The 62224-nt window shown below is 34.9% G+C and overlaps 2 protein-coding genes across 3 annotated transcripts; one reads left to right on the top strand and one right to left on the bottom strand.

The window, feature by feature from the left end:
• The first annotated feature begins 3557 nt into the window (after positions 1-3557).
• On the top strand, positions 3558-47900 carry RunxB (RUNX family transcription factor Runt related B). Of its 2 annotated transcripts, XM_020942234.2 has the most exons (5): positions 3558-7688; positions 8409-8625; positions 26852-27052; positions 45270-45434; positions 45498-47900. In XM_020942234.2, the coding sequence occupies exons 1-5, from the start codon at positions 7272-7274 to the stop codon at positions 46523-46525; spliced, it is 2028 nt and encodes a 675-aa protein (XP_020797893.2). In that variant the 5' UTR covers positions 3558-7271; the 3' UTR covers positions 46526-47900. The 2 variants fall into 2 exon arrangements, with proteins under 2 accessions (XP_020797893.2, XP_086689025.1); XM_086832899.1 differs by having other exon boundaries at positions 45270-47900.
• Positions 43718-44814, bottom strand: LOC110176024 (uncharacterized). Its single transcript, XM_086832898.1, has 3 exons — positions 44632-44814; positions 44434-44536; positions 43718-44371 (listed from the first exon to the last, which is right to left on the bottom strand). Exons 1-3 carry the CDS (start codon positions 44676-44678, stop codon positions 43718-43720), a joined length of 804 nt encoding a protein of 267 aa, XP_086689024.1. The 5' UTR covers positions 44679-44814.
• Positions 47901-62224: the final 14324 nt, after the last annotated feature.

The following is a 62224-nucleotide window of genomic DNA, read 5'->3' as shown; positions in this document are numbered from 1 at the left end:
AAAGTAATCCATGTTTATGTACAGAAAAATAATTTATTAATTGATCAGCATCAATGTTTTATAAGCTATAATTGAAAATAGTTTTTAATATATGTATAAAGTTTTAAACTTGCGAAATTTATTAATTAATGTGTGTAAAGATACAAATACTTGAAATAAGTTTTTTTTTTTGTTATTTGGAAACTTTTTCTATTATATTATTTGCATTTTTGAACATTTTGGCAAATAAATACTGAAATAGTATTTGAACAGCGTTTAGTCTTGAGATAGTTTTGATCTGCTCTCTTCTAGATATTTTGTTATTATTTCTAAATACATTTAAACAATTATAGTATTCAGTGGGTAATATATATTAAAGTTATTGAATTCATTGATGTTATCAATGTATATTTTGTGTAGAAAAGTCGATTTTAGATCGTTTAAAATGTTTTGTTTATGTTTTTTCAGGTCTAATTGGCAACTATTATTAATTTAGTACCAAAATAAAATGATATACATAAAATTAAAATTAAAAAATAAGTTTTATGTTTTCTTTTATCTATGTTTATTTGCATTTTCCATCATTTTTCCCAACTGGCAAGATAGATCAGCCGCCAGATCCTTGGTGCTATCTAGCGTTGGAAGATTCTGTTCATCCGCCGGATGGATGGATGAATAGTTGGAAGGATGAATGAATGGATGGAAGGATGGATGAGCAGGTTGAGCAACTGGAACTGAAACTGTAATTGGATGGGAAATCCGCTCATTGGCTGCATCGACTCAAGCGGTAGCGTAGTTTTGGTTGGCTGCCCGGCGAGCGGGTGTAGCAGTGGTTGTGGTGTGCGGTATGTGGTATATGGTGTTGTGTGTGTGTGGTGTGTGTGTGCGCCGTCACCCTGTCCAATACAGATGCCTGATTAGAGGAGTTTTGATATAGTAATCGACCGCAGCGTATAATAATTCCTGCGGTTTCATAATGCCCAACCACGCACACACACGCACACACACACCCCTTAGTGCGCAACCGCTGACACCCAGCAGCAACCCCTAACCCCTAACCCCTAGCCACTGCCCCTTAATTTGCTTAACCCCCTTTTAAGAAACCGCAGAATGAAGGAGGGTTGCTAAAGGCCTACGGAGGGGAAAAAAGTATGATAATAATGCCGGAAAAAATGCGAAAAACCAATGGAGGAAGGAGAGGGAGAGGAAATATTAGCAACGCCCTATAGGGGATTTTATTTAAAAACCCGCCACCCCCGCCTCCACCATGTGGTTGCAATTTTTCACTCAACCTTGGATAATATTGCTACCGTCTTCTTGGCCGCAAATGGCAGCCGCAAGATATCATCGCTCTCGCTCGCTCGCCCCGCCTATAGCCGTCTCTTTCGCAGGCTTACCAATTCCTGGTTTGCCACAAAGCCGCGTTTTGCTTTGCTTTTGCTTTGCCTCCTTTTTTTTTTGCTTTCTTTCTTTTCGCCCCCTGTTGCCTTTTTGAGATTTTTATTTTGAGTCATTTCCAAGACGAAAGAAATTCTTTTTGGGGGTTGAAGAAGCGTACAAAGAAAGCGGCAAGGAAGGAAAGAAAAAAAATGCTTGGAAAAAACTCAAGAAGCTTCTCGCCACCTCTCTCTCTCTTTCTCTCTCTTTCACACTGCTTCCACAGTTCCAGTCGCCGCGAAATGGAAGAGAGTGAGTCTCGCTTTCGCTTTCTCCTTGGCACCCGGAAGGTGCGCACAAAAAAAAGAATAAGGGAATAAAAATGAGCGCATTTTTCTAAAGCAGAGCCAAAAGCTGCTCCCCTTGGTGGATGCGATGCCAACGAGGAGGTGGTCCTGCGGAGGCACCAACTTGAAGACGTCGTTGCGGCCTTTCTGCTTGTGGTGTAGTTGACGTTTTCTGGTCTCGGTTTTCGGTTTTAGGTTTTCGGTTTTGGGTTTACTTTTGCCGCTGCCGCTGCCGCTGCTGCTGCTGCTGCTGCTCAGTCGCTGCTCTCGCGGACTGCGCGGCCGACGTTGACGACGACGCTGCCCGGTGGAAAACCGCTGCTACTGGTTCTCGCGGTAAATGTTAAGCCAAAAAAAAAGAGGAGAAGCAACAGCAGCAGCAACAACAAAAGCAACAACAGTCAGGCAACCAGACTGCGAACAAAAAAAATAAAAATTCCAAGAAGGAACAACTGTGAAGACTGCCTAAAGGAAACTTCCAGTTTTGGAACATTTTGGAGGAGCTGTGATTATAGACTAAAATGCCGGTATATATCTATAATAAATGTAACTGAAGAGGGTCCTTGTAATTGCCACATTCTTATTCATTCTTATTCCAACTTCTTCTAATCTACTACCTTTTAAGTCTTAGAAAAGTTCAAATAATATAAAATATCTTAGAAACCCACAACAAATTTTAATAAAAACTATAAAAAATATGTAAATTATACTAATTTATAGGAGGTTTTTAAAATAACTTGCCTATTTCATCTCTATTGAAAAAAGTATTATGTGTTTTAAGACAGGGCGTTTTCTGGTAAAGAATTCCCACGAGCGGTCCCTGATAAGTAGACTACACTTTATGATCTAGGCTTACTCCTTGTATTTTATTTTCTCTAGAAAGTTTATAAATTTATTTGAAGTACTTATTTTAACTACCGTTTTTATTTTAACTAGAGTTCTTAAATTATTTTTATTTATTTGCAAATATGAACCTTTTCTAGCTTTTCTTTTCTTTTTCAATAAAAGTTTTGTACCTTTTTACCACTTATTTTTTGTAACTTTAACTACATTTTAAAAATATAATTATTTCCTGATGCAGTCGCAGATAAGTATTATGAGCATATAAGTTCGATGATAATTTGACTTTAAGTAAGTAAATAACTTTTAAGAACGAATTTTTCTGGTATTGCCTTCACAATAATTTCAATACTTCTTGACCCTTCTTTTAGTATCTTTTATTAAGATTTATAAACTCTCTAGGAATATTCCTGTATAAAGTTGCTAAAAATAAATATATTCTGACCCTTGCCTTTTGCTTTCCTTTTCTTCAAGATATCTTTTTAGACATCCAAGTGCCTCTTAAGGCTATATTCCCTTTCTTCAAGCAAACGCCAGAATGTAGACTATATTTTTTTTCTAAATACATGTCTTCTGAAGGGAGTGCAGTTCACCTTGTGGAGGCTTGACTGTATATACCCCAAGCAGTTGAGTAAGCAGTCGACATAGACGTTCCTCTGGGAAGGCGGGGTAACGTCGCAGGCAGGCGCCAAAAAGGGGGTTGGGGGTGGGTCCTTGGTCCGTGCTCCCGGGTCCTTGTTTCTTTCGTTTCGTTTGTGATTATGATGAGGCGTCGCCTTCGCTCCTTCGTGTGACTTCGTTACTTTTCTGGATGCTGTTCTGTGCTTCGTTCTATTCAGTGGGGGCGGGGGGTTGGGTGGTGGGGTTTTTGGAAGTGAGGGGGGGGGGGTCACAGGGTGGCCTTCTGCCGGCGTCACTGTCGCGGCCAGCGTCGCAGCCGGCTTCGGTGGTCGACGTTGCCAACCGCTCGTAGTGGTCGCGTTCATGGTTACCGCAAAAAAATAGTTTAATATCTCCGTGTCGTTTGATTCGATCGCCAGTCTCTGCCCCCGAATCCAGAATCTATACATCTATATCTGTGTAATTATAACGTGTGTGTGTGTGTGTTCTGTGCGAGTGTGTATATTGTGCAAGTGTGTCAGTGTCCAAGCAAAATCACCATAATTAGTAAGGCTCCAAAATCAAAAGAGAGCCTTTACACAAATCCATCATTTTTTTCAAGTGATTGTGGTGCCAAAATATAATCCAAGAAATAAGGAAATTCTAAATCTAATAAATACTGAAATTATTCTGGAAGAAAGCAAGTGGAAAATAAAATGATAATTCATTCGGAAAAGTAAGTGGGATCTTCAAATTATTGAAAAGTTTAAAAGAGATCAGCAAATAAGTTGAAGAATAAAGTCAAAGGAAACCTATTTGAAATGAGGATCAACGAGTGAAGTTTAAGCCTTAGTAAACCTTCAAGGATTACGTTAAAAAATAAAGAAAAAATTAAAAGAAAATCAACAAGTTTACAAGTGTAACGACGATCTCTAAAAAATAAAAAAAAAACTGAGAAACATTTAACATACAAAACGGTTTGAAAAATTAGTAAAATAAGCATTTTAATATTGAAAGATTTATTAATTAATATTTAATAAATTAAATTACATCATCGAAGAGTACTACAAGTTATAAATAAGGTGCACTGGTAGCTTTAATATAAAATCATTCATATTTTTAATAGGTTTTTATAGATTTTTCATAATTAATATTCTATTTATTACTTCTTATTATTAATTTGCCATTTATTTTCAAGGAAAAAATGTAAATGCTAATGCATTTTATTGCTACTTATTATTAAATTAAATGAAAATAAACATGGAAAAATACCTAAGCTAATGCTAGTTTTGTATTGTTTATATTCTAATATCAAATAACTATACTATAACTTATTCCCTATCATCTTTAGTGATCATCTTAATAGACACATCTTTATTAATCTTTATTAATTTTGTATAAATGATTTCCCTCACTAGTTGATCTAATTGCCTGACTATTCCCACAACCAACTTGTTTGTTAACCAATTATATAGACCAACTTCTGGTGACCCCATCACCGATCCTGCCTGACTCTTATCTGTGGCCACATATGTCGCCACACAGTCGCTCGGAAAACTCATTTGGGCATGGAAAAAATTGTATATAAATAAATACACGTACACCATTGTATTCATTTCAACGCGGAAGTTGTAAAAAAAAAACGAAATGAAAAATGAAAAATACGTATACGCAGCGTTGGCCATGTGCATGGTGATAAATACACATATATATTTACACAACACGTGCCACTCAACAAAAACAAGGAGCAAATCAGAAAACTTTCTAATTAGCCAAAACTTTTAAATACTCTTTTTTACAATGAATTAATTGCTGTTTTTATGTAATAATTAGAGAAAGGCTTGTGGAACACATATAAAGGCATAAATTATTATTATTTATGTATATTTATTGAGATATGTTTAGGTATAAAAAATAGCATATAAATCTATTTGAAAGAAAGAACACTCTTCAAAATACAATCATTTAAATTACGTGAATTTTATGTTTGTATTTATTTATTATCCGTTCTAAAATAAGTTATTTACAAAATAGGGTTCGATTATTTGCTTTTCTTCATTTTAATTGTATACAAAATATTTCTTTATATAAATATAATTTAAATTTATTTATATTTTCCTGAATATTCAACAAAAGATCGCTTAGAAACTCCTCGTCACACCAATAAAAACCCTCTCAAAACTCAAGAATTTAAATCCTTTTTTAGTTAAATTTCTGCTCTGCTCTCATTAAAGGCTTTATGAAAAATAGTAAGGAAAAATGTCAAAATGAAAAACAAAACGCGACTGTGTCCGGCAAATGATTCTTATTTAAACAAAAGTGAGTTCATTGTTGATTTTGTTGGTGGCCAAACGCAAGCCAACGGCAACATATGGTGCTTTCGATAATTTTTCCAGTTCTGTTTTTTTTTTGTTTTTAACTCCACCATTTGATGAAACATGAACACACAGCACAGATGCAGTCATGCCATCTTAGCTGAGTTCATTTTTTGTTTTTTGTTTTTGTACCCGAATTCCCCTCATTATTGGTTATGATTTTTTAATATTTAATTGAGCTGCACTCGCCGACGTTGGCTTAAATGCAAATTGTGCGCAAAGGTGTGCGGTTCAGCTCGATTCGATACGATGCGATTCGATTGGATTCGATTGGATATATCTACCATATATAGTGCCAGCTTCTGGCTTTGATTTTGATTCAGAATCTCTGAAACTGAAACTGAATCTGCCTCGTCCCTTGTTCAGGCCCCTGGGGCAAAAGTGCAATCATAATTGAGCTGTTGTTGGTGACGGCAATAAACACAAAAAAATAATAATAAGTGCAGCAAATGTGTTAAAACAAAGACGGAAAGCAACAAAAGCGATGGAAATCCGTAAAAAAAATTAAGTTGCAAAATGTGCAGTGCGGGTAATTCCAAGAAATAATTTCTGAAAAAAGGAAAAGAAACTTAAAGGACTCGTTTTTCTTTGGTAGAAGTGTGAAAAGGGAATGTTGAATGCTGATTCCTTAGAAAATTTCTTGAATATTATTAAATTACTTAATATATTTAAAAATAAATGATTTAAAATCCTTTGATAAGTATCTAATGGAATGCTAAAGGTAACAAATGCAGTGTAAATTTGATTTGATTTGAACAATGTTTAAATGTTTATTTTTGATGACTGAATTAAGAAAAAGAAGTACATACTTGACTTAAATTAAAAATGTATCATTCTATTTCAAAATTTTAAATAAATACTCTTAATTAGATAAAAAACTGTTTAAAAATATATTTTAATGTATTAAGAAGTTTAGTTACCAGAAAACCACGAACAAAGAAATTAGGGAACCTATGAACTTGTTTAGGAAATTGAAATACAATGAAGAAACATTAATATCTCTTAGCTAAGACCCTTTTTCATTAAAGTATTTAAATGTTATAAATATTAACAGTGTTTTATATTCAATGTATTTTTTATTTAATATATATATATATATATTAATATTAATCAATATTCACCATTTTAGTAATTCAATTTGCATGGTTAAGGGACTGACATATTTTTAAAATATAACAATTTATATATTTGGTTACCAGTACATCTTTTTTGAAATTTAAAAAGGTTCTCACTAACATAACATTTAAAATATAGTCGACATCAAGCAGCTTAAAATTGAATCAAAATTTAAGACCCAGGGAAAAAAATATATATTTATCTTTTTTGAAATTGTTTCAAGTTCTTAACTATTCCCTGGAGATTTCCCAGTGAATTCTTTTGACGGAACATCAACACAACAATAAGTCTCTCACTCTATCTCTCCCATTACAATCCGATGAATTTCATTTGCAGTCCACATTCATTTTCCAGATTTACCAAATGAGCTGACAATGATCGGATTGAATGCGTCGACTCTTTGAGGCAGACATTGGGAATCAAACCGAAAACCGAAAGCCGAAGGCCGTTAACCAAAAACCGAGCCAAAACCCGGCGGCAACATACGGAATACGGAATACGGAAAACAGAATACGGACTACGGACTACGGACTACGGGACTACGGACTACGGAATACGAAATACTGAATACCGTGCCGGTAGCCAAAGAGAGGCCCTGAATACCTGAATCTGGCGCCAAGATAGCACAGCTGCAATAATGCACATTTCTGCTGAGGTCAGTTCGACCACCTCAAATCAAATACAGCAGCAACATCAGACGCAGCAGCAGCAGCAACAGCAGCAACAGCAGCAACAGCAGCAGCAGCAGCAGCAGCAACATCAGCAAACAACAACGACCGCAACGAAGCGACGCAATGCTGAGTCCTTATCATCCTCCTCTTCCAACAACAATAACAACACCAGCACCACCAATAACAACACTAGCAACAATAACAATAACAACAACAGCACTACGATCAACAACAATAACAATACGAATAATAATAACAATGTTAAAACTAAGCCCGTGGACACAAGTCCCTATTTGACACCAGAGAATCTCATCGAACGCACCGTCGATGTCCTGCTTGCCGAACATCCTGGCGAGCTGGTCAAGACGGGATCACCACATGTGGTGGGTATTAATCCAAGTATATTTATCTAAATAGATATCTAAATAAAAAACTACTACTACTACTTCATAGCATTAAATCAAGTATATTTATATATATAGATATTCAAATAAAAAATGTCACAATAACAGATAAAATTATCATATTTTTATAGTATGTTATCAAGAAAATATATATATATAGATATGAAGATTAAATACGTGAAAAGAACACTTAAAATCAATTTAAATTTAGGATTTTAAATATCTCCTTGCAAACTTTTTAAACATCTTGGCAATAGATTTAAAAAATTAATTCAAAGTATTTTTTGAAGGATCATACCATCATATATATCTAGATATCCAAATGAAAAACGCCATATGGAAAGCTGAAATTTATAAAAAAATGTACCCAAAAGTATTCTAAGATGCATTTCAGGTTGTTAAATATTACCTTGCATTTTTCCAACACATTAATAACTAATTTAAAATTAAATTCAATGCTTTTAATCAAGTGTTTTCATATATCTAATTATTCAAATTGAAAAACACAATTAAAACATACAAAATTAATTGGAAATGTTCCCAAAAGTATGCTATGAGATTTAAGGTTAAAAATTATTTTCTTGCCTTACTTTTGGATATCTTGGTAATTGATTTTAAACTATATTAAAGCTTTTCCTGTTTTAAATATCCTAAAAATATGGAATTTAAATTTGTTTATTAATAATAAAACACTTTTAGGTCTGCACCACCTTGCCCACCCATTGGCGTTCCAACAAGACCCTTCCGATCGCCTTCAAGGTCCTGGCCTTGGGCGAGGTCATGGATGGCACCATAGTTACCATTCGGGCCGGAAATGATGAGAACTTCTGCGGTGAATTAAGAAACTGTACGGCCGTAATGAAGAACCAAGTGGCCAAATTCAATGATCTGCGATTTGTGGGTAGAAGTGGAAGGGGTAAGTGGAGAATATAATATTACCTATTACCAATGAAAGTTATTTATTATTTTTCTTTTAAACAATAAACCTATAGTTTTCCTAAATTGGTATATATAGATATTGAAATTTCCCATTTTATTTTGTATTCCTTAATTTTTCTTTTAATTTTGCCTCATTTTTCTTTCTGTTTTTTCTCCGACTTTTGGTCATTAGCATTTGGCTATATGGTTGGCGTTGATTGCTTTCTTCCGGTAAGACCATTATCCATGCATATTGTTACACCCCAAATGCTCAAACAAAAAAAAAAAAAGAAAAGGAAGAAGGACTTTACACACACACACACAACCGAATTTGCACACACACAATTTTACCGAATAAAAAAAGACACATCAAAAGCCGCTGACAAACTTTGGCCGGAGTCGCCGTCTCCATCTTCGTTTGTGTCCTTTTTTTTTGGTCCTGGCATCAACAAATAAGATAAGTAGTCTGTAGTTAATTTTTATATGTCTATTGGGGACATCCAGGGGCGAGGTCCTGCTGCACACAGGTCCTGGCAAGGCAGTAGACAGCAGCAGCGGCAGCAGCCAGTCCTGACAGTTGTCAATTTTGTCGGCGACGGTTTCCAATTTTTTTTTTCGTCCTTCCTTCATTTTTGTTGTATTTTTTCTTTGGCCGCTGTTATTGCTGTTCATTTCGTCAATTTATCACGAACGCAATTTAAAAATCAAATCGAGGGTGACAGACAACATACTGTGATAGAATTTTCCTTCTATTTTCTTTTCTATTTTGATTTTTTCTCTCTCTTTTCTTTATATATATTCTTTTTTTTGGCTTGGCAAATTAAATCAGCGTAACTGTTTATTCAAATCCCCGGCAACTTTTATTTTTGCCACGGTGCTCGGTGTTTCTTCCAAGTTATTTTTCTTTTCGGTCCAGACTTTTCGCGGGGATTTTCTTCTTTTGGGGCATGTCTAAGTGCGCGCTTTGCCGCGGCATTTGACAATTTGCTCATTAAGTTTGTCTGACCCTCGAACCCAACACAAAAAAAAATAAATATATATAAATTGAGAGACGGGGAAATGGAGGCGAAAATGAGACAGGGGCGTTGGTGGGTTAAGGTCCTCTGGGGCACCCTCATCAGCAGCATCTTTCAGTCATCCCCCAACCATTCGACCATTCGCCCTTCCATCCATCCGTTCGTCCTTCCATCCATCCGTTCGTCCTTCCACTTGTTTGACATTTTTAAACGTTTCAAGTGGCAAATAATTCCTTGGGATTTACTTTGGCAAATCTTTTTTAAACATTTGATTACACTGAGGCAAACAAAATGGAAATATGCAAATAAATAGCAGGAAAAAGAGGTTGAAAATAAATTAAAACATAAATTATTTACAGAGCAAAACTTGAAATAAATTTCCTCATCAAAAATACATCAAGTTAATACTTGAGATCAAAAGGAACATAGAAAATGAAGTATTAAATTCTTAAAAGCTATCTTTAAAAAAAAATTAACTTAAAATCAGATAGTATTTTCTAACAGTGTCTTATTTGAAGTCCTTGCTGGCCTGGTATTGCTTTTTTTTTACTAATTATCGAGAGAAAAATGTTGAAAAAAAGGAAGAAAAAGGGCGTGACAATTGCCAAGAGGCAGCATCAAATGTTCTACAAATGGATTTAAATTATTTAACCCAAGCCGGAACCCTTTCCCCAGATTATTTTGGCTGCTGTTTTTTTCTGTTTTTTTTTTTTGTTTTTATCGCAATTTGTTTGGAGAACCCTTCTCGGTTTAATGCGCTACAAAAGGATTACGTGGGTCGAGTCCCTCTACGAATTCTGGCGTATTATTTGCTTAATTTCAATTAGCAAACAAATGCAAATCCCTTGTACTAGGAAAAAGTAAATGCAAAGCCTGCAATCGTAATTGTTGTTGTTATTTTATTTTTTGCTACAACTAATGCCACTTGCAGTTGTCAAGGCTGCAGACGAAGCTCCAGCTTTTCCAGCTTTCCCAGCTCCCTGGCTCCCCCTTTTGGTATGCAACAATTTATGAGGGCTGCCATGCCGCCGCCCCCCCCCATTGCTCTCAATGGGTTAAAAATGGCCGGTCAGTGGGTGTTAATAAAGGGGAATGATGGCAGGTGGCTTTAAGGAGGATAGCTCTATTGATAGTCCTGCCAAGAGCGTTCCATTATAGCAATTGTAAGGATAATTCTTGAAAGTAAAATATATGGAAATTAAGGGAGTTTACTAAACATAGGAATAGTTGCCTGAAATTCACTTTGGATTCGCTTATAATTCCAGGCATCGCTTATAATCTTTAACAATTATTCAGAATTCTTCTTCTAGACTTATTATTCCAAAGCATTTTAGAATTTGTAAAGACATTTTCTTAAATTAAAAAATCACATATATTACCTTTAAATAGTGTCCACCATCGCAGGTTTTTCGCTTAAAATAAAACAAAATCAAATTGTTTTCGAGCCTTGTGCGTGATGCTACCGTAATTTTAATGATATGGACTATGCCGCGAATGCCTGATGTGGATGGAGAATGATGAGGATTATCCATAGGGGAAGGGGGCAACGCAATTAGATAAAATGGCGGCATCAGCAGCTGCAATTGCAATTGCAACAGCGACACTGATAAAAAAAAAAATAAAGAAGAACTTTTTAAAAGATTTTAAACACAAAACTTGAAACGATTCTTAGAAGAACATTTGCAGATGATAAAATATAAACGGGCATATTATTCTGACATGAAAGGAAACATTTCAATTTTAAAAAGAAAGTAAAGCAAAGAAGTAAGGTTTAAAAATGTATATAATAAATATTATTTAGGCCATAAGCAGATGCCTAATGTTGATTTTTATTTAAAATCTATATAAAATATACAATTATTTATAATTTTAAACAACGTATTTGTATAATATTTCAATATTCAGATTTTTAATGTAAGAAGTCACGGTTTAACATAGAAATAAAATAGTAAACCGTAAGTTTTTTCATTAAAAAAATCATTTTAGCATAAGTGGCTTTACATTTCTATAAAAAAAACTAATAAATTTATAATTTTCATAATATTCAAAGAAATTTATATATATTTATTTTTTCTATATAATTTCTTTATAATTTTTATATAATTCCTATACAGTTTCTATATAGCTTTTATATAGTTTCTATATATTTTCTGTATAATTTCTATATAAATTCTATATAATTTCTCTATATATTTCTATATAATTTCTATATAATTTCCATATAATTCCCATATAGTTTCGATATAATTTCTATATAATTTCTATATAATTTCTTTAAATTTTCTATATAATTTCTTTATAATTTCTATATAATTTCTATATAATTTTTTTATATATTTCTATGTAAGTTCTGTATAATTTCTATATAATTTTTGTATATTTGCTATGTAATTTCTATATAATGTCTACATAATTTCCATATATTTCCTATATAATTTCTTTTTAATTTCTATATAACTCCTGTAAAATTTCTATATAATTTCTGTATAATTGTATATTGTCTGTATAACTTCTATATAATTTCTATATAATTTCTATATTATTTCCATATATTTTTTATATAATTTCTATATAATTTCTTTATAATTTCTATATAATTCCTATATAGTTTCTATATAGTTTCGATATAATTTCTATATAATTTTTTTATATATTTCTATGAAAGTTCTGTATAATTTCTATATAATTTTTGTATAATTGCTATGTAATTTCTATATAATGTCTACATAATTTCCATATATTTCCTATATAATTTCTTTTTAATTTCTATATAACTCCTGTAAAATTTCTATATAATTTCTGTATAATTGTATATTGTCTGTATAACTTCTATATAATTTCGATATAATTTCTATATCAATTATTTATAAGTCCTATTTCATTTCTATATAGTATCCATATAATTTCTTTATAATTTCTATGTAATATTTCGATATTTATTTATTTCCTGGGTTTTTTTTTGAGTGCCATCAGTGGAAATGGAACTGCAGTTGCATTCAAGCGGAAACTGCATAATCCACATTCTCACTCATACAGGCACACACTCGCCCACTCTCAGACCCCCACACACCCGCACACTCACACACACTCACTCACACACTCACATATGGGAAATGCATTTGGTTGTTGTCTACTAATGAATTACAATCACTTGGATGTCGAAAAGGGGTTGGGAAATGGGGCCTAAAATGGAGCACACGGCCTGCAAGAGATTGCTTGGAGATGATGATGATGATGAGGCCGGTTCGGAGGGGGGATGCGGCTAGGATTGGGGGTTAAGGGTTTAAGGGGTTAAGGTGGGGCCCGGCACATGTAATTATTGTTGCCATTGCCATATGCATGTAAATGAGAGCGCCGGCCAATGCATCGCATTGATGTGCAAGCACTTTGAAGTGCATTACCAAAGTGCAACGGAATAACATCTAAGCTGCAGCTGCATTTGCGATAATATGTTAATTAACTGCAAGTGATTATGGCCCGCTTATTGTCTATAGCTCAGTTTAAAGGCCTGCAAAACGGAAAACAGTTTTGCAAAAGCAAATTGGAATGGGCAGGAGCAAGGATTTCACGGAAATCGTTCTATTCTATGGGTTATGGAAACTATATGGGGATTAACTCTGATATATCTATTATATAAAGCTATATTATCTCTAATATATAAAAGTCGTATGTTTTATTAAACAAAACTATATCATTTGGAAAGTCTAATAAACTTAGCTTAATCGGAATGTATTTATCGAAATATATGGAATTTTAAGGTTTATATATTGATCACTTCCAAAAAATATCGGATTTATTCGTCGATAATCCGAATATTTTCTCTAAACAAATCTATATTATTTAGGAAGTATAAAAGACTTTAATTTATCAGAATTTATATTTACAAAAATATCTCGTTTAAAGGATATACATATATGTATCAATAGTTTTAAAAAATATACAAAAAGTTTTGTTTTCTTTTCTTAATATATTTCTTCAGTTACTTTGCTGATGTTTTCGATTATGTTCATCAAACTGAATATCGATTTATCGTACATATGTATATCGTAATGTTATAATATAGCTTTACATATTTATGTATTGACGATACGCTCAGTTATCGATAAGCTTCCAGTACATCGATATATTTTTCAATTGCTAATGATGTCAATGATTTAAATAGTGTTTCCTCTTAGTCAATTAAAATGAAGACAAGTTTTTGTTATAATAAGTTTTCTATTAGTTCTTAAGCAGTTTTAACATTTTAGTAAATAAAATATTTTAAAACATAAAATATCAAAAAATACCAAAATAAAGTCTAGCAGAAAAAACCTTTACCAAAAAAACCCAAACAAATCCTTAGCTCCAAGTGAATATTCCAGTAGCTTTTCTTTTGGTTCCCCTCATTGAGTGGTTCCTGTGTTCCTCCGTTTCCCGTGTTGCCCAGTTCCGTTGCCGTTGCCGTTTCTGTTTCAGTTTCTTTAAAGCTTCCGGCAGCCATTAAACTTCATTAAAAATTTAATATGCACCCTTACCCCACACCCCACACCCACTCAGGAAATGGCAATTCGGGAAAACTGGGCGCACCTTGGCCGGATTACGGGGCGTGGCTCTTTGGGAAAACTCAACTGGCTTTTTAGCTAGGGCAACAAAAACCCCTTTTTCCAACTGACACGCATCAATTTACAGCTGCTCGGTGTGTGTGTGTGCTCAAGACTTTTAATGAGATGAAGGTGAAATTTCATTATGAAGTTTTGCCGCACTAAGATGACGCCCGAAAAGCGCCACCCATTTTTTCAGAAGCGGAAAATGGGGTTTTGGGGGCGGGGGGCGGGCGGGGTGTGGTTGCGAGCGGTAACCTCGTTAAGCTTAATTAATAGCAGCAATGTGATAAACACCCAGCCGACAGGCAAAATGGTCGCACTAAGGCCGACGCCATTTTTCGAGTCAAGAAAAAACACCGTTACAAAAAGGATCTATTATAAATTATTAGTAATATTTATAATATATTATTTAGGATTTTAGGATTTCTAGGTAATAAATAAGAGAAGTTACCCCAAGATGTTGTCTTAAGCTTAAGTAAAATTGAATACGTTTTTAGAGGACTCTTATAGATAACTATAATATCTCCTAACAGTCCTTGAGGTATGTGTTTATGGACTATAAAGAGATGTTATAACTATATATATATATCCTATGGAAATTGATATATTTTAATATTTATAATATATAGTAATTAAAAGCCAAGCCCTATTTAAAGAATATTCAATTAAACTACCTCTATCTACTACCTACTACTTATAATATATGAATTAGGATTTCAGGATTTCCAGGTAATAAATAAGATAAGTTACCCCAAGATGTTGTCTTAAGCTTAAGTAAAATTAAATAGATTTTTGGGGGACTCTTATAGATAATTCTAATATCTCCTAGCAGTCTATGGGTATTTGTTTATGAACTGTTAAGAGATGTTATAATTATATATATCCTATTTATCATTCGTTGTTTGTATTTGTTTATGAACTGTTAAGAGATGTTATAATTATATATATCCTACGAAAATATATATATTTTAATATGTATAATATATTCTAATTAAAAGCCAAGTTCTAGTTAGAAAATATTCAATTAAACTATCTTAGACCTCTATCTCTCTCTCTCTGTGCACCTGGTAAACTTTGCCCCAGGTGTCAACTACAGTCTCAAATGGCAACAAATATAACAAACAACAACAAGAACAACAACAAGGACAAGGGCCAGGACAAGTTCGTTTTTTAATGAGCCCAACGTCAACGTTGCCAACTCGCTGCTGCCACTGACATTTGACAGATTTCCTAGGAGCTGAGCCGAGCGCTTAGATACTTTTCCGGATCCGGATGCGGAATGGGGGCGGAGAGTAGGTGTGGCATTTTAAGGGGGCAGCATTTTCTACTTATTTAGGCATTAGTCGCAGACACTCAAACCCCACCCCATCCTCATTCCCATCCCAATTTGGTCATAAAACCACCCCCAGTGGGGGAGAGACAAGAAATCACCCATCCGCCCGGTGTGCTTATATAGACCTTTGGCAGAAGATTCTTTCATCGTTAAGGGGAATTATAGTTGAATGAATTTTAACCTTGGCTACCCCTATTAACCTGACACTCTGACAAAAAAACAGATGGTGGGGAGATATATATATATGTATATATTTAAGCACTGTTTATCAGCCTGGAAAATGGGAATTAATTAGTGTCCTTTGGAGTTATGTTTGTGTATTTGTTTAGTTATTTTCAGAACTCTATTTAAACTTTGTTTTATTTCTATATTCCATACTTTACTATATTCTGTTTTAAATAATAAAATAAGCTGATTTTACTTAATTTTAAAGTGTTTTAACAACATAATAAAAGCGTTTCTTTTTGATAAAGAACACAAAAAAGAACAAATAATAATAAAAAAAATATATTTATAATAAAAAAATATAATAAATAGATTAAAAATTAAAATAGATTAATTCAATAAACAATACCTAATAAATATTAATAATAATTTAAATTTAACTACTTTAATTCTAATAATAAATTTTTTATTGCTCAATCATAAAGGTTAAGCAATTTTAAGCTAATATTTACCTTAGTCTCTTCTGTACACAGATTTCTTTATTAGTCAAAAGTATAATCTATCTAGATCTCATATGTATATATATATTTAAAAAATAATAGCAAATAAATTGTAAACCTAATATATACCAATTGCAATAATTCTAAACATTAGCATACAATATAAGTTAAGCAATTTTATGTTAATATTTACCTTTTCCCCTTTTTTCTTTTCATTCAAAAACATAACTTTATAGATTCGATCAATTTTATAACAAATATTAATATTTTATTATATTAAACTAATGTATTTTTTGTTACTACAATTCTAAAATGTATTTTATTGCTAAAGAATAAAAGTTTAACCATTTTCATTCCATTTATATTTACCTTTCCCCTTCTATATCCTTCGTTATTTATTTTGTAAATGCTTAAATACTTAAAATCTATAATATTACTAATAAGATTGAAAAAAATATTTTATCTTTGTAGGTTAATACATTCATATTCTTTGCCTATTTGTTTAATAATTCAGAAGCTTAACTTATCTGGATTTTATAATTTATTTTAATAATACTTATGTAATTTATTTAAGTTCAAATAATTTTATTCACAAATAATAAGAGTTAAACCATTTAAGTTAATATTTACCTTATCCTCTTCTATAACCTTCTTTATTATTCAAAAGCTTAACTTATCTATCTCTCTTATTTATTTTTTTTCTTGGTTAAATTTTCTTTGCCTTTGGTTTGTTTGTTTGTTTGCCTGTTTGCTCATAATGTTTGTTTGCCCAGCATGTGAGTGTGCCTGTGTGTATGTGTGTGTGTGTGTGTGTGTGTTGGCCTTAAATTCCTTGTCGCTAAAGCATTTTGGCCAGTTTCCGCTGGATGCGATGAGCTTTCAATGGCAATGGACCGAGATCCAGTCAAAGGCGGTGGCGAGCGAGCGTTGCAAATATTTGCCGAGGGACAAGTATGCGCAATTAAAATTTGATTTAATACAAATGTACACACACAGATACACACACACACTCACACAGCCTCAGGATGAACAGACATGTGCGTTTGTTTGCATTCGTATTTGCCTGTTTGCCTGTTTGCTGGTGGCACACAGTATCCAATTTCGAAAATTACTTGCGCATCATCAGTTGGAAATTCCTTGAGTATCGAATGGAATTTAATTGAAGTCACGAAATACGAATTTCGAAATTTTCACAAATTCAAGAATAAGCACACTCAAACACACACATATGTGTGTATATCCTTGATGACAGCTATTACACTGAGAGGAATCAAAGGAGTTCATGTGGTTGTGATTTTTAGGTTTAGTAATCATCATTTTGTAAGGGTAAATTTGTTTTTATGTGATTAATTTTTTAAGATATATAAAATGATTATTTTTATTAAATAAAAAGTGTTTTAAAATATGCCCCAAAGTTTTGGTCAAGAATCTTCCTGAGTACCAAGACATTCAAATAAATTCTTCATTGATTTAATCAAATTGAAGTTCAATAAATTAATTGTATTTTCTTGGTATATTTTAATTAAAAATTTAATTATTTTTATTTTTATAAACTTAATTAAAACATACTGGTTATAACATTTTCACTCTTTATTAAATCAACATTTAAAGATACATATAAAGATAGATCAATTATTACAGTCAAGAATTCTCATCAGTAAAAAAACATTCTATATAATACATTTAAGAAAATTTTAATTAAATAAATAAATAGTATTTTCTTTGTTTAACAAATATATAACATTTATTTCTTCCACTTTTTTTAAACTTAATAAAAATAAGTTGGATGTGATCATTCTTCCTTTTTAAATAAATCTACATTTAAATTATAAAGATGGCTCTATTATTTCCAAATATGTCAAGACTCTGTGTATTTTTGCTCCTCAAATATGCTATATTTTTTTGCAGTGTATTTTTATATAAATAAATCAGATAACACATTAACACTTTCTTGTGTGTGGGGGTCTGGGTTGGGCTTTGCCTTACATTTTTCTTGCGTTTGATGTTGAATTTTTAATTTTCATTAACATTTGCTCTTCAGACCTTCAAGGCAGCCGCCCTTATGACAGGTTTTTTTCTCTCTCTCTTCTTCTCCTTTTTTTCCTGGGGGTTGCTAACTTTTGGTCGGTGGTGAAAATCCCACACACACACTCGCACACACTCTCACACACACGCACACTCACAATTAGTATTTGCTGTGTGCTTAATTGATATTTGTATAATGAAATGTGTCACAGGATTTTCTTGCCCGCATCATTGTGAATGGTCAGGGGGAGTGATGGGGATGGAGATGGGAATGAGGAGACGATCCTGAGAAATAGCAGAAGGAGCTCTTAAAATACTGGCCAAAAATTAAGTCCAGCTGGGTCTTCCTTCCCCCCTCCACACACACCTCAAGACTTGTTGACACTTTCATTGGTTTTTCTTAATTGTCAATTGGGGCGGGAGTTTTGTTTTTTAAAGGACTTTAAAAGGAGTTTGGTGTTTAAATTTGAATTCATTTAATTTTTTAAATAATTTAAGACATAGCTTATAATTTTATTATTTTGCAGTGCTTTTAAATAAATTTTATTAAAATAAATCATTGGAAAGTCTTGATTTAAGTTACCTAAAGGTTTTCCTAACTATATATAAGTTTCAGCAAAAATGGTTTATTAGAAGTTAGGGTTATATATTTAGTTGTTTTAGTATCACCAAAAAATGATTATCAATTGAATTTTAAAAAATCCTTTATATTTCATGTATTAGAGTCACTTTTATTTTATAAAACTTAAATGTAACAAGTAAATGGTTCTATTTTAAATACATTTAAAAAGCTGACTTCTAATTCCTAATGGTTTCTAAAATAATTGCTCAGTTTTTAATACACTTAAATTCATATATCTAATTTATATTATTTTAATTGATTTATTATTATTAAATGTAATTTATATTATTTTCTTTGATATAGTATTCATCAAAGTAGTTTTTATTTTACCAAACTTGAATATACTTAAACATCTATTAAAGTTTTTAATACATTAAATTTCGAATACATATTTCATAATTCACATTTATTATTTACTAGTAAAAGTAAGTTACTTTTACTTCAAATTTTTCTGTTAAATATATTTTAAAGAAAACAGCTTATAATCATCCTTTTTGCGAACCATTTTCTCCTAATTTTCTTGATCAATTTAATATTTATTTCATCGTTTATTAAAACCTCTAGATCCTTGCCTTTTTGTAGACCTTCTTCTTGCTTTAAATTATATATTTTTTTCGCGTAATCTTATCACATGACACCCCTACAAATTGGTTCTGTATCGGGAGGCCAGAACCAACAGATTTATAAGCTTTCTTCTTTCTCCTGACCACAATCAATAAATTCACTGTATATACATATTTTTTTTTACCATTTTCTGTTTTTGGTTCTTTTGGTGGGTTTATTGTTTCGTTGGATGCTTAAAATGCGATAAATTAAATTAAATAGCTTAGCTACTCGGAGAAGGGACAGGGACAGGGGAGTGTCCCTTTATTTGGCTACTTACAGATTATGTGACATTTATTGTTCACGCTTAAATCTTGAAAATTGCAATTTAGCGGCCTGTGTCCTTTGCGTGGGTGGTGGTGGTGGCTCGTCGTGGGTGGGCGGGGCTGGCTTATCAGCTAGCCCCAAGGACAGAATTATGTCCTTGTCGCCATCGTCTTTGTCGCGTTTGTTTTCTCTCTTTTCCTGCGGAAAGCAGGATTTTTTCAAGATTTTTTCCAATTTTTTTTTTTTTGCTGGCTTCTTATAAAGAGAAGTTGTGGAATTTAAAAGTATATAGAACTTTATGTATTGGATTGATCAAATATGCCTAAGGCTTAAGAAATATTAAGAATATATTATAACAAAATTTGAGCTTAAGAAATTACTAAAAAAAGAATTGTTTGAAAGAAGAAATTCTAATGGAAAAACTTGAAATGAAAAAAATATAGCTACATTTTAATATTTAAAGTAAATATCTTTAAATATAGTTTGTATTTTATTTTGATACAATTTATGTTAGTTTTAGAGAGTTCTTAGCTAATTTTCTCTTCATTTGTAAGTTTTAATTTAGTGAACAGCCCGAAATAATGCTCTCATAATTTTCCCCCTTAACAGCCGGGTATTCCATGGTCGGGACTCTCATTTTCTTATTTCTTACTTGATATTTTTGGTGTCTGTGGATTTTTTTTGTGATTTCCTTTTTTTCTACTGATGTTGACGGTGCCGCCGCACAGTTGTCTCGAGTTTCCGTTTTAATAAACGTCGATTCCGGCTTCCTGTTTGGCATCGCTGTGCGTATCACCGCCTCTCCCCTCCCCCCCCACTTTCGGCCAGGGGGGAGTCCACCCCGCCCCTGATTTTCCAACCCCCGCAAATGAGAAGTCGTAATTGCAGGGAGCGTCTGGTACTCAGTCTCATTTTCCATCCACATCCGCGTCTCCCGGCTGTGTCTTCATTTATTGCCAATATAATTTTTCGACTTGGCTGGAAATTTAATTTCCTTCTTCATTGCCATCGTGTGAGAAAGTTTTTCCATCATCATCATCAACATCATTCGGCTCATTTTGTGCCTCGGGGCGCCAAAGTAACCAAAGTCCCTTGAAATATCCATATCCACACCGGGGAGGGGGATCCCGAGAAAATAATCCAGCAACCAACCAACCAACCAAAAAAGGCGGATGTCAACACAAAAAGCCGAGAAGTTTCGCCTAAAAAGGGTTACAATTTATGATTATTAAACTGAAACCGAAACTGAAACGCGTCCCAAGCCCATTATTATTTTTTAAACCAACCCCCAGACAAAGGGAGGGAGAAAGTGCCTTCGGTGGGAGTTAAGGAACAAAGCCAAAAGGACAACAACGAGTAATAAATAAATATAATGAAGATACAAAAAAAAAGCGAGGAGAAAAATAAGAAAAGTGGAAAAGTGAAGAGATAATATATGGTATTAATGTGAATATAACTTTTTGTATTATTATACAAATGAAACATCCTAATGAGAATATCTTTAATATATTTAGGATATCATTTCTCTGAGTAAAAATCGGGACAATAAATATTATACACATCACTGAATAAAAAGAACATCCTAATGAGGAAATCTATTATATATTTAGTATATCATTTCGCTTAGTAAAAAGTGATAAAAGTGATAAATATACATTTTAAAAGTTGACAAAACATCTGGCAATTGTTTCGTCTTAGCCAAATTAAAAGAAAAGGGAAAAACCCCTCAAAAAACACTTAACTATCTATAGTTGGCTTTGTCCATTTTTGCTATAAATTAAGCATATAAATATTTTTGGTTGGCATGGATCTATATATGCATATCCTTCTGTCTCCCCAAAAGGACACAGAGTGAAGCGAAGTTTATGCAAATAAAGAGAATGGGCAAGACTGGGGTTTTCCAAGATATTTATCGGTGACTTTAGAAAGTTTTGCCCATACTTCCTTCAATAAATATCAAACACATAACAGCCATAACATATATGCCGCCTAGATCTTTTGGAATTCAGAAAAATCCTCAATGAAATCCCGGCCGTTAGCGAAAGTGTTGAAATTATGATCTGTTAAGTGTCTAAATACAAAGTCCTGCCAGTAGCCAGGAGCCCCCCGAGGGTTGTTTCGCATCCTGTGCCTGCCTGCCTGTATTTAAAATGTCATTTTGTTGTCAACCTCAGACTTCTTGTCTTATGTCAAATTATAATTATGGCGCCATGCTACTAACGACATTAACACAGCTCCGGCATCAGGCAGGAGCAGCCATTAAATTGCCTAAGCATACGAACCCTTGTTGTGTCCTTTGGCTGTCCTTGCCGCCCACTTGCCACCCTCCCTTTGGGGGGTGGCAAGTCTTGGGGTTTGGGGAAGGGTGTAGGGTGGGTCCTGCCTTCATTATCAGCATCGAAAGTTAAAATGCAGGCAAAGGCTTGCCTTTGCAGACTCCTTCAAAGCTCACTCCTCCAATGGCAAATGAAACATTTTTGTTGTGTAAGGTTAAACGTTTCAAAAACTTTGTTTTAAAATCACTTAGCGCTCGGCACACACACACATACACTTATACACTTGAATAAAAATTAGAGACAGTGGGGTTAAAGAAAGATTTTAGAATTTTAAATTAATTTTTGAAAGTATCTGTACCTTAATAAATACTTATCCTAACCTTCATTGAAACGTCTTCAAAGATATGAAATATAAATAGTAATTTAGTAGTTTAAAAATGAAGAATAAAGGTTATTAAATTCTTCATATAATATAATATTATTATAAATCAATATTTTAAAGAAAATGCTTTCAAATAATTCAAGTTCTCACCTTTAATAAATTCTTCTTCTAACTTTCACAGAAGCGTCTTGTAGGATATGAAAAAGAAATAGTAATAAGTCTATTTAAAAATAAGGAATAAAGCAATTTAAATTCTTGATACAATTAGTATATAAAAATAAATATTTAACAGTAAATACCTTCAAATAATTCCTCGCCAATTCAGACTTCTTGAATTTTATAGATTAATAAAAGCTTCTAAATTATCCTTATAATAATAGTTCTACTGATATCCAATGGTATTATTAGTAGTATGATTCATAATAAATTCATGAAAGTAAAGTAATTACTTTGTTATTAATTTATTTTTCCTAAAATTGAGATTTTTCTTTGTCTTAAAAATAAAACAAATTAATAAATATCCCTTTTATTCCATGTATTATTTTATTCTCAACTCCACTGTTCTTGGCCCATACACACATACACTTACCACTGTTGGTTCTGGCTAAAAAGGGTGCAGACTTTGGTCCATATTGCCACCAAAAAAACCTCCTGCTATTTACCCGATTTTCCCTGCCTCCTTTTCCGCATTTTCCAACTCCTTTTCCGTTGCCGACGACGTTGTCGTTGTCGTCGCCTTTTGCAAAGTGGTGATAATTTCTGCTTTGTTGCGAAAATGACAACATTTTAGCTCCGGGAACCCAGCTACGCCACCTCCCCCTCCATTTCCACAGAATTTTCCCCCAAGCCTCCGCCACTATTTTACACCCCCCACCCGCTGGCCTCTCTCCCCCTTCTCTCTCTCTTAATTTTCCACTTGCAATGGACGCGACTTGTGTCGACTTTTAATGGTTTTTCATCTTATTAGCAGGCAAAAGTTCTTTGTCGCCGTTGTTTTTGATGCCACGCCCACACCAGGAAAATGTGTGTATGTGTGTGTGCGGGGGGGTTGGAAAATGGCTACAGCTACAGCTACAGTTACAGATTTATTTGCAATTTTTGCTCATTTGGCAAAACACAAAGACAAAAAAAAAAATATATATAGAAAATAAAATAGAAAACAAAAATAGACGACGCCAAAGTCTTTTGTCTTTAGCCACTTTGCGAGCCTTCCATGGTTACTCCTTCCCATCCAGAGTCCTTGGTTCGCTGTCCTGCGTCCTGAGTCCTGAGTCCTGAGTCCTTCAACCCCCTCCAGGATTTCCACCGCTATCCCAGCTTGTTGCTCCTCTGTTGCCGCTGCTGCTGCTACTGAGGGCGCATAATTAAAAAAGTTTCATTTCATTTTGTTGGGTTTCTTGGTTCGTTTCGCCTGTTTATGTTCATTTGTTTTCTTGCGTAGGTTTCTGGGGTTTTCCCGGCGACTTTTCCCCAGCACTGCAGCCGTTACAATTTTGGGCGTGAAAGGGGCAGCGGGATGGGGGAGAGAGAAAATTCAGACGTCGTCGCTTGTTTGCCGCCCTTTTGTCTTAATGATTACCGCCTTCTTGCGTTTTTTGCATGCTTCGTTTAATTTAATATTAATCTAAGAAGTTTGTTTGTTTTTTTTTTTTAATGTGTTTCGACTGCGCCTTTATACTTACTTTCTTGGTGTCGACCAGAAAGCTGCAAATGACTTGGAATTAAATGGATTATGAGGATGAAAGAGGGCAGAGACAAGTGAATATATAAGTTTTATTTATGATTATTTGTTGGTAGATTTTAAATTATAATTTTGGGATTATTTTTAGACTCTGAGGAGCAGCTTAAAGGAGGTTAGAAGTAGTTGCAAGTAAGGTTTTTATGGTAAAAGAAACCGATTTACTACTTATCTTATTGAAATATATATTTATTGCAACTTATTCTAATTATTTTTCTTTACAAAAATATCTAGAAATAAAGGAAAGGAGCAGCCTGTAGGAGTAGTTGCAAATAGAGGTTTTTCTTAGTAAAGGAAAGCAAGTAATTTTGCAAGTACAAAACTTTATGAAATGATTTATAAATTATCTTTTCAAAACATATATTTCCTGCAACTTATATTAATTATTTATTTTACAAAAATTGTCTAGAAATAATTAAAATTCAATTAACTTAAATCACAAAATGAAATAAGACTTACGCTTACACCAAAAACAAAAAAAAAACCCAATCAGACCATTGTTTGGGTTAATTTTTTGTCGTCCAACCTCCCATAATTCCAGAAATTCAGTATTTCACAGCAGCTGCAAATAATGCTGCGAATTTTATAGATTTTCTATTAACCTATGGATGGGTTCTACGGGTTGCCATGACCTCCCCGACCTCCCTGGGTTCACAATGGCCCATTTGGATTTCGATTTGGATTTCGGCAAATAGAGCGAATGCTCTGCACATGGAAATTAAAGTGCGGAATTTTTGGTATCAGCACGGGAATCGAGGCGAGGGACTAGTGGACTAGGGACAGGAAGGGGGGGAGGACTAGAAGTGGGTGTGGCAGTGGCAGTGGGCAAAACGGTAACGTATTTCGCGAAAATTAACCCCCGACGGAGTTGTGAAAGCTTCATAAAAACGCATACCAACGCAGACATGCATATAGCGGGCGAAAACCATGAATGAATGAATGAGCGGAGGATGCTTTTTGCACACTGCAAAACATAAATATATTTTACAAAAATATTTAAAATAAATAAAATATTAGAAAACCGGTTCTTAATCCTTTATTTTGTAAAATTGTTGTCTCTTTTAAAGGGGTTTTTAATGCGTTGACAGCTAACTTAAAGTATTCCTTTATTGCATTTTGAGGCTAAAGTTGTACTTGGGAATTTTCGACGCATTCCCTCATAAAGGAAAACAATTGCTATAAAAAACGCTATTTAAAAATGCCAGCTAAAATATTGTGTTCATAAAATAAATATATTACAATATTATTAAAAATTAAATAATAAAAATTCGTACAAAAAAGAACATACACTGCTATCTGTTCAATATCCATGCTATCAATATTCCATGTACGAAATATAAAACAGAAAAGATTAAACTATGATTATTGGAAAGAATATATATATTATTGGAAAGAATATAATATATATGTATATGAACATATATGAAATTTAATTTTAACGTTTGTTTTATGTATAAAATAGGTAAAAATTAAACAAATAAAATAAAAAACAAAACCATTATTCGATATTTTAAACATAACTGATATTTGTAAGTTAAATGCGATACCTTTGTTATTTGGAAATTTCCATACATATAATTTTACGATAATTTTAATACAATATTTTGTTATTACACTTTTAAATATGGTTATGTCGACTTTAATAAAAATAAAAACAAAGATTCGACTTTGCAAAAAACAACTCAATAAACTTGTCAAAAGACGAATAGCAATAAATTGCCGATACATAAACGTTATTTTGCATAAGATATTTCTAACCATATAATCATATCAGGCTTTTCTTCTGGATAAATATATTTCAAGCTCAAATTCTCTTAAGTAAATTGTCTTAAAGCTGAAACAATTGGGAAGCCAATTTTCGGGTCAAGCTAATATAATATTTATTAATTTACATTTATAATTTTGAATATATATTAATTTTATTTACTTTTTAAATTTTTAAGCATTTTTCTGTCAGTGTCCCGGACTTGTATGGGGGGCATTGGGATCGGAACTGCATGCACTTCCTTTGCATCCAATGCAATATTAAGTAGCGTGCGGCGACTTTGACATGGCAACTATTGTGGCGTTGTCTGGTCCTGGTTCCAGATCGGATACCTATCATACCCCTCATCCCCCCATGCCTCCTCCATCCTAACCTTTAACCCCGCTTAACCCCTCGGTGCCAGCATGGAAAACTCAACCCCGTAAAGGTAAACGTTGCGCTGCATATTTGAAATATCCATAAAATGGAACTCCCAGACGCGCGAATATAAAATTCATTTGCCAAACAATTTGAATGCCAAAATGCTTGAGTTAATCAACAAAAGGTGCCACAAGGAAATATGTGCAAATTTCCAGTAAAAGATTTTCATCAGAATTTTATATAAATTAATAATAGGAAAATAGAGAGGAAGAGGCAGTAAGAGGTATATTTTAATAATTTTGAGAAAACGATTTAGAAGTTATAAATACATATATATTTTGTGGGTTTTTCTAAATGTTTATTTGATATATAATACATTTTTGTATTATTTTGTATTTTCTTGCAAAAACTTAACAAGTTAAATGAGCTAACATTAAACCCTAACTTTATTCCATTTAATTTCAATTGATTTTCCTCTCTTATGCTGTTTAGTTTTCCTTCTTTTTCCTAGTTTTTTTTTTTTGGTTTCGATTTTCGATTAAAGTTACTTAAAATAATAAAATAAATTTCCCACCTTTCTCTCCTACAGGCAAGAGCTTTACTCTTACGATTGTCATCTCAACGAATCCCATCCAGATTGCGACATACACGAAGGCCATTAAGGTGACCGTGGATGGACCAAGAGAACCCCGGTCGAAGGTTCGTCATCAGGGCTTCCATCCGTTCGCATTTGGGCCACAACGCTTTGGACCGGATCCACTTATGGCCGGATTGCCCTTCAAGTTGCCAGGTAAGCGGAGCAGGTGAACACAAGGATCCTGGGCGGGCAGGACTTAAACGATACCATCACATACACACTGGGGGAAAATATTAACCTAGGAAAGATAATATGATATATATGATAAATATTTTCTATATATATTTATTGTTTATTATATATAGAATATTTTAGTTTTAAATTCTCCAAAGAAAAGTACATTTAATAAGACATTTTCAGGGCTTAGAAAGTATAAGTTATAAGTTATAAGAGTGGGAGTTATTTATAACCAATAAGGACATGATTTAAGAGGACAAATATAGTACTACCTATTTGTAAGGAATAAGTATATGTTTTAAAAGAAAATATTACAATATTTCAAAACTAATTTTACATACCTGAAAAATATATATATTTTATAATGTTAACTAAGCTTCTTAGTCTTAGCTTAGTTCATAGCTAGTTTATGCTTTAGTTAACGTATTAAATGAATTTAAATTTACTATAAAAAACCCTCTAAGTTAAGGGTAAGTTTTCTTTAAGTGTAAAAATGAAGTCATGAGCGGTGGAGGCGTCCAGAGCTGAGCGGAGCTAAACCGGGAACTAAGCGGCTTTTGTGAAATGGCCTCAAGGGCTTGTCGCTCGTTAGACAGCGAACCACACGTATCAATGTCAGTCACGAGGGCTTAATGGGTTGGTAGATGGGAGTTGGGAGTTAAAAGGTGGACTTTTGGGCCAGGTGAGCTTATTGCCTGTCTATTTTGGCCGCGGGGCTGCACGCGAAATTAGCTGTAAATAAATATACCTTTAGACGGTTTTAGGTTAAACGAACCGATAACGAAATCCCGGCCAAATGCCCGCGGCTATGGACCATCGAAAGATAAAGAGAGAATGTCAGTAAAAGCCGGGAAGCTGGGGCTAATGGGTTAATTAGGGGATTTTGTCTACAATATAACCCGATATATATATTGCCCTCATTATGATAAGAACCATTTCCCAGGATACCCGCGAGCTACTTTTATTTTTTTGAGCAGGGCTGAGTCCTTAATGGGATGACTAGAAATTTGATTACAAAACACAAAAAAAGAGACTAGATTAAGAGCTTTATTGTGTTTGCGGTAAATTTGTATAATTATTAAGAGAGTATAGGAATAGAATTTGGGAATTTTTTATAAAGTAAATATATAGCTTCAAACCTTCTTGAAGACCTTTTAAAGGAGAGGGTTAATTTGAAACTTTAACCCATTGCCATTGCTGAGATGCCAGCATGTTTTTCGAGTGTCAAAACTTTGCCCAACGCGGCTGCTTCATTAACACCTCAAGCCATTAGCATAAAGATGATGACAAATGAGGCTGGCAAAGGATGCCAGGACGAAGGATCTGTGTGCGGCTGTCATCGCCACCCTGTGTGTGCCTGTGTGTGTGCCCTATTTATGAAAACGAAGCCGGGGCACAATAGAGGCGACAATTATACAACAAAACAACAGCTTGAAAAATCCATTAAAATGATTTTAATCCTTTAACGAGTCACAAAAAGGCGTCAGGCATCGGCATCGGCATCGACTTCGAGGATGCGAGAATACGAGATGCTGAAATGCGCATCCTGGGGGTTGGTAAATAGTAGCAAGAATACAGCTAAGTTCAAGGCAATAGTACCAAGTAGTTAAAATGGTAAGAGGAATATTGTTTTTCCAATTTTTTGGTTTTTATATTATTTAATTTATGGGCTTTAAATAACAATTCAACTAATTTAAATGTATATTTTAAAGAAAAATTCAGTTTTTAAAAAAATAATTCAAATGAAATGTTAATTATTAAATGTATATTAATTTTTGGGAAGAACATAATCAGGTTAATATCTACGCTTATTTTAATGTATCTGGTTTCAGTTTCTGGGTTATTATTTATGGTAATAATTTCTAATAATTTCTTTTATTGGTTGTTAAAGGAACTAAAATTGTAAAAATATAAAATATAATACTTAAACCCAAAGCAGATACATGAAAAGATATTAAATCAAGTCAATGTTCCCTTAAGTAAATTAAAATACTATTTTCAACTTAAATAATTAAAAAAAAAGGAGCTATGCTTGAGACAAAAGGGTAAAGAATTTATTTACAGTATTTTAATATTTAACAATAATGCAATAATAACTAGAATAGAATTAAATTATTTTAGAATGTATTTTTAAAAGCTTTTATTATTAATTTTTTTTTCTGAACTCTTTTATTGCAAAAGTCAAAAAGAATATGTAGTATTTTTTTTTGTTTTATGTCTTTCATCTATTTTTGTATCCTAACCTTACAATTTTATTTTTCCTTTTATTTTAAGAAAATTTTCTCATAATTAAACAATAATTAAATCCTAATAAATACATAAATCAACTGGCAATTGTTATCGCTTTAACGGCACTATTGTCTTGAATATGACTGTAAATGCCAGTGAGTTCTAACCCAAAAAACCCAAACTGAAAATCCAAGGCTAAAATCCAACCCTCCTTGTATTATTTTAAAGAGCCCAGCGCGACTGTTGCAACAATAAACACGCGATATAACCAGACTGCGAACAAGGATAACGATGGCAAGGACGATTGTTTCAGAGGGGTGTCCGGGTACAAAAGTATATACAATCGTCCTCGTCGTCGTCGTCGCCTGGTGAACAAATCGCGTTTGATACGCTTTGATTTTATTAAAATTTAACAATTTCGCTATGAAATTTATGAGGCCTCCGGGTGGTTCAGCTCAGTTCAATTCCTTTCAATTGGATTCGTTTCGTTTAAGGTTTTTTCTTTTTTTTTTGTTTGAAGCCAAAAGGCTTACGAACCACTTGTTTTAGGGCACTGACTGTATCATTTATGACTCTGTAATCAGATATAAATTGTCCTTCTTTAAATTGAGGATAAATGCCTAAAGAGAGATGTGCATTTAGAAGATTATTAAAGGGATGTTTGACTTCTTAAAGTTTAAATTCAGAAAAAACTATCGTGTACCAAGGTAAATGTTCTTAAATACAAATATATTTTCAGAGTTTTGCTTATCTCTAGTTTATTTCAACCCATCGTTGTCTTTTTCTATTTTTCTGACTCACTCCAACTGTCTTTTCCATTGAATATTGACAATTAAGTGGGGTTTAGGGTTGTTAAGGGCAGTTAACAAATTAATTGATTGTTCAATCAATCACAAAATCTCCATAAAGAATAATTACAACGGTTTCTAAAGGTTGTCAAGTTAATTCTTCAAGAGTAAAATTCAATTAAGGAAATGAAAAGAAATTGCCCAAGTAAGTTGTAGGGATACTTAAAAATTATAATATAACTTTAAATATATAATGATATAAATATATATTTGAAACAATACTTAGACTTTTCACATGTTAGTTTTCTCATTATAATAAATATTTTTAAATATATAAATATATTGTATCAATAGTTATATATTAAAAACATTGCTAAGACATTTCTGAAGTTACTTTTTGGATTAAAAGAATATAATTTTTGTGCATGTCCTTTTTGCCCAAAAAGCCTTTAGCTACTACTGCCTCATGCTCATGTCCTGGCAAATCATTTAAAATGGAACTTTTGCCATCTCAACCCGCCCCAAGGGGGGAAAGTTCTACCCAAGGTTCACTATCTTTTCCTGCTCCTGGAAAATCCCCCACCTCTCCCCTTGGTAGCAAAGTGACACAGCAGCAGCAGCAGCAGCAGCAGCAGCAGCAGCTGAAAAAGTCTCAAAATTACATTAAAAACTAAAAGGACTTTGTGCTGGCATATGCGTGTGAGTTGGTGAGTAGTTTTTTGGCATACGGAAAATGTACTCGTAGTTGACTCCTTTAACGGTCCCTCGTCCTGCGTGTCAGAGAAAGTTTGCCAAATGATTAAAAGGACTCGGCAAATATGTGCGAGCGAGAGTAGTCGTAGTAGACGACGAGTCGAGAGTCCTTTCAGCGCCCCGAGACGCTGTAACGAAATAAATATAAAATGGCGTTGTAAGCAGACGCACATTAGTGACAAGTTTCCACAAGGATCAAATACACTGGGAGAAAAGAGATTATGGGAAAAATGGGTTTCGGTTTTTTAAGAATATGGTTAAGGGATTTTAGTAAACTTTTATTTAAGAGAGAGGCCTTTAATTACTTTTGACTCAATTTACAAAAAATTTATATAATTAGATTGAAAACAAGAAAGGAAGCTAAATTCGGCACGCCGAAGTTTGTATACCCTTGTAGATTGAAATTCGATAACTAGAAATTAATATAATATAAATTATATATATTAATTTTTACAAACAAACATTTCATTCACCGTTTTGCATTTTTCCCTATACTATATAATATAGTAGTTCGATTTTCATACAATTTGACACAAAATTGAAGATTAATATTTAATAGCTATATATTAAATATGATGAAAATCTATTGAAAACTTTAAAAGTTATAATATTTTTTTCCCAACATTTTCCTATCGTTCCTATTGCAGATATATATGTATATATATGTATATATATAGTCCACCGATTTGTCATGCTCCGATGTATATACTAGTAAAATTATATAGAAGAATTACTTTATTTTTTTATTTAAATAGCTTAAAATTGTTCCAAAACAAATTTCGCTCATCTGTGCTTATGATTCCCAATTGGTTTTAACGTCCCCGGAACGAAGTGACTGCTGCCGGGCAGGTCTCAGATATGTGTTGTGTTAAAAAAGTTGCAAGTCATTGTTTATTAGTGTTTATTAGTGTTCAAAGTTAGGAACTGAACATACATACATACTTACTGGTCATATATACTTACTGATCATAGTTACTTAGTGGTCATAGTTAAATACTGAACAGAGATACTTACTGGCCACTGTTACTTAGTGTTCAGAGTTACTTACTGCTCATAGTTACTTACGCACATCTGTGCTTAAGATTCCCAATTGGTTTTAACATCCCCGGAACGAAGTGACTGCTGCCGGGCAGGTCTCAGATATGTGTTGTGTAAAAAAAGTTGCAAGTCACTGTTTATTAGTGTTCAAAGTTAGTAACTGATGATACATACTTACTGGTCATAGATATTTACTGATAATAGTAGTAGTAGTAGTAGTAGTAGACCAGTAACTGGTCATATATACTTACTGTTCAGAGTTAATCACTGCTCAGAATTAATCACTACTCATAGTTAATCACTGATCATAGTTACTTACAGGTCATGAATACCTACTATTCATAGTTACTTAATGTTCAAAGTTACTTTCTGTTGAAAGATGTTACAGATCCTATACATTTATCAACAGTTTCTCTGGCAGTTATTATATGCAGTATAAAACTAAAAATAATAAATGATAGCTATGAATTAAATTAGAATAGAAATTATAATACCCTTCAAAGGTATTAATGTATTGATCCTTATAAATGTATTTTATTATATATTATTAATTACTAAATTAGTTATTATACATATTATATTTATTTATATTATTAGATATAATTAATATTATTATATACTCATTGATTTATGGGAATATATATTTGTTCAATATTTTTATTTACCATTTTCTTTTTGTTCACTGTGGCTTTTCCTCAAAAATACTCCCTTTCCCCAGCATTCCTATCTCCACGTATGTTCGCGTGTGTGTGTGTGTGGAAAAGTGGAAAATTTGTAGCTTCCGCAGCGGATATCCCGTTTCACACACGCCTTGCTCCTTTTCGCTCCTCCTGCCTCCACCTTCCCCTCTGATGAGGCAAAAGGCGTGTAACTAAAAAAGTTTCGCGTTGCGTTTTTAGTGAAAATTATATTAAAATTTTGCGCTTGATGTAATTTATGTCATAAAAAGGCCGAAAAAGAACAAAAGCAGAAAAAGAGAAAAAAGAAAAAAGAGTTGGCGCTAATGTCGTAAATGAATTTTCTGCCTGAGTTAATTTCCACGGAATATGGCAAGACAATGCCTGTACTTACATACATACATGATGCATAATTTTTCCCCTATTTAAGATTATTTATTTAAAACCCCTTTTTTTGCTCTTTTTATTTTATTTTTTTTTCTTTTTTTGGTATTTTGACTGTGCCGCCGTCAAAGGCAAAGATCAAAGTGTGTTGACTCCACCCTTGAGTAAATATAAATACATATATGTAACAAGGATCCTGGATAGTCAGTCGGGAGACAGGACTCTGAAGTCTAGAGTCTGTATGAGGGCTTAGGTTTTTTGTGTTGAGGCTTCAATGGCTCAGAAAGTGAATGCCAATCGAGGGGAGAACAAATCAATTACTTCTTCCCCTTAATTGAGTGTATTTGGGGCGTTAAATGTGAGAAATTCGACTGGCCATTGAGAGCTACTATTTTATTTGTGTTATTTCTTTTAAAATGTATATATATATATATGAAGTCTGATGCCTGTAGTAACTTCCCCCTGTAAACATATTCTTTTATGTCCTTGCCCTTACAACACACTCTCAGGGGGTGGCTTTGTATCTCGCACTGCTTTTAAAGGGTTAAACGCGGCGGCCTTTAAACAAGTTAATAAACTCGACGGCACCCTCCTCGACGAGCAAAAAATGGCAAAACACGAAAAGAATGAGATGATTTAGTGCGTATAATCAAACATGCAGACAGACGCACAAAATTTGCACAGTCACGGGGTCTAAGGCCTACAGCTCAATTTTGCCAGACAAGAGCTAAGTACACACACACACAGGGAGCTAAGGATATATATATATATATTTGGAGGGAGATACGTATTTTAAAGTCATTGTCCTTGTGGGTCCCTGGGACCTCCCTAGGCCTGGTCCGTTTCCCCCCAAGGACATATTACAGCATTGATTCAATTTCATGTCAATTTACGTGTCAATGCGACACTAATACGCCAAGAGGGTCGTGGTCCTTGTTGCGAAAATGGGTAGAGAGTGGGAAGGAGGGTGGAGGAGGGGTGGAGTAGAGGGGGCAGGGTTCAAACAAGGTGTGCGTTTAAAATTATTTATAACATTTGCGAAAATATGTTTGCCAAAAATGCCAGTGAAATACATTTTTTCGGCGTCACCCTCCCAGCTCTGAGAAGTATGCTACGTTTTTTTCTTACTGCCGGCTCCTTTTTCGGTAATAACTTGCGGCCTGTTTACGCCTTGGCTTGAGAGAGCTATGTGTGTGAGTGTGTGTGCACTGAGAAAAAAAAAATACCAATATGTTAATCCATTAAATGATATATATTAGCTTTAGACATACATTTATGTAGGCATATAAATATGGTAATTATTTGTTGATTTATTTATTTATAAGTGTTGAAGCAGTACAACAAAATATTGTTCCATTTGATTTAAATTGTCAATTATAATAGTTATTGCTAAAGTGTCAACATCCAATTATAAAATTATAAAAGAGGTTTATACAAAAAATATTAAGAACTGATATCATAAAAAATTGCTTTTTCTTACGAAATTAAATATATTTTAAAATTTTAATGCATATGTTTATGTAAATATTGTTCCATAAGAAACAAGAAACGTATTCTTAACCCTTCGTACTTAAGAGACTCATTATATTTTTAGAATAACAGAAAGCATTAAATATATTGTTATTTAACTTAGCTTAAATAATACATATTTAAAAAAATTATTTTGTTTTTCGTTAGTTTTTAAACGGGCAGAAAACCAATTAAATGAATATATTTAGATAGATGTACAATTTATAATTATCTAAAATAATGATCTTATATATATAGATTAAGTCAATATTTTAACTACTTTTTTGAGCTATTTAAAATTTCCATTTACCAAATTTCGAGACTTTTTTGATACGATGTTTTTGTTTATTAAATATCGATCGAAGTATCGTACTTTTTCTTTTGATGACTTTAATATCAGATATCATTGAAGAATATTTTTCTAAAGGAAATATTTTATATTATTTCTTAAAGTTGTTTCTTATTAAGAACAACCAAAAAAGGTTATATTTTTAATCGATTTAGGGAAGTTTAACATTCTTTTGGTTCAATCTATCAAAGAAAACATTGCTTTAACTTAAATTAACAATAATAAGCGATAATGAATTTAATTTAAATTTTAAAATTACAAAGTATAAAGTACACAAAGGACTTCCTCCGCCGTATAAGTAATAGTAATTTCCAAAGTGAAGCACTTGAAATACATTTTTCTCTCAGTGCACTTTCGTGGGGTTGCTGTTAAACATCCTTGTGTGTCTCACTTATTGAACGCATGTGTTGACAACACTTGTGTAACGGTGAATTTGTGTGCCTATTGTGTGTGTGTGCATGGTGTGTGTGAGTGGGGAGGTATTTTTCCAAAAGGGGTGGGGGAGAGAGGTCGACAGATGCCGTTACCAGGGATCTACTCTCTCCCTCCCCCCGTCAGGAGGTTACAAAATAGCAACAAATTTGCCAAAACAATTTGCAAATCTACAACAAATACGTGTAAATACTGATATGACTGACACTTTTGGCGGGTGAGGGCGTGAAAGCCAGGGGGGTGGGGTGGTGGGTGGTGTGGCGACCTTTCACCTGTGGCGAATGCCGCCGATAAGTGATTGGCAACAGCTGCCTGACTGGGAGGTCTTTATTAACTTGCTCCCATTTTTTTTACCTTGTTTTTTTTTGTTCGTTTTGGTGTATAAAATTGGCATAGAAAATTGTTCAACTTGTTTTTTTTGCGCCCTTTTAGATCGGTTTTTTTTTGATAACAAGTCTTTGAGATGGGGTTCATTTTGGTATTTAAGAATATTTTTAAACGTATTTTATTGTTAATGTATATAGCTTTGAAATTATTATTAGTTTTTAAAGTAGGTTTATTTTTTATATGTTTTGTTGAATAAATTATTTAAATTTTTATGAAGTTCTTCAGAAATTTTATTTTAAAAAGATTCTGAAAGGAAATATAGGTAATAAAATAATATTAATAATATAAACTTATAAAAAATATTCAAATAAAGCTAATCTGTAAAAGGTTTACTTATTGGATATATAAACATTTCTTGAATTATCCAAATTGAATTGCAATAGTTTATAAATAAATAACTCAAGATTTCCTATGGTTAAGCCCTTTTTAAATTATTTTTCTCCAAGGAGTATCTATCCTTTTATAAACCAATATATTTTTTGTTTTCTGAAGATTTATATTTATTTAAATGAAAAAAAAAAAAAATATATATATATATAATATAGAATACAAAGTTTATTATTTATTTAAAAAAAATTTACACTTATCTTATCAGGTTCAAATTAACAAAAGTGTTTTGATTCATAATAACACCACACTTTGTATAGGTCATATATCTTTTATATCTTACAACCGTAAAAGTTATTTAATAAGGCTTATATGTTACTAATGCTTTTTATTTAAAATATTAATAAGAAATGAAATAAGTACTAATTATATTTAAGAAGAATTCGAGTTTTAATAGTAACAATTTTTAACTAAAACTATTAAGACTTCTTGTCCGCTATTTCATTTCAAGACAAATGAAAGAAAATGGCTAAATTTCGGTATATATTTATATAGTCAATTTTCTTTATTCAAGAGTTTGTGGAAATTCCTATTTTCATTATTCAAGAGCTATAGAAAATGAATACTTTATTAGAATCAGAATTAGTCATATGCTAAGAATGTATATTTTATTTCAATTAAATTCATTCGTTGAATTTCCACCAAACATTTTAATAAGAATTAAAAAATAGCACAAATTTATGTGTTTATTCAAACTATAAGAGTCCCCTTTTAGTATTTATTCAAGCATCACTTAATGAGTATAAATTATAGTTTAAATTAATTTATTTTCAAATGCAATTTAATTAAATCTCTTAATTTCTCTTTTATTTTCAATTTATAATAATCCAAAATAAAATAAAAATGCCACCGAAAGGCAAAACGAAAGCCGGCGGCAGTTGAACAGCCAACGCGGTGTCCGCGCTGAAAAGCGGCAATGCAGCAAAAGGGAAAACAGCAACAGAATTTCCTTTGCTTTTCTCGCTTTTCCGACGGTCGTCGGCGTCGCTTTTCCTATTTGAGTGTGTGTTTGTATTTGCGTTCGGCGTTGTGAGTCGGCGCATAGCTCGAGTTTTCTGCTCTCGCAATTTTCGAGTGAAACTCGAGCGACTTTGAGTGAAAATGCGGACCATATACTACGGCGATTTCCCCTGATTCGTCGGCCAGGCTCAAAGTCGGAAAATCGGGAAGGGGGGGGGGGGGGAGGGGAGGAAAACGGTAGCACCACCCCCGCCGCCAATACCCCATGCTTTTCCCTTACTTTGTGGTGAGTTAGAAAACCGGCTTGGTTTTTCTTTTACTTTTCCATTTCGTTTTTTCTTTTCTTCGTTTCGCTTTTTTTTCTTCTCTGCGTTTCTGTTTTTCCAAGGCAACGTCTTGTGGTGGGAAATTGTTGCGCGCCGTTGAGTTTTTTTCTTTTCTTTGCTTTTGTTTTTGTTTTGCTTTTCCCCAATTTTCTTTGCTGCTTTTCGGGCGCGCCTTTCGTTTTCATTGCGTGCGGTTCGTTGGATGGTCGGGTGGACTTTTCCGCCGATGGGTGGCATTTTCCGCCCTGCCAACGGAAGCGAAATGCCGTCGGTGGCGTGGAAATTGCTGAGCATTTGCCGACGGCAAGTCGCTGGGAAATAGCTATTAACGGAAAATATATGGTATATATTTGAAGTCTTAAGACGTTTTAATTATAATAAAAATGTTCTTGGCAATTTTTTTAGCTTTTAAGGAGCCATAGATATTCTTTTCTTCATCTTTTCTTCTAATTTAAATTTATTTAAACTTCAATTTACTTCTCTATAGTTTTTTTAAGTTTATAGAAACCCTTCTTCGTCTATAAATATATATGGAAATTTCTTAGAACAAGTTAATGTTCCGGATTTTTTTACATTTTCCAAAACTTTCTATATATTTTGCTTAATTCCTTAGGAAATAGTTTAAATTTCCGCAATATATGAGAATAATTTATTATTTTAAAAAAATTTTCTTACATTCTTAAAAGAAATTCCTTTAATCTATTTACAGGCTGTAACACTTATTTATTTCCTAACAAATGATTTTAAATGTTTACCTAATAAAGTGCCAATGTTATTAATAAAATAGTAATTTTATAAGATATATTATCGTTGTTCTCGGATAACATCTAAGTTTTCTTTTCTCCTGTTCAAAAAAATTTAATATATAGTATTTTATATATCATTTTATAAGTTATTATTTTATTTATTATTAAATACACATATAATTATTAAGTATTTATTGTATTATGGTTTAATAGTTTCATAAATTTAAAGTCTTCTTTAGCTTATTAAAAAGTTAATTCATTTATTATCTTTAATTTAATTTCTTTAATGTCTTCTTTTATTCATTGGAAAACAGAATTAACATCTTAAAATTTTCATTTAAAAATTAAAAACTTAACTTCCCAGATTAAGGAAGGTGTATTAAAATCAAAAGAAGTGTCCTTTTGATAATCCCGGTTCATCGACCAAAGTCCTGTATTCCATTTCGCTTAAGTTTACACCAGCAGCTGCATCAAGTATACGCCCCGTGAACTGGCTTATAGTTCCTCTTTTGCTCCTACTCTACATCCTTGTTCTTCTCCTTCTTCTCTTTCTTCTACTCCTCCGCCTCCTCCTTCTAACCAACCAGAATCTTCCCACATTGCGGTACCCAAAAAAAAAAACGAGAAAATCGAAAAATAGAAAATCTAGAAGAAAAGAAAGCGGAGCAGAGAAAAGGGAAAAAAAGAAAGCCGGACTCATGAAAGCTTTTTGCGGCGCACCAATGGCACCGCGTTATGCTCTTACACACCGACACACTTAGCAGCACACACACACAAACTCACACACACACACACCTACCCACACACACACACACACAAGTGGGGGAAAGAGAGAGCTCCGAGAGTCGCCGTGGGAGGCGACTTTGAGCCTGTCCCAAATGGGAATACCCATACACAGATGGAACCATCGACGAATAACGAAACTTGGAGATGGAAAAGTGAGGAAGGAAAAGCGAGGGGGAGGGGAAAAGCGAGTGGGGGAAAACCCCGAGGTAGGCGGCGGGAAAGCGGCCACCGAAAGCCGAGGAATTGCAAACCCAAAACTGACACCAAAAGCGGCTAACCCTTTATCGCACATAGGGTTTCCTTACAGGACCGCATATTTAGGTTGCAGTTATGGGGTCTCTCTCTCTCTCTCTCACTCTCGGTCGCTCTCCCCATCTCTCTCTTTCTCTGGGAATCTGTCTCTCTCTCTACCTCTACCTCTCTCTCTACCTCTACCTCTACCTCTACCTCTCTCACTTTCTCTTTGTCTCTGGGCCAGGACTCCCTCTCTCTTTCTAGCTGCGTGGGTAGGAGTCAGGGGGGGTTGGGGTCCTTGGACATACATATGTACATAGTTTTGGGTTACCCAAAATCGACGTGATGTTATATTATATGGAAAACACAATTTGCTCAATGGTCTGCCGCTGTCGCTGCCGCAGTCGCTGCCAAAGTCGCAGCCACTGTTTGCAGTCAACGTCGCAGTTGGCTTCGGCGCCAACTTTAAGTAGCACTCGAAATCGTGGGCGGTACCGATTTCTATATATATATATATATGTCGCTGTGTGTGTGTGTGTGTAGGAGAAGGAGTGCGATGCGAATATAAAGAAGCTGCAAAAAAAGAATATAAAGTGGGGAAGAAAAATAGTAAAAAAAAAGCAGAGAAGGGTGTGCAAAAACTAGAAGGGGGGTTCTCTGGGGTCACTCTGACCCCCCCACACACACCCACACATACACACACAACTGGCGATCGCCGTTTTGCGGGCTGTAACTGCTGCCATTTTGTGTGACACAAAACTATGGGAAAACTATAAAAATTACACATTCCCTCCCAGTTGGCCAAGTTGAGGAAAATTATATGGTATATAAAGATATGAGGAAAAATACAAGGGGAAATTAAAATGCACATACTGCTTTATAAATTTATAAACATAAATATTTATACTTATGGGCTTGAGTTAATTTTAAAGGCAGGCAATTGTTTAGAAAGATATATGAATATAAATACTATTCATTAAATAGGGTCTGTCAATTTAGAGCAGTAAACTAACTAATTAATATGCAAAGTCTTTGTTTATATTTAATGTATCATATTTAATAAGTTAAAAATAATTAAAATTCATGAAATATTTTATAGATTTAGCTAGTTATTATATATATATTTCGTTAATTAATGATAGCACCTTATAATGTGTAAGGAGAATTATCATAAACTTTTTTTAAATACTGCCAAAGGCTTTAATTTAGCCCATAATGACTCTTTGTGTATCTGAAGTCCTTGTAAAATATCTATAAATTTATAACAATTAATAGAAAATAATAACATTTATAATTGTATTTATAGTTTGGTCACATAATTGTGTTCTTTTGTAAGCATTCGGTTCCTGAAAAACCAAACATTGCATTGTGATAGATGTACAAATCTCCTATTAGTTTTCTTTTGGGATGATTATTATTATAATTAATTAATTTCCATAAAACATATTAATGCATTATGATAGATATATAAGAGTCAACTTTAAGGGAAAATGTCCTTCTTTGGCTTTCTAACCAAATAAGTCTCTTAGCCTTTAAGCTCTTTAAAGACAACATTCCAAATAGTCTTTTATTTTATTTATATAATAAATATTTCATAACTGATAAGTTTACTCTAATATATCACATAACTGGCATAGAACTTATAGTACAATTTTTCGAAAAAAATTATAATTATGGTACTCTTCAATATTTTTAAATCTACTCAGGTATGTGCATATTATTCCCCTATGCTAATGAATTATTATTTTAATTCTTACTTCTAGCGTTATAGAACATCCCTCTATATCTTTATTTTTGTATCCCTTTTCTAAATTAGTATAAAGTTTAATCAACTTCTTTTAAAGGATACCTATTTATATTATATCTAATTTCTAGCATAATAGTGAGTTCCTCTAAATCCTTATTCTCTTATCCGTATTCTAAATGAATATAAAATTCGTAAAACTCAATTACTTCTCCTTAAAGAAACCTATTTTTATTTTATCTTCCTTCTAGCCTCTATAGTGCATTCCTCTATTTATCATCAAAGAACTAAAGGATAAAACCATTTACTTGAGTGCCTGGCACAATTAATGCAAAATACTTGAGCACTTTCAAAAGGCTCTTCTTCTTCGGGCAGACAATGGCCCCTCGACGAAACTTGCTTTCTCAATGACATCTATACGATGCTATATAGTGCTTATAAGTGCAATGAAAAACCCCCTCTAACCTCCAGGAAAATATCTCGACCCTCTTCCCCAAATTGATTGTTTTTTTCTCAGTCCTTTGTTTTGACTGAGTCAAAGTTTTGCATCGTCAAAAAAGACGATGCCAGACAGAGAAACGCTGAGATGATGATGACAACTTTTGCTTGTTTGACCCAGTTTTCCTTCGCATTGTACCGATATCAATGGCTATAAGTGTGTGTGTGCTATGTGTGTGTGTGTATGTGGGAGGTAGGTGGAAAACGTAAAATGGAAAATGGAAAATGTCATGCAGCCATGCCAATCAAGTAATGCACCAGAGGCAAGCCATAGCCTTAGCTGCCTCAAGACGAAGATGCTGTCTCAGCAGACACATGGTGGAGGGAGGGTGAGGGGTAAGGTGGAAAAGTGGGAAAATGCCATCCAAAATTTGTGTGTGGAAAATCAAGGGGGGCGGGGAAAGAGGTGGAAAAGGGTTTAAAGGAGGAAGGCGGTGCAGCAGTGGTTCGTTTGGTTGGTTCGTTGGTGTCACATTTTCGGTGAAATTTTGGTTTGCAAACTTTGGCAAAACTTGGCCAAGTATTTGGCCTCAAGTGTGTTAAAGCGGGACGGAGACAGGCCAGACCGAGTTGCCCGACAGAGATGGCTAGCTGTGTGCGAGAGAGAGAGGGAGAGAGTGAGAGTGGGAGAGCAGGAGAACGAGTGCGGAGCATGTGAGTGTATTGTGGTCGGTCGACTGGCGGAGAATTCTCAGCTCTTCTCAGCTTAGCTCTGCTCTCTCTATCTCTCTCCCACTCTCTGTCTCTGATTGTGTGTCTCTCTTACTCTCTCTTGCTTACTCGCTCTCCTTGCAGAAGCTACGTCTTGGCCTTTTCTTAAGCTTTTGGCCGGTCTCCTTGTCCCCCAGTTTACACAGAGAGAAAATAGAGAATTAATTTATGGTTTTAATAACAAGAAAAGTAGGTGTAATGAACATAAATAAATTAATTCAATATTTAAAGCAAATATTTTAATAAAAATCAAACAATATCTGTACAAAAAGTACTTTCTTGTAAGTAAATTAAAATGCCTTGGTGGCGTATACGTAATATTTGTTCAATGTTTTATTGTGTTGTTATTAATTAAATATTTTAATACAATTTTTAAACAAAAATCAGACAATATCTATCCAAAAAGGACTTTCTTGCAAGGGAATTATAGGGCCTCGGTGGCGTATATTTAATATTTGCTTAGAGCTTAATTGTGTTATAATAAATGAAATATTTTACTAAATTTTTTAAACAAAAATCAATCAATATCTGTACAAAAAGGGCTTTCTTGTAAGTAAATTAAAATACCTCGGTGGCGTATACGTAATATTTGCTCAGTGTTTTATTGTGACCCCCTCCTGGTGGAAACCCCTTTCGGGGGCATCATTTTAGCCAAGTCTCCATGTCTCTGCCGCAGTCGGCGTTCTGTACTGGCATCTTCTGTTGGTGGTGGAGAGAGAGAGTGAGAGGGTCCTGAATCCTCAATCCAAAAGGACTGAAGGACTAAAGGAGCAGTGCACTGGCTGTGGCACTCTGGCAGCTCCTTGGGCCTCCCTCCTGCCCGCAACTGTGGGCTGCCACTTGATGGCGGCCACATGGACATGGCCAAAAGCAGCCAAAGGGAGACGGAAAGATGGGCGTTTTTGGTAGCAAACAGTGCGAGTGAGATGCCGTCGTAGCCGTCGCCGTAGCCGCCGCCGGCTGGGGTATAATTTTAATGAATTTATTTAGGAGTTTGTCTTGGGGCAGGTGGACGCACACACACACTCACGCACACACTCGTTCCTTCTCTATACATAAGCAGCAATGGCCGCCTTTGGAGGGGACTTCCCCCCCTTGTGGCAGTGTTGTTTTGCAGCAACCAAAATGTGCGGCAGCATTTTTGGTCTTGCACAGTGGGCTATATGTGGTCGAGACGAGGCTTCTCCCGGCCCAGACCGGCCCGGCATCATCTCCATTTCTTCAGTCTTGGCCTTCGTCCTTTGCCCTTTGGACTTTTGTTTCGACCGGTTTTCGTTTCTATATATATATATTCTTTTTTTCTTTTTTGTGAGAGATTTTGGGCCATTGGTCTTGGCATTGCACATCCCTCCTCTTCACTACCAATCTGGGGCTCCTTTTTGGCCATGTGTGGGACTGTCTGGCCTTAAGCATATGTTATGTCTGAATATCCTTCAGTTCTCAATAAAAGAAATTAAGTTTTAAGCAAGTACATTTAACTAGATATAAATTTAATAAATATAATGAACAAAGTTTGCATTTATGACAATTATTTATTTTGTATTAAGCAATTCAATTTAAAATTACATATTTCTTTAATGTTAATGATTTGATTTGTTTCAAGTTACATATTTTATAGTGCAAATGCCATTGCAGTATTTTAAAATCTTTATAATTATTTGATTGTGTTTAGCCAAGGGTAAGTTAATGATTTGATTTTCGTATTAAGTTAATTTATCGTGCAAATGCCATTCCAGTCTCTTCAACTCGTCAATGTTTAGTTCAGCGACCACTCGAAGAGTGGCCTTTAGGATATTCAATTTTTCAGGATCAGGACGCCTCTGTCTACGCAAAGGTCGCTGAGCCGGATTCGATTGGCTCCTCTGGTGGTAGTTTTGTGGATTCGACCAGGATATTGGCAACTGCGACGAGTACGGCATGGAATGGGGCGGCGGCGGTGACGACATGGGCGGCATGGAACTGCCCGGGGGCGGCGACATGGGCGGCATGGACTGGAAAGGGGGCTGCGACATGGGCGGCATGGACTGGCAAGGGGGCGGCGACATGGGCGGCATGGACTGGAACGGCGGTGGCGACATGGGCGGCATGGACTGGCAAGGGGGCTGCGACATGGCCGGCGGTGACTTGGGCGCCAAGGACATTCCCGTCTTTTCTACTGGTGCCCAAGGATCCTTCTTCTGTTGGGTATTCGAAGAGTCCGGCTTTGGGAAGGCCAGCGGATGATTGTCCCGCGAGTAATTAGGTGTAGGTGTCGTCTTGGTCTCCACCTTAGGCTCCTCCTTAGTCTCCTCCTTGGTCTTGGCATTGTCATATAAGCAGGTCACCATGTCTTGCACTTTATTCATTTTATTTGTGTTCTGCAAATAAATAAATATTAGTACAACGAAATATATATAGAAATGAATATCATTTATCGCACCTTGACCTGCATGCGGTATATTTCTTCTTTCAGTTCGCACATCATTTGGCTGAGCTCATTGAGTTTAGTATCATTTTGGCTGTACCTCATTTCGGAGCATTGGCTAAAAGAAGGAATAAATATAGCCAATGTTATTGTATAGCGAAATCCTAATTTTAGTAACTAAATATGAACTAAATAGTATTAGTATTAGTTTACCTGATCTCCTCCTCTTCCTCCTCAGTCCCTTGGCTGGTTTTATCCATCACGTTTTATTTTTGTTCAAGAAAATACAATTTTGATTTTACGATCTAACGTTGGGCAAGCCAGGTTTCGTAATGAGAATATAGAACAGATTTTTCAAAGCTTTCTTTATTGATTTTCCAGAGAGTACTAGTTCAGGAATGAAATGATGTTAGAAAAGTTTTATATAAATCAAAAATCTAGGGTTACTCTAACTGAAGGAAATATTATATAACCTATTTTTTAAAGTACTATATAAATTTATATGTAATCTATAATATTTACTATTATATAACCTTTAATATTATCTAAAATATATATTAAGTATTTACTTAATATATATTCCATTACGCTTACTTGTTGACAAGTTTGGTATCTAAAATCGACATCGATAAATCGATTCGTTTGGTGACATAAATTATACAAAATAAGACATAATAATGTCATGATATTTTAAGATAGGATATGATATAATAAAATAAGTCCAGAGTCTCTAAGATCTAAATGTTTATACCGACAGTGACACCCCTTTCTTGACTGATTCCTCTGTCGACCTGCTAACCCCAGATAAAGACCTGAATTTTACTCAAGTTTTCATGAATTTCCTTTTGCAGGATTCGCTCATCACCTGGTGGGTATGCACAGTCACCTGCATGCTCCCGATTGGCGTGCCCACATGGCCTTGGGCGGTCGTCCTGCGGCCTTTCCAGCTGCTCCTTTCTTTGGACATCATGCGGCGGCAGCCTTTCCCACGGCGAGCACTTTGAGGGGATTGAGTGGTGAGTTATGGAGCCTCTCAGATCGAAAGAATATATATAAAGATATTAAATTTATACCCACAGATAACCAGCAGCAACAGCAACAACAGCAGCAGCAGCAGCATCAGCAACTGGCGCACAGCACCACCAGTCCGGAAGGATCACCGACCACCACCACCACCAGTGGCACACAGCTGAGCGCCTTTGTGCAGCCCCCATTAACCTCATCGCCGCCGCCGCCCCTGACTTTGTTGCAGCAGGACAATAACAACAACAGCAACATTGATGCAGGATTCGAAAGCGATAGTATTTCTGTGACAGGATCACCGCGCAAGAGTCAGCAAGGATCACCGCTCACTCACGACGAAGAGGAAGCGGAAGCGGATGCAGATGCTGAGGCGGAAGCGGAAACGGAAGCGGCTGCGAATAGAGTCGGTGGCAGTGGTGTTCCCTCATCGGGATCTTTGGGTGAAAGTTCCCCAGGATCGGGTGGCGCCTTCACCGCACTCATTCAACGCAGTAAAAATCCCACAGAACTGTTCGGTGGCTTTGGAGCAGCCACCGGTGGCCATTTTGCACCCAGTCACAGCTTCAATCCCGCCCTGGCCGCTCAGCTCTTCCTCCAGAGTCCCCTTCTGCCGCAGTCGAGTCAGTGGCTCTACAGTCAACTCTATGGCAACTACAGTGATCTCCCCTGGTTGAGGAATGCTGCGGCGGCGGCTGCAGCAAATGTGGCCCCGGAACGTGGACAGGATGGAGGTACCTTACCCACGGCGGCGGGTTTAAGCAATCCGGATCACGAAGGCGTCAATCTGATCAAACGATGTGTGACCCTGATTACGCACAATCCACCGGATGCAGAGAATGCCAATCCGAATGCCTCGCCACCGGTTAGCTCCACACGAAGATCACCGTCGCCGGTGGAGACCATCGATTTGGATGATGTGAGCACCACTTCGCGCTCGGCCAGTGGCTCTTCGGGTGGCGGCCTTGGCCTTGGAACCTTGGGTGTTAGTGTGGGTGGTGCTGTGGGTGTGGATGTGGGTTTGGGAGGTGGTCCCATTAGGACACGGACCCCCAAACCAACGGGGGATGTGTGGCGTCCCTACTAGCGGCTGGCGGCCGCCTTGCTTGGCACTTGCCTGGCGGCTCAAGGACACGACCTTGGCGACAGCGGAGGCGGCGGCGGTGACGACGCAGTGGGCGGTGCTGCCGGGAAGGGGGAGACCTAGACCATTTGAGGGGGGATTGGGTAAAGAATATATAAAGGCAGATCGGTTGTGGTGTTGTGAATAGTCGCCATATCGCAGCTGGGCGGGAATTGAAGCTGGAATTTGTTAGAAGCTTATTTGTTGGTGATAGAAATAATATCGAAATATAACGATAGTTTTCATTTAAGAATAGCAATCGATTTATATAGATTTTAATCGATTTTGCCAAATGGATAGATTTATATATGTTAATTTTAATTTCTACAATGAAAGCTTATGTAACACAATATTTCAAGATTCTTTGATAAATGCCTCGGCAAATACAAAAGTTTATTATTTTTCAATTGAATGTCTGATATAATATTATGTAAAACAAGATTGTTTTTAATGTATATCGAAATAGATTTTTAAACATAAATTTAATTAAAATTATGGATAAATATCTTTGTTAACCGAAAAAAAATCAACTATGAATATTTGTAATATAATTTTATACATTTTTGATTATTTTCTTATATTTTAAATAGTTATTGCATTCCAACTTTCAACAATAAATTAAAAGAATATATTGATATCTTAATATCAATAATATGCTGATATTAATTATATCATGTATATATTATTTGATCTTTTATTTATTTTCGCCAAAGAAACTTCATCATTTAAGTCAAAGAACTCTTGAGCTTAGTTCGAATCCATAAAGTATGGTTTAAATTTTCCATTATTTCCAATTCACCAACAACAATTGATAAGCAAATTCCAGAAGCAAATCTCGCATTATGTAATTTTTTGGGTGTGCGTTTTTTTTTGTCAACTAATATAAGTGGCTCACATATCGAATTTAAATCAATTAGCATGACCCTAAGAATCAAATATATAAGAAAATGACGGCGGGGGCCGCTCACACATAATAAATATACGAATATCTATATAGATACAAGATCTGTGTACATTGAACATATATAAAATATAGATATGATGCTCTGTATTTCCCCCCTCCTAAATAAATATGGCAGAAATCATTACAATTAGACGTTTAAGTGAATAAATTTTTTTTGGGCAAGATGCAAACGAAATAAATTCATTTAAAATATATATACATATTTTAAAATTTATTAAAAATAAATTTAAGTACAGACTTGAATCAGAGATATACCAATACATAAAGACACAAATACAATGACAAAAAAGAAATGAAGAAAATCAGATGACTTGTACATACATAAGTTACTTGAGTAGTGTGCCAAAGATTCGTTAATAAAAATTTCAACTAAAAGTGCTTGATTATTGAAATATCATTTTGGAATAAGAAGAGGTTTGTTCTTAGGTTTTTTTTTTTTAAAGAAAACGGGGTTATATTTAATAAAGTAATAAGTATTATTTGACTTACTGTTGAAAACCATAAGGAAGAACATCACAAATATTATTTTTTAGTGAGAAATCTTTTTTCTTATTACTTGTACTTGTGGCAAGAAAATATATTTTATAATATTAGTTGATAAAGTATAGCAACATTTTTAAATTAATACTAAGCCTTAAAGTGTTAATGCAGATCAGGAATTATTATGTTTATCCACAATATTGCCCTGATTTCCTAACCGAGCCCAAGGATATTCAAGGATATGAAAAAGAGAAGGAGAGACAGACGCTTGGATAATCAGCGCGCCGCCAAGGAAAGCTTTTAAGAAAATTAATTCACCCCCGCCCCTAAATAAAAAAATCCTTTAAAGGGGTTAACAAATATATATAAAAAAAGAAAAGAAAAATAAGAGAAAATAAAATAGAGCAAAAAAGAATTGAATTTATTGCCGGAGAGTCTTTGGCGCAAATAGAAATCTCGCCAAATAAAAAGTTTAAATAAATGGTCAAACTTGAAAGGAAAGAAAAAAAGGAAGAGAAAGAGAAAGAATCCCGGAAAAAGGGTCTCGAGAAGAGAGTGAGACTGGGAAAAAGACTTTCAACTTGTGATGTGTTTTCCAGCAGCTTATTTAAGTCGTGCGAATAATGAATGAGTTTTCCAGCTCATATTAAATGAGCTTGGCGGAGATCCAAGAGAGCGGCTTTTACCGGGGTTCCCCTTTAGTTTTCCTCTTGTTTTCCTCTTGTTTTCCTCGTATTTTCCTCTAGTCTTTTTCGCCTAATGAAGCATAGAAACAATTAGCGAATGGCTTCTAAGACAGCGCAGAAAATACGGGGATTATCCCTCACCGAAACCTTTTGGGACTTAATGTAATCACTTGTCTTTATCCCAGATTATTTATCTTATTCTTATTTGGTCGGTGACTTGGTTAACTCTTTTTTTTATCCAGCTTAGTAGGGGTTTTAAATTGTAAAGGGATTACGTACATAATTTGTCATAAAAGAGAAGAGTATGTAAACTTGATTTTAGAGGTTGTAGGTAATTAAATTTTAAGGTGTAGAACTAAGTGAACTTTATTTTCTATAGCAAGATAATTATGTTGTTATATTTTATGAAGTAAATTTACTTATACTTAAATAATTAGTTATTTTTATATATATTTTTGCAATTTATGAATTTAATATTTGCCTTTTAAATATTTAAAATTGATCATTAACAACTAGCTTTCCCTTTTTATTTCCTTCTTTTAAATATAATTATATACATTATTGTTGAATAAAAAGCATTAAGTTTTGTTTGTAATTAATGTAATTTTTGTATTTTCTTATAATTTTTATTACAATATATTTTTATTTTAAAGATTTATACAAACTATAGTATTTTCTAAAGGGAAAAGTATTCAAATTCCTTCCAAAAGTTCATATTAAAATATTTTCTATTTCTATATCTCCTTTACTTCTCATCATTATCTCTAGTCATTAATTTTATTTTCTCAGAATTTGACTTAATTTTTTTTAGCTCTAGTTTCTCTTTTTCAGGGATATATACCTCATTTGTCAAGTGCTCCACTAATCCCGGCCATATGTGACCGGCGAGCCCGGGGAATCCCATTATTATGGAGATGTTGTGTGCGTGCAAGGAAAGGGTTTATCTAGCGTGCTCGAATCCGAAACAAATGGCTGAAAATTAACTCTGCCTTATGAGTTGGAACTGACAAATCGGCGAGTGAATATCCTTGCATCCTGTTCCTTTTTGTGTCATTAAAATCCGAAAAATTAACATACTCGAATGTGAACACTGCGTGGCCGAAGAAATTAAAAATGAATAACCTGAAACGAAGGCAACGAGATGTCCCGTCGTCCTTGGAGGGTTGCTATCCACTTTTTCCTCAACGACTTTTCGTCACATTTTTGAACACCCCTTCCCACCCCTCCCCTGGTTTTCTATTTACCTTTTTCCACTTTCCACTTCATCGTTATCAACGCAACCTTGTCTCGCTCGTGTCACCTTTTCTGACACCGACAGGTCCTTACTTTTATCCAGCTCATGGTCAAAGGTCCTGACAGTCTCAGCTGCATCTAGGTTTTTTTTATTTCTTCTAATTTAAAAGGGATATTTTTCAGACCAGAAATGTATTTATATTTCCTTTAAAGAAATCAAAAATGGAAAGCCATTAAAAATGTATTTGAGGTGTTTTTCAATCTCGGACAGAGTATGCATTTTAAAAGAGGAAATTGTTATATAATTTTTTTTATAGAAAATAGGTAATAACCTTTAAACAAATTGTTGTTTAAATAAATACGATATATTCAAAATCTTAAAGGATAATAATGTAAGGGGTATAAACTATTCTTATCCCCTTTTGTAGTTACTTTATATATATTTTTTGTCGTCAGCAGCCAAGGCAGAGATTTTCAAGCTGCCTTCCAATTTGACATGTCTGAAGACGTTGTCCTGGCTACATCGTCCTTGCATTTGTCCTTTCTGCCTCAGATGATGACTGGCATTTGATGGCGACAACTGTGGGTGGGTTTTTTGGGGGGCGGGTGGGCGAGAAAGCGAGGTGATTATACCAAGAGTGGACGGTGGCAGTTTTGGGGGTGGCAATCTTAAGGAACGGCTGCGACACAACCTAATAAACTGTTGCCCAGGACGACCAGCATTTGACATTGGCCAGCAGCAGCTCCTGGTCTCCTTCTTCTTCGGTTCATTCCTGCCGGTTTTGTTGGCAACAAAAGGACGAAACTTTCATATCGTATTTGAGGTCGAACAGGTTCGAAATTAAAGCATCTGTCCTCACTGAAATTTCCCGCCCATTTTCGACTGTCGCTCAAGCGTTAAATAGAAAATTTTATGGCCACTCGTTGCGAGTGTCCTGGTAACACAAGCACGCACACATATACATATTTGTTGTCCAGCCAGATAGGAGCAAGGTATGTTAATATATATAAATAGATGCACAGGACGAAAGTATCCTGATACTTTAGACTTTCGCATTTAACTAGAACTTAGTCTGATACACTTTGAGGAATATTGTTATCTACTCTAGTTTCTAATTTAGGATCTATCTATTAATTACTTATTTTTTTTAGTTTTTACTCTTCCAAATTGTATAGATTCTTTACTTCTTTTAATATTTTCTCATAATTTATCTCTCTCCGAATCGCGTTTTCATTTCAATAAGTGGGCTTTCAATTAACATGTTTCACCCCGAAGCTCCCGGGAAAATTGCCAGCTCTCTGGCAGATTTTCCTTGCCAAGTAATTTGACTTTGTGTCATTTGGAGCTCACAAGGACGAGGTGAGGAGATTGGAGACTGAGTCTTGAGGCATGACAGAATTTGCCGTTTGCTGCTAATTATGCCATCATTAGAGACACTCCCTCTTCCTTCAACACACACACGTGCAATAAATTTAAGTGTCGCCTTGCCTCTGCCCCTCGTGTGCCTCCAGTTTATTGCAAATTGTTGCTCAGGATATATAATATATATATGTTTGTGTGTTGTAGGTATTGGGACACGTATATGTATGCCTGTTTATTATGACGCCAGTGTCAAGTGTCAGCAACACACTGGAGCAGTGGCATGCACTGGAAGAAAAATGTAAAAGTTAATATATATTTTTAATTTATTGAAGAAACTTCATTCAGATTTGGGATAAACCAATTTAGACATAAATTTTCAGTTGGAAATTCTGGTGCAAAGCAAATGGTAAATGTCCTTTGTGTGCCTTGGAGAGTTTCTTTATAAAGTTGAACAGTAGAGTTCCATTTCAGGGGTTTTTTTTAGAGCTCCATTCTAGATAATACATATTTTTTTATATTCTGAAGTTTTAGTTAGAATTTAATTCCAGTGCTCCATTCCAGAGTTCTTTTTGTAGAGTTTCAATTCTAGAATCTCCTTGTTAGAGTTAGATTTTAGAGTTCCATTTTCAAGTTTCTTTTTACAATACTATTCCAGAGAGATGTTCCAGAGTTCCTCTTTCTAGTGATCAAATTTAAAGTTCCATAAGCTGTCAAAATTGAATTTTAGAATTGAAGCCTTACCATTCCAGAATTTCACTCCATTTCTGAGTTCCTATTATGACTTAAAATGTTAACTATTAAGCTACCGAAAATATCTCTTTTCTATAAAAAAATATATATACATATATACTTGTATATATATTATTTATATCCTATTAGCCCGTTTCTCCCAGTGTAGACCCCCATGGCAGGCGCTGGCTTGTGTTTGGCAACGGGCTCTGTCTGGCAATTGCCATCAAATCACTTGCAGTGCTAATTGCTGTGCTTATTATTAATAAATTGCTTGATTGTTGCAGTTTTGTCGCATTCCACAGATTGGAAAATCACGGAAAATCGGGGGCAGGAAAAGCGACTGGAATGGGGGCAGATAAGGAAGGAAAGTTATATTAATCAATATCTCTCTTCAGTAAAATGTTTAAATAAGAAGACAAGTTACTATAATTTGCTTGACGTTTTTTTGAGTTGTTTTGATTAGTACTTAATACATAATTTTCCTTAAAATCAAGTACAATTCTCCTCCCACTTAAAGTGCAATTTCGAGTAGTTGAAAATTTCTCAATTCCACTTAAATGCCAAACTCACACACACACAAGCACCAGTGCACACAGGGAATGAGTTTTCTAGAAGCCAAAATAAACAACAACCAGCAGCCGGCGGCATCACAAACTTGGTAACGGTTAGCAGTGGGCAAAACTGGAGTGAGAAAAGCGCCAGGGAGGGAGGGGGTATAAGGTTAGGAGCGGGAAAAGCGCGGAGGGAAATTGCGGAACGGGAACGGGAACCACAAAACATTTTGTTGGACAGCGAACGGCCGGCAAAGGACATCGAAGCGACAGCGTCGCCTGTAACATGACAGGTGGCCGCCACCTAGTTTTCCCCCGCGTTTTCCCATTCTCCCCTCTACCCCCTACTCTCCCCCCTGCTTTTCCAGCTTTGTCACAGGAACTGTTAATAATGTGCAGCGTTCGCAGGAACGGAACAGAAAATCAGCGTCATTGGCGCACCTACAACATGCGATGTTGCGGTCAGCGACAACTTCGGGGAAAATGGAAAAGCGGGCTGGGGGGTGCAGCCTCCCAAATTTCAAAATAAAAGAGGGTGGAGGGGGAGTGTGGGGTCTCATGAGTGACGGCGCCGCTGCGTCAGCGGCATGTAATTTTCACGGTTTTTCGCAAATACGAAAAATGAAATACGCTAGACGAGAGAATTTTCCCACCCAAAAAAACTTTGCCTCACTGCGGAAACTAAACAGAATTACAAGGGAAAATTAGTCGTAATAAATGGTAAATTAAATACTCTTTTTTGAGATATAATTAATTTTTTTTAATTATATAGTATTTTAAAACTTTTTAATAGAGTTATTATAATAGATTTTCTGGTATTTGCTTTGGGAGGTTCCTATTGCTGAGAGTCTCTTTTATATTTTAACTAAATATTAAACAATCTATTATTATAATATATATATTTGCTTATCTTATAATTAAAGCATTATGTTTTTTATATTATATTGTAGTACTTTAATATGATTTCTATCTCTATTATATTTATCTAGGATTTTCTTCCCATTGTTTTTGGGATCCTAAAATCCTTTGCCCTATTTCCCCATTTGTCGACCATTTTCGCGTTTCGCGTTTTCACGTTTTTCTCCCATTTTTCCACTTTTTCGCTAGGCTGCGTGTGACAACGGAGGAAAATGCTTTTCGTGCGCTTGTTGGTGGTGGTGGGGGAGGGGTAAAAAGTGGAAAAGTGGGGTAAGCATCGCGCTGGCTTTTTAGCGCCTCGAATGCAAAACTAAAATTATGCCATGCCACGCCCACGTTCTCAGTGTGTGCGCGAGAGTGGGTGCATTATAGCGTGCAATTTTCGCGAGAGATTCCTTCGCTGTGAGTGTCATTTAATGAGTGCTGCGGGTCATCGAGGGAGCAGGGGGAGTTCCCTATCCCCGTCTCCCAGGGGTGTCCAGATCCTGGATCCTGAATCCTGCATCCTGGCTGCAGTCCAGCGTAGGAGTAGGAGGAGGCTGCCGACAATGCAACAACGCTTTACAATTTTCATAGACATTCCATGCATTTTGGTCAGTTTGATGTGGGTTTTCCTTTCTCGGTGTCGCTTTTCCAACCCCCCCTACCACCCGCTTACACTCTGCAGCGTTCGGTGAAAATGGAGATGGGCGGGGGAGTGGAAAGGGGTTTTAAAAAACAACAAAAAAAATAGAGAGAACCCAAGTCCACTCGCTCGCTATCAACGTCAACAAATACTCGGATCCATCGCATTCAAGTATTTTTCGGCCAGGCGCAAACACCAAAAACAGAGCTCGCCGATGGGGCTTTCGAGAGAGAGAGGGTCCTGGATAGATTGGGCGTGGGTGAAGGAGACGAGGGGGGGAAATCCTGGAACCCTATTGTCGTCGCTAACAATAATGAGTTCGTAATTTGATGTCACTGCACAAAACACGCTGCACTTGGGCACTGCAAGAAATTATAGGGCGTTGAAAGGGTAAGAAATTGGACAATAATTCGAAAGAGCGATAGTCTGATATTATATATTGATACAACAATAGAAAATAATAATATAAACCAGAAAGAAAGCTTAGTTCGATCACTAGAAATTAATACATTAAAAATTATATATATTTATATTAAAAAACAATAAAGTAATGCCTGTTTTCATTTCAATCCCCGTTTTGCATATAATTATCCGATTTTCATAAAATTTTACACAAAATTCTTGATTAATATATAATAGCTATATCTCAAAATTGATGAAAATCTTTTAGAAACTGGAAAAGTTATAATTTTATTTTCTTAAACTTTTCCAATTGTTCCAATGGCAGATATATATATGTATATATATAGTCCACCGATTCGTCATGCTCCGATGTATATACTAGTAAAATTATATAGAAGAATAAATCCATAGTTCCGCTAAAAAATCTTTAATTTGTTCCAAAACAAATTTCGCACATCTGTGCATATAATTCCCAACTAGTTCTAACATCCCCGGAACGAAGTGACTTCTACCAGCAAAATCTCTGATATGTGTTGTGATTAAAAAGTTGCAAGTCATTGTTTATTAGTGTTCAAAGTTATATCTTAAAATACATACTTAATGGTCATAGATACTTACTGATCATAGTTACTTACTAGTCATAGATACTTACTGATCATAGTTACTCACTGGTCTAAGGTACCTACTGTTCAGAGTTACTTACTGCTCATAGATAATTAATGTTCAGAGTTATTTACTGCTCATAGTTAATTACTCATCATAGTTAATTACTGATCATGGTTTTTTTAAATCGTCCGATTGTTCCTATGTCAGCTATATATTTGTATATATATAGTCCACCGATTCGCCACACTCCGACTTATATACTAGTAAAATTATATAGAAGAATAACTCCATAGTTTCATTCAAATAGGTTGCTCTTTGTTCCAAAACAAATCTCGCACATCTGTGCATATAATTCCCAACTGGTTCTAACATCCCCGGAACGAAGTGACTGCTACTGGCCAGGTCTCAGATATGTGTTGTGTTACAAAAGTTGCAAGTCATTGTTTATTGGTGTTCAAAGTTAGTTACTGATCATACATACTCACTGATCATAGTTACTTAATGGTCATAGATACTTACTATTCAGAGTTACTTAGTGCTCATAGATACTTACTGATCATAGTTAATTATTGATCATTGTCCTTGCTTTATTAATAAAAGTAATGTTTAATGATATGTTAAATAAACTTTATATTTATTTATTTAGTTAACAAATTAAGTTGGCATACAATGTTAAATTTAATATTAAATTGCTGAGTACTAGCTGCTGTGGCTTTCGACTATAATCTTTATAAAGTAACTAACAGAATCCGAATGGCAAAGGTTTATAAAAAGTGCTGTCAAATGAAGGTCATCTATGTTGAATATACATTTTTAATATTTTATATAAAAGAATTTTACACATTACTTATACTCAGAAATATAACTTAAAGTATAATTCAAGAGCCAAATTTTGAGTTAATTAAAAAATATAAAAATTAACGTATAAGCTATTATTTATTTATTTTTTTTTTTTTTTTGAGAAACTGGCTGAAATGGAACACTGATTATTTATTATTTCTGAAAGAAATCTAAATATTTAATATTTAAAATTAACTTTTCTTTTAAATTATTTAAAACATTCTTCAATCTTCAAAATTCTATAAACTTTTAAAGAATATTTTGTTGGACATTACCCTCATTTATTTCTGTTTAAAACGGTGCGTAGAATTTGCAAACTTGGTTGGATCAACATTTTGTTTGCAGTGTCGGTGGTTCATCCCCCTCCCCATCCTTACCTCTCCCCTAACCCCACCCCATTTGGAATCGGAAAAAAGAGCTGAAAAGAAATAAAAGCAGCAGTGGAGCGTATAGGAAACCGAGTTGAACCCGAAACTGCCGTCCATATGTGATTTATCAATGTCCGTTTCGTCAGCAGCCATCTATCCCAACTAGCCTCAGGACACCATCTCCATTTCCATCGCCATCGCCATCGTCAGCTTTCCTTTCGGTCCTCATTTCCGCATTTCCACATTTTCAGATTCCAACATTTTCGCTTTTCCACATGGCCATCATTCCCGTGGTGTCAGCCGCACATGTTTCCAGTTTGAAAATGAAAATGAGACAAGCCAAGAGGGCGGGCATAAACTATTACAAGTGTCAATTGAATCGTTCGAATAATTAAAGATCAGCTCCCTGTGATAGATGACTTTGCAGCACTGGTTTCTTAATATATTTTTCTAAGGAAAAGGGACTTGGACAATGTCCTGGAACGCTTGGGGTGCTGGATGAGTCAGCTACCAAGGACTTCATGAAGGAATTTGCAGAGATTGGAGAAGATATTCTTAGCGCATTCTGACATTAAGTCTATTAAGATATATACAAGTTGAAATAAAAATTGGAAAAAATATAAAAAATATATTTGTGAGAAAGAAAATATAAAATATATAATATATTTATATATAAAATATATTTGTGAGGCAGCAAAATAGAATTATATATTAGATATTAGTATAGTAAATATAGTATTAGAAAAAAAAGTGATAAAGAAATATTGAAACATTTTGTGGTGATAAAAAATTATCTCTTTAATTACAAGTATAAAACAAAATTTTGAGTAAGTAGAAGTAAGTCAATACTAAATTTACAATTTAATTAAATTGTTGAAAATTGTAACGATGTAACCCCTTGTAAAATTTTAAAAAATTAGTAAAACTATTTTTTTCTGTCGAAGACGGCTAGATCGATTTGGTTTTTGATGCTGATCAAGAATATATATGATTTTAAGGGTCGGTAATGATTCCTTCACAATGTAACAAGCTTTTTACTGAAAATATAATACCGTGTAAGGGTATAAATAGATTAAAGACGTTTAGATTTTTCTTTTAAATTATGTAGCAAATTATATTATATTTCCCTTAAAAAATGATTCAATCAACATGTGATAGGACTCACTCTCTATCTTCTTTTTTTATCTAAGCATCTAAATTGCTTTCTTTATACTTTTTTTTAAGATATCAGCTAAAAGTCACTGAAGCAAAATTAATGATGTCTGTCATTTGATTTGATTAAAAATGTAGCTCGAAAATGAAAGCCAAGAAGATGTCATGACTTGATGGAAATTCGTTGGCAGCGAGACAGCTACGATTTTTATTTTCTATTTTCTTATTATTTTTTTTTTTTTGGTAATTTTTCTTAATTTACGTGGGGTCACAGGTCGACTTCGTTCGATTGCCAGACATTGTGTCCCAGCTTATCCCCCCCCTATACACATTTCACAATAAATTACATCCAAATCAAGTCGGTGGGTGGAGTGGGGACAGAAGGTCACCACCCAAATCAAACTCAACTTAACTAAACACGCCTTAAACGAGCATTATCTGCTGGCCGGCACATTTAATTTCAATAAGCCCTGATGGAGCCCCACATCATCGCATTGGTCAAGTTTTCTTTTCTTTTTTTCTTCTGGGGGCCACCTGTGACCAATTTCGATTATGAGGCTCGCTTTTCTTTGGGTTTTTCCCTCGGCTTTTCTCCCCATTTTAGACTTGTTTCCTTTGTCGCCTCATGTTGCTGAAGACGAAGACAACCCCAGAGGCGTTGTAAATTTTCGTGCCTCATAAAATTCTCGACCATCCCCTTGGCTTGGTCTCTTGACTGTCCAAGGAGTTCATTTTTTTTGCTGTGCTTTCCCCATTTTCCGGAGCCCAAAGTGGATGGTGTTTTTCTTTTTTTTTCCTTTTTTTTGTATGGGCGGAGTGGGTGGCTAATCAGCTTCCGCATTTTTATAGCCAGGACGGACGTGTAACGGAAATCGCAAGTAGCTTAGCCTAATATGCTTTGTGTTCGTCTCTTTATTTATTTATGCCACTTTCACTTTGTTCTCTGGTCTCCTCTACTTCTCTACACTCAGAGGAAATGTTGGGGAAAATCGGAAAAGTGTGGAAAAGTGTAAATAATCAGGCTGGAGAGCTGACACTACAAAGAACCTGAAGCCAAGGCTTTATGGAATATATATAATAACAATATCTTTGTAGATTTTTTGACTCTCAAGAAAATGTTTCTTTCATTTATTACATTATTTATATATTATTTTTTAAAGCCATATTTTTTTCTTTCTCTGTATATTTTCTCCTTTTTTCCTGATTTTTTCCACGCTTGGGTCAGTTTCTGCTACTGTTGTTTCTATTGGTTCAGTCATTTGTTTTACTTGGCCTCAAATAAATCCAAATAAATAATTCATTTGCCGCTGAGTTTGCTCTCAAGATTTCCCCCCATTGATTGAATAGGTTTTCCTTTATTTTTTTTTTTTTTTTTGAGGGGGCTAAGTGTGGCTTGTTGACTAATCAAATGCGTGAATTTTCTTCTGCCGGAAAGTTGGAGGCGGATTATGTTAAATGTCCAAGCTGAAAAAGTTTCAGGAAACGGATTAAATCTTGCCTTGTTGGATAGAATAAATAGTATATATTTTATCCTTGAGGAAGTGAGATTTCCTTAAGGTTCCATAAAAGTTTAAGAAAGAAGTTCTAAAAAAATGTTTAAGGGAATAAATATTTGAAAAATGCCTGCTGGAAATATACAATTTAAAGCTGTAGCTTAAATATTATTATTATATATTTTTGTTATTATATGCAGATTAAGGTTCAAGACTTTTAAATTGAAGAAAAATGGTAGCATAAATATTACAGACTGATAAACAATAAATAGAGAGAAATGTAATTGATTAGCAGTGCAAATAGGCGAATTTGTGTGACTATCTTAAAAGAGTTCTTACAGTTCTTTTCTTAAATGCGAATTTTTGTGAATATTTTTTATAAGTTCTTTCAGTTCTTATATAATCAATTATAACTTACCATCTTTTTATATCAAATTCAATAACTGTTTCCAATAAAAATCCTTATTAACCAGAACTTTACGTTCTCGATTTTCCACAATATCCCCCTAAAAAAAAAATGCCAACATTAATACATAACTCATAGTGTTCACTGCATTTTCCTCCTCCTCCTGTTAAGGGGGCTGATTGGGTTGCCATCGTTGACTTGTTGACCAATTGTGTGAATTATGTGCCAAGTCGCTGTCTGGCATATCAAACAAATCCATACAACCCTCTTTCTCCAAGAAAATCCATTTTCCAGGATCAAGAGTGAAAATCGCAGGCGCCAATCGCCGCGACCGGCAATTGAAGAAAATTAATCAAAGCGGCGAAGGCTGCTGAAGGATAAAATGATTTATGGTCAAGCAAATAATTCGGACATAAAGGTAACAAATACTTTGATAATCATAAATCACAACAACACGGCCAACCGAAGGACCTCGCTGGCACTTCTCTCCTCCCCCTTCAATCACAAACCGCACTTCAAGGGAGTGGGGAGGAGAGGTGTTGAGAAAGATAAATGATATTAAATATAGTAGTAGCTGGAGATTTCCCCTCCTCCGCCCATGAATCCTGTATTCCTGCCGAAAGTCTGAGTAGTTGACCGGCCTAATGTGTGAAGCATTTCATTTCAACATTTGCCAGGAGGAGGCCCAAACAAATTGCCTATTGAATGATTAAAGGCTCCCGAGAAAAGGACTAGAGATGGTCAAGAGTATTAGTCACGAACAAGGATAATATATAGGATTAAAAAAGATATATAGCAAATTGTAAGTATGTCATTTGTGGATGATGCCATATATTAATTTAGTAATATTTAGGAATTTTATTATAAGGATTGTAGGAAAGATCCAAAGATTCCTTTTTCTGGCCTGTGACTTAAGCTTCATTAACATTATAACTTATTAAAATTATTTCTAGATCGCATAAAGGTTATTATTATATACTATATTTAGGTCGTTCTGTAATATTCTGTCATACATCTTAGTGTCCTTTTATCGTGTCACGAACTCACCTCTTACATCCTTCTCGATTGCGGACAGGACTTTCATTTTGGGATTCGCGTGCGTGCATCATAAATCATCGAGACTCGAGATTCGGTATCCTTGGGCTGCCTCAGGAACATATGAATTAGAAATTGTTGCACAGAGCAGGAGGCTCTTTTTCTCTTTCTCCTGCTTTTTTGGGCTGCCGGATATCCTGCGGATGGGGGGGCCTTTGGCCTGTCAACGGCAGTGTCGCTGCCAGGACGTGTTGACGTGCATGAAATTCTTACGGTAAAGGATTCCATTTCATTTCATTCCATTCCATTCGTCTTTCGTCCTGCACGACTGAATCAGGCCAGAAAAAGGGAAAGGATTCATTGCCGCACGTACATATAGTATCTCTAGTATATATATATATATATTTTGCCTATAATTTTCATAGCAATTTTCAGTTTCTTGTTGGGTTTTTAATTTTTTTTTGTTCTCTTAGAATCCCCCTTCTCAAAGGAAAATTCTGTTTATTAGTCTGCGTTTGGCGGCTGCTCCTTGGCCATAAATCCTGCAACGTGTCCTGCATTCAATTTTCCCGCCGCCAGTCTCTCGATTTTCCAACCCCTTGCGCCACACTTTCTCCAGGCTTCTCCACAAATTTTCACATTGTTTCGCTTGTTTTTATGTCAAAAGATTAAGCGAGCTTTAAGTGCTCGGGGTTTTTCTTTGTCTGCTGGATGAGAGCGGAAAAAAAGGAAAATGTAGCGGGAATATTTCTCATAAGTCGGGGAAAAATGAAATATTTATTTTATTTTTGTTTCAGTTTTCATTTTCACCAGCAGCAGTAGCAGTTTTTTAAAATGCAACCAAAGTATATCCTCACATTGGTTGTGTTCTTTACACTAAACATAATTTGGGTATATAATTATAAGTTTATATACTATGAATTTAAATGGAAACTTATAATTATAATATGACTTTCTGGCTGCAAGTAAATAAAGATGTATAGCCTCTCCTCGGGCACTTTCAATTCCTATTTATACTGTTCGAAGGGAACAGGGACAAGGGGCAAAGCAAGCAGAAAGGACTCTGAACAACAAGTCAAAGAGTTTCGTCCAAAAACCGACAAAAGGAAATGAGTTTGCGAAAGAAAATATGAAAAGGACAACCGCGACGACAGTTAAAACGTGACGGGATCCCGGGAATCCTGTGCTCTCCAGGTTCCATCTTCCAGCTCCTGCCATATCCTGGCCTTTTGGCAGACTGTGCAAATATTTGGCATCTCCTCCGGAGGCGTTCGAGGATTTCGGATTCTGCATTTGGTTTTTTCTTGTTTCTATATTTCTCTTATTTTTTGTTGTTTTGCTTTTTTTTCTCCTTCTCGTCCTGCTGGCATTTTGTTGTGCTCGAGTTTTTACCGCCAACACAAGATTTAATTAAACCAAAGACTTGATTTATGAACGAAAGGATTCGATGTCCGGGCGGCAGGATTTGGGTGGGTTTGGCTGACTGCCTGGTTGGTTGGTTGGTTTGAAAAATGCCTCGGCAAAGGCAAGAGCAAGAGCAAGAGCCAAGGCAGGAAAGGAGCTGTTTTCGCAATAATGATTTGGGGATGGCAGCGGGAACAGCAGCTGAACGGGCCGTTAAAGGCGGCATTATGCCATACAGAATGCCATATAAAGAATTGCTTTTCCCCGACTTTTCCGCGCCGGCAACATTTTCTATTGTTTTAACCCTTTTTTTCCCCCCCACCGAAGCCGCCGCCGTGGTGCTGTATTTTTTATTTGCTGCTCGTGCGGAAGTGGATGTGGAAGTGGGATTGTGGCCATTGCCTT

Source organism: Drosophila serrata, unplaced genomic scaffold, assembly GCF_035046125.1.
Source record: "Drosophila serrata isolate PLE 108 unplaced genomic scaffold, ASM3504612v1 contig_253, whole genome shotgun sequence".
NCBI lineage: Eukaryota > Metazoa > Arthropoda > Insecta > Diptera > Drosophilidae > Drosophila > Drosophila serrata.
This window is presented reverse-complemented; position numbering and strand designations above follow the sequence as displayed.

Bases quoted from the DNA above. Each gene is read 5' to 3' on its own strand.
- LOC110176024 (XM_086832898.1), bottom strand. From the start codon at position 44,678: ATGGATAAAACCAGCCAAGGGACTGAGGAGGAAGAGGAGGAGATCAG. The intron at 44,537-44,631 runs GTAAACTAATAC...TCCTTCTTTTAG, and splicing joins GAGGAAGAGGAGGAGATCAG to CCAATGCTCCGAAATGAGGT. The intron at 44,372-44,433 runs GTGCGATAAATG...ATTTATTTGCAG, and splicing joins TATACCGCATGCAGGTCAAG to AACACAAATAAAATGAATAA.
- RunxB (XM_086832899.1), top strand. From the start codon at position 7,272: ATGCACATTTCTGCTGAGGTCAGTTCGACCACCTCAAATCAAATACAG. The intron at 8,626-26,851 runs GTAAGTGGAGAA...TCTCTCCTACAG, and splicing joins TGTGGGTAGAAGTGGAAGGG to GCAAGAGCTTTACTCTTACG. The intron at 27,053-45,269 runs GTAAGCGGAGCA...TTCCTTTTGCAG, and splicing joins ATTGCCCTTCAAGTTGCCAG to GATTCGCTCATCACCTGGTG.